Source organism: Lathyrus oleraceus, chromosome 5 (genome assembly GCF_024323335.1).
Source record: "Lathyrus oleraceus cultivar Zhongwan6 chromosome 5, CAAS_Psat_ZW6_1.0, whole genome shotgun sequence".
Classification (NCBI taxonomy): Eukaryota; Viridiplantae; Streptophyta; class Magnoliopsida; order Fabales; family Fabaceae; genus Lathyrus; species Lathyrus oleraceus.
The window spans coordinates 306143278-306215366 of NC_066583.1; the positions used below are offsets into that span (position 1 = coordinate 306143278).

Genomic DNA, 72089 nt, shown 5'->3' on the forward strand with positions numbered 1-72089 from the left:
TATTACCATTGTTTATTTATTATTTTATTATTATTTGCTTTTATCTATTCTATTTTTGCTTTATTATTTTCCTTATTTTAATTTTGTTTTATTTATAATATTAGGAACAAATGTATAGGTTGTAAATTTATTCTTTCTCGCCTGATTATTATGTATCTGTCCCATAGCCATGTAATAGTTTAGGAATTTATTTTTCTTGCTTTTATTTTTGTAAATATTTATTGCGTGGTTAGTAATTTAGGGAGTGCAAAAAACTAACTGTAAATAATTGAACTTAGAAAATTAAATTCAAGACAAATATCTGAAAAATAACACTCACATACATAAGTCGATCTTTGATCGCCATCTGTACTTCCTAGGGTATTCCTCTTGGTTGCCTTCTTTAAATGGTCAAGTCCCTCGAAAATAGGGGTGTCTTAAGCAAAGTCCCTTCAAACAGAAAAATCATCAAGTCCCTATAAACTTAAAAGATCAAGTCCCTACGAGGTTGCCTACGATATAATGATCTTGTCCCTTCGGTAAATATGATGATAGTCCCTACGAGTTGCTAAAGACACCCCTTATGTTGCCTTCATTGACCATACGATGACCCTACGCCCGTCCCTTAAACACATCCAAGGTAATGACTACTTATTCCTTAATAATAGGGACAGTCTTACCATTGAAAGAATATACGAGAACACGAAAGACTTAATCTAGGGTAGGTATCTCATAGTTACTTGCTCACACTTTTCAAAATTACTTTTACACCTCACAATTTCTAAACTAGGCTTTGTATACACCCATACGAGGGTCATTACTAAGTACTTAAAGAAATTTTTCTAATCACACACTACACTCTTGCAAACAAACAAAGTGAGCTAAGTAACTAAGAGCCCATGGATAACCATGGATATAAAGGGTGCTAATACCTTCCCTTTGTATAACCTACCCCCCGAACTCAAAATCTTTTTAAGGTCTTTCCTGTTCTTTTATGTCCTTTCCTTTTGGATAAAATAAAATTCGGTGGCGACTCTTGCTATCCGCAACATTTAACTAAAGTCAGTTCTCCCACCGTGTTACACCATCATCATCAAATCATCTTCAACAAATTCTCCTCTTCCATTTCTTGAGGTGGGTTCTAGTTAGAAACCCTATGATTTTAAGAAGATTAGAGTTGTAGAATCATAGATAAATCATGAAAATTCATGCTATATGATGAATATTTCTCTTGATTTTGTTGATTTCCATGAACATGTGTTTTGGTATGTTCTTCATGATTGGTGAAAATTACATGATGAATCTAGTAAGTTAACCTAGGATTGGTATTAGGCCATAAGCTAGGTTTATAACTTATATAACATTAGAAGACGGTATCCATTCGTACGACGCTTATGTGGAGGTCGTGGACAAATGGTTGTTGTGATTGAGAATGAGACGCATTGTATGGAACATGCCATGTTATTGTTTATGTATTATGGTGAATGAAGTCACCTGTGATTGATGGATCCTGTTATGATTGGTGGAACCGATTATTTATGGAAACGATCATGTATTCAGAATGTGTATTTTTCTGTGATGGTGCATATCTCTATTTGGTATGCTTAGATGAGTAAGCATTGGTATGTGAGACCGATGATTCGTGCCTCAATTGGGTTTGAGTACCAACCACGGAGGACGTGGGGGAAAGGTGGACACCTAAGTGGGTTAGATTCTCATACGGTGAAAGAGACCCTAAGTGGGTTAGAGTCCCATACGGGTGACGGTCGCTTGAACTGGGGATTAAGCCTCATAGAGGACCCGATATCCACCACAAAAGTAGAATCGTACGAGCATGCATGAATTGGGCCTGTCTTAGACGTATGTCCGTTCAGGAATTGATGTTTCGTGATCTGAATAATGATCGTGGTTGAGTTGTGAGAACTCAGGTGCATGTTTCCATACATTGCGAGTTTAGTTTCCCCCATTATTTAAGTCTTCATTTCTTTGTTGACTTGAGTTGAATATTGATTAGGAAACCCTGTAGAGCCGAGTGGACCCATAAGATATGGAACCCAATGAGATTATTATCTCACCCTATGTTGTTGATTATTTTTAGGTGGTTCTGAGCAGGCGAAGGGTAAGGACAAGATAGAGTGGCGTCTTGCTTACCTGATGACTGGATGGCTTTTTTGGTGTGTAGATATTTTTGGGAACATTGTTTAATGATCTAGCTCTTAGTAGTTTTCTTTTGGGAACTTTTGTGTACATTTTGTGCCATGTTATGTTTCTTTTGGGCATGTATGTATATGTACACTGTGTTGCTAGGCGCTTATGTATTTCAGTACTAGTTTTACATTATATATAATATGTATTCTAGACATATATTATACGTGGGTGTTACAGTTGGTATCAAAGTAGGTAGTATCCTCGACCTAGCCATGAAATATTATAAGTATTTCTTTCTGCCTCATATGTGGGTTGTCATCATTGTCTTTGGTGTTATATTCATGGTATTGAGCTTGATCAACTTAATCCTATTTGTATGACATTCAGGATCATGGCTGACAGACGCAGAAGTCGTGGTAGACCCAGAACCCAGAATTCAGCCTCTGAATCGCCAAGTGGTAGTGAAGTTTTTCAATGGCCTCGGTTTGTGCAACAGATGCAACAGCAACAGAACCAATTCATGCAACAGATGATGCAACAGTGGAATGGTGGTTTACATTCTCAAGGGGTTTCATAAGAAGCTGCAGGTGGTAGTTTCCGAGAATTCTTCCGCATGAATCCTCCTGAATTCCATGGTGGGTTGAATCCTATGAAGGCTCAGGAGGGGATAACCATCATGGAAAGGATTTTTCAGATAGTGCATTGTAGTGAAGAGAATAAGGTTGTGTTTTATTCTTACATGATGAAGGGTTCAGCTGTGAGATGGTGGGAGAGTACTTCGACTCTTATGACCAATCAAGGAGTACCTAGGGATTGGGAGAATTTTAAGACTATTTTCCTGGATAAGTATTTTCCTAGTTCTTTGAGGACTCATAAAGAGTTTGAGTTTCAACAACTTAGACATGGTACTATGACAGTAGCTGCGTATTCTAAGAAGTTCGAAGATATGGCTGCTTATTCTAGACAAGCCGCGTATGCACCGGATGAGAGGTGGAAGATTGATCAGTTTATTTTTGGTCTGAGGGGTGAAATTTCTCATAGTGCTTCTCAAAGGGAATTCAAAACTTATGCTGAATTGTTAAGGAAATGCTATGTGGCTGAGAACAGTTTGAAGAAAGTTCAAGAAGAAAGGGATCAGTATAGGAGTGGACAGAGAGACCAAGGGAGGCCAAGTAGCCCGTTCAGGCCTAGACCTCAGGTTTTCAAAGGAAAATAGGTGCGACATGCAAGACTTAACCATCCTCCTCAATGTCACGTGTGTAAGAACTCTCATTTTGGAAGGTGTGCTAGAAGTGGAATTAGGTGTTTTACTTTTCAGAGGGAGGGACACATGTCTAGAGAATGTCCTCAAAATAAGAATCATATGCAGGGGAGGAGAACCAGTCGAGTTTACACTTTGGATGCAAGGAAGGCTAAGAGAAACAATGCCTTAATTGTTGGCACGTGTCTCGTCAATGGTCATCCTTGTTTTGTATTATTTGATTGTGGGGCGACACACCCTTTTGTATCAATTCAGTGCATGAAGCGTCTTGGTTTGCAAGTAATTCCCTTGTATCCTCATATGGTGGTTACTACCGCCATGGATGATGTAGTTGAGACACAGTTGATTTGTGAAAATTGTTTGCTCTCTCTGAATGATAGAATTTTCCAGATTGATCTCATCTGTTTACCAAATAAGAAGGTTGGTATGGTTTTGAGGATGGATTGGCTTTCCGCCAATTCGGTGTTTATTGGATGCGAAGAGAAGTTGATTATCATTCCATCTAGTGAAGCTACTCCAAAGGATGTATTAACTACTATCTGGGAAGGTACGATTGGTATGGTTAATTTCTTATTTGAGAAGGAAAAGTCAGTTCTCTTGGTACTTACCAAGAAATCTAGCGACAATATGAGTGTTACGCAAATTCCTATCGTTTGTGAATTTCCAGAAGTCTTCCCTGAGGATCCTCCATAAAGGGGAGTGGAATTCTCTATTGATCTGATACCTGGGACGACTCCAATCTCCATTTCTCCGTATCGCATGGTGCCACTCGAGTTAAGAGAGTTGAAGAATCAATTGGAAGAGTTGGTAACCAAGTATTTCATCCAACCTAGTGTCTCACCATGGAGAGCTCCAGTGTTATTAGTAAAGAAGAAGGAAGGTAGTATGAGGTTGTGTATCGACTATCGCCAGTTGAATAAAGTTACCATTAAGACCAAGTATCCTCTGCCAAAGATAGATGGTTCGTTAGATCTGTTGAAATGAGCCTGCGTGTTCTCAAAGATTGATTTACAGTCGGGCTATCATCAAATAAGAGTTAAGAGTTCGGATGTACCAAAGACTCCATTTAGAACCCGTTATGGCCATTATGAGTTCCTTGTAATTCTGTTTGGTGTGACGAATGCCCCTGCTGTTTTCATGGACTATATGAATCGGATATTTCAACCTTACTTGGACCAGTTCGTGGTGATCTTTATTGATGACATTCTTATTTATTCTCGTACTCCCCAAGAGCACGGAAAACACCTAAGGATTGTTCTATCTATGCTACAAGAGAAGCAACTTTTTGCCAAGTTAAGTAAGTGTGAATTTTGGATGAACGAAGTGAGGTTTCTTGGTCATGTAATATCTCATAGAGGAGTATCAGTGGATCCATCAAAAGTTGAAGCAGTTATTAGTTGGTAAAGACCGAAGAATGCTTCCGAAGTCATAAGTTTCTTAGGTTCGGAAGGTTACTATCGGAGGTTTATAAAGAGGTTTTCGCAGATAGCTTTACCAATGACTAGACTTACCCGGAAGGAAATTTCTTTTAAGTGATATTCAAGTGTAAATAGAGTTTTATGAGTTTGAAGGAAAAGCTAACGACTGCTCCTGTTTTAATTATACTTGATCCTAGTCAGTCTTATGAAGTATTTTGTGATGCCTCTAAGAAAGGATTATGAGGGGTGTTAATGCAGAGTGGTCAGGTTGTAGCCTATACCTCTCGTCAGTTGAAGTCTCGTGAAGAGAACTATCTGAATCATGATCTTGAACTAGCTGCTACTGTTTTTGCATTGAAGGTGTGGCGACATTACTTGCGTGGGGTATATTTTGAGATGTTTAGTGATCACAAGAGTTTGAAATACTTATTTGACCAGAAAGAGTTAAACATGAGATAAACGAGATGGATGGAGTATTTGAAGGATTTTGATTTTGAGCTTAAGTATCACCCAGGAAAGGCGAATAAGATTGTGAATGCCTTAAGTCGGAAAGAGATGCATAAAGCTGAGTTGATGATGTTAGAATATGCATTCTTGGAAAAGTTTCGAGATCTTAATCTTCAGTTTAGTTGGACGCATGATGGTGTCATAATGGGAAATTTGAATGTTACTTCTAACCTAAGGGAAGAGATCCGACAAGGACAAATGATAGATGAAAAGTTGCAAGAGATGTCGATTCAACCAAGTTCCACTCAGCCACCGGATGGACTTATTCTGTTTAATCAAAGGATTTGTGTTCCGAATGATGCCGAGCTGAAAAGAATAGTTTTGGAAGAAGGCCACAAGGGGGCGTTTACCATACATACAGGTTCGTCAAAGATGTATCAAGACTTGAAGAAGGATTATTGGTGGCCTGGAATGAAAAGGGATATTGCGAAGTATGTGTCGGAATGTGTAGTATGCCAGTAGGTAAAGATCAAACATCAGAAGCCAGGTGGTTTATTGCGACCTTTAGAGATTCCAGTTTGGAAATGGGATAGTATTTCAATGGATTTTGCAATGAGGTTACCTCGGACCCAAGGTGGTTATGATTCAATTTGGGTGATTGTGGATCGGTTGACTAAGACCGCGCACTTTTTGGTCGTGAAGACTACTTACAAGGCAAGTCATCTTGCACGATTGTTCATTTCAGAAATTGTTAGGTTGCATGGTGTTCTAATTAGTATTGTGTCCGATAGAGACCCAAAGTTAACTTCAAGATTTTGGAAGGCATTCCAGCAAGCTATGGGATCGAGATTGTGTTTGAGTACTCCTAATCATCCTCAAACGGATGGTCAGACTGAACAGACGATACAAACACTGGAAGATATGTTAATAGCTTTTGTACTTGAAAGTGGAGGGAATTGGAAGGAGCTTTTACCATTGATTGAATTCGTATATAATAATAGTTACCATGCAAGTATTGGGATGGCTCCTTATGAAGCCTTGTATGGATGGAAATGTAGGACACCTCTATGTTGGACGAAAGTTGGTGAAGGATCTTAGGACCGGATATTATTCAAGAGACTACCGAAAAGATAAGGATGGTCCGTGATAAGATGAAGAAAACACAAGGTCGCCAAAAGAGATATGCGAATCACAGGAGAAAACCATCGGAATTCGATGAAGGTGATCATGTATTTTTGGAGGTGACTCTGAGGTTGAGAATGAAAGGATCGTTTAAGTCACAAAAGATAGAGGATTGGAGAAGTGACCTACATATTGGCCTTACCACCTTCTCTATCAGAAATGAATGACGTTTTTCACGTATTTCAACTTCTAAAGTTCATTCTAGATTCTCTTCATCATATTCTTCCAGATTCAATAGAAGTAGAAGCAAATCTGACTTTTGAACCTCGACCAAGTCGCATTGCAGGACGGGAAGTTAAGGTATTAAGGAATAAGGAGATTCCTCTTGTTAAGGTTCAGTGGGATGAATCACATCCGGGCGATGCTACTTGGGAACTGGAGTCATAAATGCGAGAAGCCTACCCTCATCTCTTCTAGGTAATATTTAAATTCGAGGACGAATTTTTATTTAAGGGGGGAGGATGTAATACCTCGTATTTCTATAAATACCCAAATTCTTATTAATTGAGATCAATTAAGTTCCTATGTGCTCTAAAAGTTATCAATTGGGATAAATAGGGTAAATAGTGAGTTCAAGTTGACTTAATTAATATTATTTGGTGTTGAGATTTTATTAATTGGGACATTTTGGTAACACTAATAATGAGTCAATAGCTCTGGTAGAACAAATATTACAAGTTTAGTGCCACTTGAGATATTTGTTACTACTAGTAACCACTTTCTTACCACACATTTCTCATGGCCACTTTCAACTAGTCTTGGACTCACTCACTACCACATGTTATTATCATATACCACCTACCATAAGCCACTTCATTTCTCAATGTATCAGAAAAGTTAGTGGAGTAAAGAAGAAGCTCAATAGAAGAAGAGAAAACAAGCTAGTAGAGAAGATGAAGAAGGAGAAAAGCTTGGAAAGATCTAGTGCTTGGAACCAACATCATCATCTCCATCATCATCAACTCATCTTCAACAACTTCTCCTCTTCCATTTCTTGAGGTGGGTTCTAGTTAGAAACCCTAGGATTTCTAGAAGATTAGAGTTGTAGAATCATAGATAAATCATGAAAATCCATGCTATATGATGAATATTTCTCTTGATTTTGTTGATTTCCATGAACATGTGTTTTGGTATGTTCTTCATGATTATTAAAAATTACATGATGAATCTATAAGTTAACCTAGGATTGGTATTAGGCCATAAGTTAGGTTTATAACTTAGATAACATTAGGAGACGGTATTCATTCGTACGACACTTATGTGTAGGTCGTGGACGAATGGTTGTTGCGATTGAGAATGAAACGCATTGTATGGAACATGTCATGTTATTGTTTATGTATTATGGTGAATAAAGTAACCTGTGATTGATGGATCTTGTTATGATTTATGGAACCGATCATGTATTCATAATGTGTGTTTTTCTGTGATGGTGCATATCTCTATTTGGTATGCTTAGATGAGTAAGCACTGGGATGTGAGATTGACGATTCGTGCCTCAATTGGGTTTAAGTCCCAACCACGGCGGACGTGGGGGAAAGGTGGACACCTAAGTGGGTTAGATTCCCATACGGTGAAAGAGACCCTAAGTGGGTTAGAGTCCCATACGGGTGACGATCGCTTGAACTGGGGATTAAGCCTCATAGAGGACGTGATATCCACCGTGAAAGTCGAATCATACGAGCATGCATGATTCGGGTCTAGCTTAGACATATGTCCGTTCAGGAATTGATGTTTCGTGATCTGAATAATGATCGTGGTTAAGTTGCGAGAACTCAAGTGCATGTTGCCATATATTGCGAGTTAGTTTCCCCCATCGCTTAAGTATCCGTTCCCTTGTTGACTTGTGTTGAATATTGATTAGAAAACCCTATAGAGCCTAGTGGACCCATAAGATAGGGAACCCACTGAGATTTTTATCTCATCCCATGTTGTTGATTATTTTTCAGGTGGTTCTGAGCTGGCGAAGGGTAAGGACAAGATAGAGTGATGTCTTGCTTACCTATTGACTGGATGGATTTTCCGTTGTGTAGATATTTTTGGGAACGTTGTTTAATGATCTAGCTCCTAGTAGTTTTCTTTTGGACACGTTTGTGTACATTTTATGCCATGTTATGTTCCTTTTTATGCATGTATGTATATGTACACTGTGTTGCTAGGCGCTTATGTATTTCAGTACCAATTTTACATTATGTATAATATGTATTCTAGACATATATTATACGTGGGTATTATAGTTGGTATCAGAGCAGGTAGTATCCTCTACCTAGCCATGAAATATTATAAGTATTTCTTTCTGCCTCATATGTGGGTTGTCATCATTGTCCTTGGGGTTATTTTCATAGTATTGAGCCTGATCAACTTAATCCTATTTGTATGACATACAAGATCATGGCTGACAGACGCAGAGGTCGTGGTAGACCCAGAACCCATAGTTCAGACTTTGAACCGCCAAGTGGTAGTGAAGGTTTTCAATGGCCTCAGTTTATGCAACAGTTGCAACAGTAACAGAACCAATTCATGCAATAGATGATGCAACGGTGGAATGGTGGTTTACATCCTCAAGAGGTTTCACAAGAAGCTGCAAGTGGTAGTTTCCGAGAATTCTTCCGCATGAATCCTCCTGAATTCCATGGTGGGTTCAATCCTATGAAGGCTCAGGAGTGGATAACCAGCATGAAAGGATTTTTCAGATAGTGCGTTATAGTGAAGAGAATAAGGTTGTGTTTGCTTCTTACATGATGAAGGGTCCAGCTGTGAGATGGTGGGAGAGTGCTTCGACTCTTATGACCAATCAAGGAGTACCTAGCGATTGGGAGAATTTTAAGACTATTTTCCTGTATAAGTATTTTCCTAGTTCTTTGAGTACTCAGAAAGAGTTTGAGTTTCAACAGCTTAGACAGGGTACTCTGACAGTAATTGCATATGCTGAGAAGTTCGAAGATATGGATGCTTATTCTAGATAAGTCGCGTACGTACCGAATGAGAGGTGGAAGATTGATCAGTTTATTTTTGGTCTGAGGGGTGAAATTTCTCATAGTGTTTCTCAAAGGGAATTCACTACTTATGCTTAATTGTTAATGCAATGCTATGTGGCTGAGAATAGTTTGAAGAAAGTTCAAGAAGAAAGGGATCCGTATAGGAGTGGACAGAGAGGCCAAGGGAGGCCAGGTAGCTAGTTTAGGCCTAGACCTCAGGTTTTCAAAGGAAAACAGGTGCGACATGCAAGACCTAACCATCCTCTTCAATGTCAAGTGTGTAAGAAGTCTCATTTTGGAAGATGTGCTGGAAGTGGAATTAGGTGTTTTACTTGTTAGAGGGAGGGACACATGTCTAAGGAATATCCTCAAAATAAGAATCAGATGCAGGGGAGGAGAACCGGTCGAGTTTACAGTTTAGATGAAAGGAAGGCTAAGAGAAACAATGCATTAAATGCTGGTACGTGTCTCGTCAATGATCATCCTTGTTTTGTATTGTTTGATTATGGGGCGACGCACTCTTTTGTATCAATTCAGTGCATGAAGCGTCTTGGTTTGCAAGCAAGTCCCTTGTATCCTCCTATGGTGGTTACTACCGCCATGGATGATGTAGTTGAGACACTGTTGATTTGTGAAAATTGTTCACTCTCGGTGAACGGTAGAATTTTCCAGATTGATCTCATTTGTTTACCACTTACGAAGGTTGATGTAGTTTTGGGGATGGATTCGCTTTCCGCCAATTCGGTGTTTATTGGATGCGAAGAGAAGTTTATTATCATTCCATCTAGTGAAGCTACTCCAAAGGATGTATTAACTACTATCTTGGAAGGTACAGTTGGTATGGTTAATTTCTTATTTGAGAAGGAAAAGTCAGTTCTCTTGGTACTTACCAAGGAATCTAGCGATAATCTAAGTGTTATGCAAATTGTTATTGTTTGTGAATTTCCAGAAGTGTTCCCTGAGGATGCCACCTCTCTTCCTCCTGAAAGGGAAGTGGAATTCTCTATTGATTTGATACCTGGGAAAACTCCAATCTCCGTTTCTCTGTACCGCATGGTGCCACTCGAGTTGAGAGAGTTGAAGAATCAATTGGAAGAGTTGTTAATCAAGTATTTCATCCGACCTAGTGTCTCACCATGGGGAGCTCCAGTGTTATTAGTAAAGAAGAAGGACGGTAGTATGAGGTTGTGTATCGACTATCTCCAGTTGAATAAAGTTACCATTAAGAACAAGTATCCTCTGCCAAGGATAGACGATTTGTTAGATCAGTTGAAAGGAGCATGCGTGTTCTCAAAGATTGATTTATGATCGGGCTATTATCAAATAATAGTTAAGAGTCCGGATGTACCAAAGACCGCATTTAGAACCCGTTATGGCCATTATGAGTTCTTTGTAATGCCATTTGGTGTGACGAATGCCCCTGCTGTTTTCATGGACTATATGAATCGAATATTTCAACCTTACTTGGACCAATTCATGGTGATCTTTATTGATGACATTCTTATTTATTCTCATACTCCCCTAGAGCATGGAGAATACCTAAGCATTGTTCTATTTGTACTGCAAGAGAAGCAACTTTTTGCCAAGTTAAGTAAGTGTGAATTTTGGATGAACAAAGTGAGGTTTCTTGGTCATGTAATATCGCAAGGAGGAATATCAGTGGATCCATCAAAAGTTGAAGTAGTTATTAATTGGGAAAGACCGAAGAATGCTTCTGAAGTCATAAGTTTCTTAGGTTTGACAGGTTACTATCGGAGGTTTATAAAGGGGTTTTCGCATATAGCATTAACAATGACTAGACTTACCCAGAAGGAAATTTCTTTTAAATGGGATTCGAAGTGTGAAAAGAGTTTTATGAGTTTGAAGGAAAAGCTAACGACTGCTCCTGTTTTAATTATCCTTGATCCTAGTAAGTCTTATGAAGTATTTTGTGATGCCTCTAAGAAAGGATTAGGAGGGGTGTTAATGCAGAGTGGTCAGGTTGTAGCCTATGCCTCTCGTCAGTTAAAGCCTCATGAAGAGAACTATCCGACTCATGATCTTGAACTAGCTGTTGTTGTTTTTGCATTGAAGGTGTGGCGACATTACTTGTGTGGGATACATTTTGAGATGTTTAGTGATCACAAGAGTTTGAAATACTTATTTGACCATAAAGAGTTAAACATGAGATAGAGGAGATGGATGGAGTATTTAAAGAACTTTTATTTTGAGCTTAAGTATCACCCGGGGAAGGCGAATAAGATTGCAGATGCCTTAAGTCGGAAAGAGATGCATAAAGCTGAGTTGATGATGTTAGAATATGCATTCTTGGAAAAGTTTCGAGATCTTAATCTTCAGTTTAGTTGGATGCATGATGGTGTCATAATGGGAAATTTGAATGTCACTTCTAACCTAAGGGAAGAGATCCGACAAGGACAAATGATAGATGAGAAGTTGCAAGAGATGTCGATTCAACCAGGTTCCTCTCAGCCACCGGATGGATTTATTCTGTTTAATCAAAGGATTTGTGTTCCAAATGTTGCCGAGTTGAAAAGAATAGTTTTGGAGGAAGGCCACAAGGGAGCGTTGACCATACATCTAGGTTCGTATTAGATGTATCAAGACCTGAAGAAGGATTATTGGTGGCCTGGAATGAAAAGGGATATTGCGGAGTATGTGTCGGAATGCGTAGTATACCAGCAGGTAAAGATCAAACATCAAAAGCCAGGTAGTTTATTGTGACCTTTAGAGATTCCAGTTTGGAAATGGGATAGTATTTCAATGGATTTTGCAGTGGGGTTACCTCGGACCCAAGGTGGTTATGATTCAATTTGGGTGATTGTGGATTGGTTAACTAAGTTCGCGCACTTCTTGGCCGTGAAGACTACTTACAAGGCAAGTCATCTTGCACGATTATTCATTTCCGAAATTGTTAGGTTGCATGGTGTTCCAACTAATATTGTGTCCGATAGAGACCGAAAGTTTACTTCAAGATTTTGGAAGGCATTCCAGCAAGCTATGGGATCGAGATCGTGTTTTAGTACTTCTAATCATCCTCAAATGGATGGTCAGACTGAGTGGACGATACATACACTGGAAGATATTTAAGAGCTTGTGTACTTGAAAGTGGAGGGAATCTGAAGGAGCGTTAACATTGATTGAATTCATATATAATAATAATTACCATGCAAGTATTGGGATGGCTCCTTATGAAGCCTTGTATGGACGGAAATGTAGGACACCTCTATGTTGGACGGAAGTTGGTGAAGGATCTTAGGACCGGATATTATTCAAGAGACTACCGAAAAGATAAGGATGGTCCGTGATAAGATGAAGAAAGCACAAGGTCGCCAAAAGAGATATGCGAATCACATGAGAAAACCATCGGAATTCGATGAAGGTGATCATGTATTTTTGGAGGTGACTCTGAGGTTGAGAATGAAAGGATCGTTTAAGTCACAAAAGATAGAGGATTGGAGAAGTGGCCTTTCCACCTTCTCTATCAGAAATGCATGACGTTTTTCACGTATCTCAACTTCTAAAGTTCATTCCAGATTCTCTTCATCATATTCTTCCAGATTCAATAGAAGTAGAAGCACATTTGACTTTCAAACCTCGACCAAGTCGCATTACAGGACGAGAAATTAAGGTATTAAGGAATAAGGAGATTCCTCTTGTTAAGGTTCAGTGGGATGAATCACATCCAGGCGATGCTACCTGGGAACTGGAGTCATAAATGCGAGAAGCTTACCCTCATCTCTTCCAAGTAATATTTAAATTTCAGGACAAATTTTTATTTAAGGGGGGGAGGATGTAATACCCCGTATTTACTCAAAAACCCAAACTCCTATTAATTGAGATCAATTGAGTTCCTATGTGCTCTAAAAGTTATCAATTGGGATAAATAGAGTAAATAGTGAGTTCAAGTTGTCTTAATTAATATTATTTGGGGCTGACCTTTTATTAATTGGGATATTTTGGTAACACTAATAATGGGTCAATAGCTCTGGTAGAACAAATATTACAAGTTTAGTGCCACTTGTGATATTTGTTACTACTACTAACCACTTTCTTACGACACATTTCTCATGGCCACTTGCAACTAGTCTTGGACTCACTCAACACCATATGTAATTATCACATACCACCTACCATAAGCCACTTCATTTCTCAATGTATCAGAAAGGTTAGTGGAGTAAAGAAGAAGCTCAATAGAAGAAGAGAAAACAAGCTAGTAGAGAAGATGAAGAAGGAGAAAAGCTTGGAAAGATCTAGCACTTGGAACCAATATCATTATCTCCATCATCCTCAACTCATCTCCAACAACTTCTCCTCTTCCATTTCTTGAGGTGGGTTCTAGTTAGAAACCCTAGGATTTCTAGAAGATTAGAGTTGTAGAATCATAGATAAATCATGAAAATCCGTGCTATATGATGAATATTTCTCTTGATTTTGTTGATTTCCATGAACATGTGTTTTGGCATGTTCTTCATGATTGGTGAAAATTACACGATGAATCTAGTAAGTTAACCTAGGATTGGTATTAGGCCATAAGCTAGGTTTATAACTTATATAACATTAGAAGACGGTATCCATTCGTACGACGCTTATGTGGAGGTCGTGGACGAATGGTTGTTGTGATTGAGAATGAGACGCATTGTATGGAACATGCCATGTTATTGTTTATGTATTATGGTGAATGAAGTCACCTGTGATTGATGGATCCTGTTATGATTGGTGGAACCGATTATTTATGGAAACGATCATGTATTCAGAATGTGTATTTTTCTGTGATGGTGCATATCTCTATTTGGTATGCTTAGATGAGTAAGCATTGGGATGTGAGACCGATGATTCGTGCCTCAATTGGGTTTGAGGCCCAACCACGGAGGACGTGGGGGAAAGGTGGGCACCTAAGTGGGTTAGATTCCCATATGGTGAAAGAGACCCTAAGTGGGTTAGAGTCCCATACAGGTGACGGTCGCTTGAACTGGGGATTAAGCCTCATACAGGACCCGATATCCACCGTGAAAGTCGAATCATACGAGCATGCATGAATCAGGCCTGACTTAGACGTAAGTCCATTCGGGAATTGATGTTTCGTGATCTAAATAATGATCGTGATTGAGTTGTGAGAACTGAGGTGCATGTTGCCATACATTGCGAGCTAGTTTCCCCCACCGCTTAAGTCTTCGTTCCCTTGTTGACTTGTTGACTTGGGATCATTGTAGTGAAGATATTTTCAGATAGTGCATTGTAGTGAAGAGAATAAGGTTGTGTTTTCTTCTCACATGATGAAGAGTACAGCTGTGAGATGGTGGAAGAGTGCTTCGACTCTTATGACCAATCAAGGAGTACCTAGGGATTTGGAGAATTTTAAGATTATTTTCCAGGATAAGTATTTTCCTAGTTCTTTGAGGACTCTGAAAGAGTTTGAGTTTCAACAACTTAGACAGGGTACTATGACAGTAACTGCGTATGCTGAGAAGTTCAAAGATATGGTTGCTTATTCTAGACAAGCCGCGTACGCACCGGATGAGAGGTGGAAGATTGATTAGTTTATTTTTGGTTTGAGGGGTGTAATTTCTCATAGTGTTTCTCAAAGGGAATTCACTACTTATGCTGAATTGTTAAGGCAATGCTATATGGCTGAGAATAGTTTGAAGATAGTTCAAGAAAAAAGGGATCAATGTAGGAGTGGAAAAAGAGACCAAGGGAGGCCAGGTAGCAAGTTCAGGCCTAGACCTCAGGTTTTCAAAGGAAAATAGGTGCAACATTCAAGACCTAACCATCCTCTTCAATGTCAAGTGTGTAAGAAGTCTCATGTTGGAAGATGTGCTGGAAGTGGAATTAGGTGTTTTACTTGTCAGAGGGAGGGACACATGTCTAGGGAATGTCCACAAAATAAGAATGAGATGCAGGGGAGGAGAATCGGTCGAGTTTACACTTTGGATGCAAGGAAGGCTAAGAGCAACAATGCCTTAATTGCTGGTACGTGTCTCATCAATGATCATCCTTGTTTTATATTGTTTGATTGTGGGGCGACACACTCTTTTGTATCAATTCAGTGCATGAAGCGTCTTGGTTTGCAAGAAATTCCCTTGTATCCTCCTATGGGGGTTACTACCGCAATGGATGATGTAGTTGAGACACCGTTGATTTGAGAAAATTGTTCGCTCTCAGAGAATGGTAGAATTTTTCAGATTGATCTCATTTGCTTACCACTTAAGAAGGTTGATGTGGTTTTGGGGATAGATTGGCTTTCCGCCAATTCGGTGTTTATTGGATGCAAAGAGAAGTTGATTATCATTCCATATAGTGAAGCTACTCCAAAGGATGTATTAACTACTATCTTGGAAGGTACAGTTGGTATGGTAAATATCTTATTTGAGAAGGAAAAGTGATTTCTCTTGGTACTTACCAAGGAATCTAGCGATAATCTAAGTGTTATGCAAATTCCTATCGTTTGTGAATTTCCAGAAGTTTTCCCTGAGGATGTCACCTCTCTTCCTCCTGAAAGGGAAGTGGAATTCTCAATTGATCTAATACCTGGGTTGGCTTCAATCTCCGTTTCTCCGTATCGCATGGTGCCACTCGAGTTGAGAGAGTTGAATAATCAATTGGAAGAGTTGTTAACCAAGTATTTCATCCGACCTAGTGTCTCACCATGGGGAGATTCAATGATATTAGTAAAGAAGAAGGACGGTAGTATGAGGTTGTGTATCGACTATTGCTAGTTGAATAAAGTTACCATTAAGAACAAGTATCCTCTGCCAAGGATAGACGATTTGTTAGATCAGTTGAAAGGAGCCTGCGTGTTCTCAAAGATTGATTTACGATCGGGCTATCATCAAATAAGAGTTTAGAGTTCGGATGTACCAAAGACCGCATTTAGAACCCATTATAGCCATTATGAGTTCCTTGTAATGCCGTTTGGTGTGACGAATGCCCCTGCTGTTTTCATGGACTATATGAATCGAATATTTCAACCTTACTTGGACCAGTACGTGGTGATATTTATTGATGACATTCTTATTTATTCTCGTACTCCCCAAGAGCACGGAGAACACCTAAGGATTGTTCTATCTGTACTGCAAGAGAAGCATCTTTTTGCCAAGTTAAGTAAGTGTGAAATTTGGATGAACGAAGTGAGGTTTCTTGGTCATGTAATATCGCAACGAGGAGTATCAGTGGATCCATCAAAAGTTGAAGAAGTTATTAATTGGGTAAGACCGAAGAATGCTTCCGAAGTCATAAGTTTCTTAGGTTTGGCAGGTTGCTATCATAGGTTTATAAAGGGGTTTTCGCAGATAGCATTACCAATGACTAGAATTACCCAGAAGGAAATTTCTTTTAATTGGGATTCGAAGTGTGAACAGAGTTTTATGAGTTTGAAGGAAAAGCTAACGACTGCTCCTGTTTTAATTATCCCTAATCCTAGTAAGTCTTATGAAGTATTTTGTAATGCCTCTAAGAAAGGATTAGGAGGGGTGTTAATGCATAGTGGCCAGATTGTAGCCTATGCCTCTCGTCAGTTGAAGCCTCATGAAGAGAACTATCCGATCATGATCTGAAACTAGCTGATGTTGTTTTTGCATTGAAGGTGTGGTGTATTTGCTTGTGTGAGGTACATTTTGAGATGTTTAGTGATCACAAGAGTTTGAAATACTTATTTGACCAGAAAGAGTTAAACATGAGATAGAGGAGATGGATGGAGTATTTGAATGATTTTGATTTTGAGCTTAAGTATCACCCGGGGAAGGCGAATAAGATTGCGGATGCCTTAAGTCGGAAAGAGATGCATAAAGCTGAGTTGATGATGTTAGAATATGCATTGTTAGAAAAGTTTCGAGATCTTAATCTTCAGTTTAGTTGGACGCATGATGGTGTGATAATGGGAAATTTGAATGTTACTTCTAACCTAAGGGAAGAGATCCGAAAAGGACAAGTGATAGATGAGAAGTTGCAAGAGATGTCGATTCAACCAGGTTCCGCTCAGCCACCAAATGGACTTATTCTGTTTAATCAAAGGATTTGTGTTCCAAATGATGCCGAGCTGAAAAAAATAGTTTTGGAGGAAGGCCATAATGGGGTGTTTACCATACATCTAGGTTCGTCAAAGATGTATCAAGACTTGAAGAAGGATTATTGGTGGCCTGGAATGAAAAGGGATATTGAGGAGTATGTGTCGGAATGCATAGTATGCCATCAGGTAAAGATCAAACATCAGAAGCCAGGTGGTCTATTGTGACCTTTAGAGATTCCAGTTTGGAAATAGGATAGTATTTCAATGGATTTTGCAGTGGGGTTACCTCGGACCCAAGGTGGTTATGATTCAATTTGGGTGATTGTGGATTTGTTGACTAAGTCCGTGCACTTCTTGGCCGTGAAGACTACTTACAAGGCAAGTCATCTTGCACGATTGTTCATTTCCGAAATTGTTAGGTTACATGGTGTTCCAACTAGTATTGTGTCCGATAGAGACCCAAAGTTTACTTCAAGATTTTGGAAGGCATTCCAGCAAGCTATGGGATCGAGATCGTGTTTTAGTACTTCTAATCATCCTCAAATGGATGGTCAGACTGAATGGACGATACATACACTAGAAGATATGTTAAGAGCTTGTGTACTTGAAAGTGGAGGGAATTGGAAGGAGCTTTTACCATTGATTGAATTCGCATATAATAATAGTTACCATGCAAGTATTGGGATGGCTCCTTATGAAGCCTTGTATGGACGGAAATGTAGAACACCTCTATGTTGGACGGAAGTTGGTGAAGAAAGGATCTTAGGACCGAAGATTATTCAAGAGACTACCGAAAAGATAAGGATGGTCCGTGATAAGATGAAGAAAACACAAGATCACCAAAAGAGATATGTGGATCACAGGAGAAGACCATCGAAATTTGTTGAAGGTGATCATGTGTTTTTGGAGGTCACTATGAGGTTGAGACTGAAAGGATCGTTTAAGTCATGAAAGCTAAGTCTGAGATACATAGTGCCATACCAGATTATAGAGAGGATTGGAGAAGTGGCCTACAAATTGGCCTTACCACCTTCTCTATCAGAAATGCATGACGTTTTTCATGTATCCCAACTTCGAAAGTTCTTTCTAGATTCTCTTTATCCTATTCTTCCAGATTCAATAGAAGTAGAAGCAAATCTGACTTTCGAACCTCGACCAAGTCGCATTGCAGGACGGAAGTTAAGGTATTAAGGAATAAGGAGATTCCTCTTGTTAAGGTTCAGTGGGATGAATCACATCCGGGCGATGCTACCTGGGAATTGGAGTCAGAAATGCGAGAAGCTTACCCTCATCTCTTCCAGGTAATATTTAATTGCAAGGATGAATTTTTATTTAAGGGGGGGGGGGATGTAATACCCCATATTTCCTTAAATACCCAAATTCCTATTAATTGAGATCAATTGAGTTCCTATGTGCTCTAAAAGTTATCAATCAGGATAAATAGAGTAAATAGTGAGTTCAAGTTAACTTAATTAATATCATTTGAGGCTGACCTTTCATTAATTGGGATATTTTGGTAACACTAATAATGGGTCAATAGCTCTGGTAGAACAAATATTACAAGTTTAGTGCCACTTGAAATATTTGTTACTACTAGTAACCACTTTCTTACCACACATTTCTCATGGCAACTTGCAACTAGTCTTGGACTCACTCACCACCACATGTTATTATCATATACCACCTACCATAAGCCACTTCATTTCTCAATGTATCAAAAAGCTTAGTAAAGAAGAAGCTCAATAGAAGAAGAGAAAACAAGCTAGTAGAGAAGATGAAGAAGGAGAAAAGTTTGTAAAGATCTAGCGCTTGGAACCAACATCATCATCAACTCATCTTCAACAACTTCTCATCTTCCATTTCTTGAGGTGGGTTCTAGTTAGAAACCCTAGGATTTCTAGAAGATTAGAGTTGTAGAGTCATAGATAAGTCATGAAAATCCATGTTATATGATGAATATTTCTCTTGATTTTGTTGATTTCCATGAACATGTGTTTTGGTTTGTTCTTCATGATTGGTGAAAATTACATGATGAATCTAGTAAGTTAACCTAGGATTGGTATTAGGCCATAATCTAGGTTTATAACTTAGATAACATTAGAAGGCGTTATTCATTCGTACGACGCTTATGTGGAGGTCATGGACGAATGGTTGTTGTGATTGAGAATGAGACGCATTGTATGGAACATGCCATGTTATTGTTTATGTATTATGGTAAATGAAGTCACATGTGATTGATGGATCTTGTTATGATTGGTGGAACCGATGATTTGTTGAACCGATCATGTATTCATAATGTGTGTTTTTCTGTGATGGTGCACATCTCTATTTGGTATGCTTAGATGAGTAAGCATTGGGATGTGAGACTGATGATTCGTTCCTCAATTGAGTTTGAGTCCCAACCTCGGTGGACATGGGGGAAAGGTGGACACCTAAGTGGGTTAGATTCCCATACGGTGAAAGAGCCCATAAGTGGGTTAGAGTCCCATACGGGTGACAGTCGCTTGAACTGGGGATTAAGCTTCGTAGAGGACCCGATATCCACCGCGAAAGTCGAATCATACGAGCATGCATGAATCGGGCTTGGCTTAGACGTAAGTCCGTTCGGGAATTGATGTTCCGTGATCTGAATAATGATCATGGTTGAGTTGTGAGAACTCAGGTGCATGTTGCCATACATTGCGAGTTAGTATCGCTTAAGTATTTGTTCCCTTGTTAACTTGTTTTGAATATTGATTAGAAAACCCTGTAGAGCCGAGTGGACCCATAAGATAGGAAATCCATTGAGATTATTATCTCACCCCATGTTGTTGATTATTTTTCAGGTGGTTCTGAGCAGGCGAAGGGTAAGGACAAGATAGAGTGGCGTCTTGCTTACCTGATGACTGGATGCCTTTTCCGCTCTGTAGATATTTTTGGGAACATTGTTTAATGATCTGGCTCCTAGTAGTTTTCTTTTGGGCACTTTTGTGTACATTTTGTGCCATATTATGTTTCTTTTAGGCATGTATGTATATGTACAATGTGTTGTTAGGTGCTTATGTATTTCAGTACCAGTTTTACATTATGTATAATATGTATTCTAGACATATATTATACGTGGGTGTTACAGTTGGTATCAGAGCAGGTAGTATCCTCGACCTAGCCATGAAATATTATAAATATTTCTTTCTGCCTCATATGTGGGTTGTCATCATTGTCCTTGGTGTTATATTCATAGTATTGAGCCTGATTAACTTAATCCTATTTGTATGACATTCAGGATCATGGGTGACAGACGCAGAGGTCGTGGTAGACCCAGAACCCAGAATTCAGACTCTGAACCCCCAAGTGGTAGTGAAGGTTTTCAATGGCCCCAGTTTGTGCAGCAGATGCAACAACAACATAACCAATTCACGAAACAGATGATGCAACAGTGGAATGGTGGTTTACATCCTCAATGGGTTTCACAAGAAACTGCAGGTGGTAGTTTCCGAGAATTCTTCCGCATGAATCCTCCTGAATTCCATGGTGGGTTGAATCCTATGAAGGCTCAGGAGTGGATAACCAACATGGAAAGGATTTTTCAGATAGTGCATTGTAGTGAAGAGAATAAGGTTGTGTTTGCTTCTTACATGATAAAGGGTCCAGTTGTGAGATGGTGGGAGAGTGCTTCGACTCTTATGACCAATCAAGGAGTACCTAGGGATTAGGAGAATTTTAAGACTATTTTCCTTGATAAGTATTTTCCTAGTTCTTTGAGGACTCAGAAAGAGTTTGAGTTTCAATAGCTTAGACATGGTACTATGACAGTAGTTGCGTATGCTGAGAAGTTCGATGATATGGCTGCTTATTATTGACAAGCCGCGTACGCACCGAATGAGAGATGGAAGATTTATCAGTTTATTTTTTGTCTGAGGGGTGAAATTCCTCATAGTGTTTCTCAAAGGGAATTCACTACTTATGCTGAATTGTTAAGGCAATGTTATGTGGCTGAGAACAGTTTGAAGAAAGTTCAAGAAGAAAGGGATCAGTATAGGAGTGGACAGAGAGACCAAGGGAGGCCAGGTAGCCAGTTCAGGCCTAGACCTCAAGTTTTCAAAGAAAAACAGGTGCAACATGAAGAAAGGTCTGAACTGGTTAGGTCTTTCATGTTGCAACAATGCCTTAATTGCTGGTACGTGTCTTGTCAATGATCATCCATATTTTGTATTGTTTGATTGTGGGGCGACACACTCTTTTATATCAATTCAGTGCATAAAGCATCTTGGTTTGCAGGTAATTCCCTTGTATCCTCCTATGGTGTTTACTACCACCATGGATGATGTTGTTGAGACACCGTTGATTTGTGAAAATTGTTCTCTCTCGGTGAATGGTAGAATTTTCCAGATTGATCTCATTTGTTTACCACTTAAGAAGGTTGATGTGGTTTTGGGGATGGATTGGCTTTTCACCAATTTGGCGTTTATTGGATGTGAATAGAAGTTGATTATCATTCCATCTAGTGAAGCTACTCCAAAGGATGTTTTAACTATTATCTTGGAAGGTACGGTTGGTATGGTTAATTTCTTATTTGAGAAGGAAAATTCGGTTTTCTTGGTACTTACCAAGGAATCTAGCAATAATCTGAGTGTTACGTAAATTCCTATCATTTGTGAATTTCCAGAAGTTTTCCCTGAGGATGACACCTCTCTTCCTCCCGAAAGGGAAGTGGAATTCTCTATTGATGTGATACCTGGGATGGCTTCAATCTCTGTTTCTCCGTATCGCATGGTGCCACTCGAGTTGAGAGAGTTGAATGATCAAGTGGAAGAGTTGTTAACCAAGTATTTCATCCGACCTAGTGTCTCACAAGGGGAGCTCTAGTGTTATTAGTAAAGAAGAAGGATGGTAGTATGAGGTTGTGTATCGACTATCACCAGTTGAATAAAGTTACCATTAAGAACAAGTATCCTCTGCTAAGGATAAATGATTTGTTAGATCAGTTGAAAGGAGTCTGCATGTTCTCGAAGATTGATTTACGATCGGGCTATCATCAAATAAGAGTTAAGAGTCCGGATGTACCAAAGACCGCATTTAGAACCCGTTATGGCCATTAAGAGTTCCTTATAATGTCGTTTGGTGTGACGAATGCCCGTGCTGTTTTCATGGACTATATGAATCGGATATTTCAACCTTACTTGGACCAGTTCGTGGTGATCTTTATTGATGACATTCTTATTTATTCTCGTACTCCCCAAGAGCACGGAGAACACCTAAGGATTGTTCTATCTGTACTGCAAGAGAAGCAACTATTTGCCAAGTTAAGTAAGTGTGAATTTTGGATGAATGGAGTGAGGTTTCTTGGTCATGTAATATCGCAAGGAGGCGTATCAGTGGATCCATCAAAAGTTGAAGCAGTTATTAACATGTGTTTTGGCATGTTCTTCATGATTGGTGAAAATTACACGATGAATCTAGTAAGTTAACCTAGGATTGGTATTAGGCCATAAGCTAGGTTTATAACTTACATAACATTAGAAGACGGTATCCATTCGTGCGACGCTTATGTGGAGGTCATGGACGAATGGTTGTTGTGATTGAGAATGAGATGCATTGTATGGAACATGCCATGTTATTGTTTATGTATTATGGTGATTGATGGATCCTGTTATGATTGGTGGAACCGATGAGTTGTGGAAACGATCATGTATTCAGAATGTGTGTTTTTCTGTGATGGTGCACATCTCTATTTGGTATGCTTAGATGAGTAAGCATTGGGATGTGAGACCGATGATTCGTGCCTCAATTGGGTTTGAGTCCCAACCACGGAGAACGTGGGGGAAAGGTGGGCACCTAAGTGGGTTAGATTCCCATATGGTGAAAGAGACCCTAAGTGGGTTAAAGTCCCATACGGGTGACGGTCGCTTGAATTGGGGATTAAGCCTCATAGAGGACCCGATATCCACCGCGAAAGTCGAATCATACAAGCATGCATGAACCGGACCTGACTTAGACGTAAGTCCATTCGGGAATTGATGTTTCGTGATCTGAATAATGATCGTGATTGAGTTGTGAGAATTGAGGTGCATGTTGCCATACATTGCGAGCTAGTTTCCCCCATCGCTTAAGTCTTCGTTCCCTTGTTGACTTGAGTTGAATATTGATTAGAAAACCTTGTAGAGCCGAGTGGACCCATAAGATAGGGAACCCACTGAGATTATTATCTCACCCCATGTTGTTGATTATTTTTCGGGTGGTTCTGAGCAGGCGAAGGGTAAGGATAAGATAGAGTGGCGTCTTGCTTACCTGATGACTGGGTGGCTTTTCCGCTGTTTAGATATTTTTGGGATCATTGTTAGCTCCTAGTAGTTTTCTTTTGGGCACTTTTGTGTACATTTTGTGCCATGTTATGTTTCTTTTGGGCATGCATGTATATGTACATTGTGCTACTAGGCGCTTATGTATTTCAGTACCAGTTTTACACAATGTATAATATGCATTCTAGACATATATTATATGTAGGTGTTATAATCAAGAAGGTCAACATAACATAAGGCACAACAAAGAAGGAAATATATGCATAAAGAGAAGAAGATTGAAAACTTCAATCTTCCACACTCAGGAGCAATCAACTTATATTCTTCTTAAGAGTGTAAAAACTTTGTGTATCGGCTTAAATAAGAAGCACACATATAAACATAAGGTTAATACCAGACTCTTTTATTAAGAGAATATGAAGAATCTAGCCGTTATGCTTAGAGTAAGTTTTCTGTTAGATTGAGCAAAGAAGTCTCTTGCTTAGTGCTTGGGCCAAGAAGTCTCTTTTTGATGACTGAGAATTGAAGTCTCGTGGTTTTGGGTAGAGCAAAAGTCTCTTTCTAAATAGATTGAGCATTAAAGTCACATGCTTGCAGGCAGAGTAAAAGTCTCTTTTAGGATTTGATTGAGCATGAAGTCTCTTTGCATGGGATTGAGCAGGAAGTCCTGAACGGGTAGTTCAGGCAATGAAGTCTCTTGCTTGAGGGCTTGAGAAACGGTCTCTTTCTAGTTTGATTGAGCAAATTGTAATCTAATTAATTATAGTAAAAATCTATTGTGTTGCAAGGGGACTGGACTACTCTCGGTTTGAGAGGAACCATGATATATTGTGTGTCTCTTTATTTACTTATGCATTTATATTTTGTCGTGCAATAAACTTTGAAGTCAACTCTAATCTTATTCAGACTCTTACTTGAATTAGAGTTTGAGCTTAATATCTCAGGTTCTGAACAGGTTTAAGATAAAGAAGTAAAGTTCCATATACGCAATTCAACCTCATCCCCCCTTCTTACGTATATTTTTCTCACCTTCAAAGAATAGGAAAGGGGTCACAAAAAGTTTTTTATTAATGTGCCTAACAAGATTGCGGGTCTTGCTTCTGTCTATCTTCGGGTCCGATGGGTAACTCAAGGCTATATAGTTTTTGGCAGAAAGTGTTTGTTTGTTGGTAGATTTTAGCAAAAGCTATTTTGTTACAATCGACAGAAAAAACATTGCTTAGCCAAAATAGTGGAGGTGTGGATTTTTGCATCACAACATAATGGATTTCAAATATCAACATTCGTGGGGAAAATGTCACTTAGCTCACTCACACACATGTGGATGAAGCGTTGTTTTGCATCATCTCGAGACGAAATATATTTTGTTTGTGAAAAGAGATTTCAATCGCGCGTGGGCGTGAAAAGGCAAGTTTGATGTGTTGAGATTGTTTTTAGGCGGACGACGAATAGTCGAGCAAATAAGTGTGCGCCAACCATTCCATTATTCGAGGAGAAGGAAAATGTAAACCCCCATTCCTTTTTTGTCCAAGTTATTTGAGAAAATTATTAGCGGCAGACGAATACTCGAGCAATATGGTATGCGCCAATCATTTGATTATTCGAGGAGTAGGAAAGTGTAAACCACTCATTCCTTTTTCGTCCAAGTTTGATTAAAATATTTTATTTGGATGACAAAAGATCGAGCAATACGAAGTGCGTCAATCATTTGATCATTCGAGGAGCAAGAAAGTGTAAACCTCTCATTCCCTTTTCAACCGGTTTTTAAGAAAAAGGGTTTTAAGTGCTTCGAGTAAGCGGAAAAGAAAACTTGATGTTGATCGAGGATTTATCGCGTTAGTGGAAAATGATTTGTGAAATAGTTTGTATTTTATTTGAAATGGTTTGAATTGATTTTTGAAAATGATGGAATGTTACTGAAGTCAATTTTGAAAACGGTTTGAAATTAAAATCGTGTGAAATGTTAGTATGATTATTTACATGTGAGGGTATGAACAAATATAGGGAAATTGCCTAATTAAATGACTAAACACATATAATCAAATAATTCACTTAGTAATTAAAATACAATTAATTGATTAGGATCTAATCAACTAAATAAATAAAAATTTAATCAATTAACCAAATAATTAAATTAGTAAAAAAACAATAGAAAAATAGTAATTAAAAAAAAGCAAGTGAAAGGATGCATAAGTAGACAGGGGTGCAAACATCATCAATAGATTGACCCAACCCACATAAACTATAAACCCTAAATAATATTAACATTTATTAAATACTAAAATAATAATAAATAAATAAATAAAAAAAGAAAATAATACAGAGGAGAGGGGGCGACTTGTTAATTTCTCTTAGCCTCTACATCAAACTTAATACAAAACATAAATTTTGGCTCTATTTTTTTTTTCAAGTTTAAAAACTAGACCAATTAAAATAAGACATGTGACTATTAAAACACAGTAATAATAAAATAAATAAATACTTAAAATAACAAAACAAAATACATTATCTCTCTCACTCGTGTTTGTTTCACGTAAAACAAAAAATTCAGAGAAATAAAAAAAAAACTCTTCTCTTGTGAAAATATGTAACTGGGGGAGGTCGGTCGACCAGAACATAGCAAAAACCCATAAAAGCATAATAAAACAAGGAGAAAAAAGCATAATAAATACTGCTAAAGACACACCATAAGCAGTATAAATACCACTTACAAACTCCCTCAAACTAGAATCATTTCTTGTCCTCAAGCAATTCAATTGACAAAGATAAAAAGATGACAAGATAATGAAACATGCAAAGTTTATGAATTTGAAAAGAATGGTACTCATACATGAAATTAATTCCAATTGACTTTTGATCAAATCTCCTTTTACTAGACTAACACTATAGGCTTTGTAAGGACACAAACCTTGCAAACATGTACCAAAGATTTCCTTCATTAGATATCATTCTGACTATGGTTTTGTACCTAAGTCTGACCTATCAATTTTCTTCTCTTTTCATTCTTTTAACAATCAAATGAAGATAATAAAATAGGAATAATCATCACAAACCATCCAAAGCTAATTGATGATTTGTTTTTATTTATAACACATGAGAAAACTAGTTTCTTTATTTGAATATGATTCATACAAGCCATTCTTCACTTTCTTTACCTTGCCTTCATAGCCACTTGGATCAAGTTTCTTAAAGCAAAAGTTCAAAAGGTCAAACTTTGATGTTGGGTCAAGAACATTTCCAAGTGCAAGAGTAATTGAATGTTCACTCCAATACTTATCAAACTTTTCCTTCATCCCCTTAGCCATATATTTTATCACATCATCTTGACTTTTCAAATTTATATTCAATTACATCTCTACACTACTATAAAATATACCTTTCGTCACACTAAACTACAATGGTATGTTTGTTAACCATGGTAATACCTCAATTATGGACGTGTTTTTTTAATTTATATTTATGAAAATAGATTGCACTACAGTCAAGCTAATAAACCATAATTATACATTTATGAAGTGATAGAGTTTGAATCCCAGCTCCAACAATTTTCTACTTTTTCGTTACAATTGATGTTGTTCTTATAATTATAATATATAAATTAAAATTAAAATACCTATCACCACAGTTGACTGTGAGAATCGTTGTAAAAGTCATTACATTTCAAAACGGTTTTTTCAAACAACTGTGGTGAAATTATTTACTTGTTTATAAGTGAATTAGCTTTCGCTTCTTGATAGTATCATCGTATCTATCACAGCAAAACCCTAGCATGCATTTTCTCTCTTCTTCGTCATTAGCTCTCGCTTCATACATAAATGTATTCTTCTTCTTCCTTGTTCAATAGTTTATGTTTTTTTCTTATATGTTGTTGTAGTTTTATGTTGTTTTATGTTGTTGTATGTTGTTGTTGTTGTATTTTTCGATTTCAGATCCTTCTTTCATCATTAATAGTGAGAGCAACAAACTTATCAACGAGATTCAGATTACAAGAGAGGTTATTGATATGGTGGAGTTATGGTTGAATCTGATAAAATAAGCTACAAGGAGATTCATTTCAAGAATCTTAACTCTGAAAAGATGAAGAAGGTAGAAGCTATTATAAATGACCTTATCGAAGACCTTGTTATGTTTTACATGATTTTTTGTTAGTTATTGTTGTTGACAAGCTATTAATTTGTTGTGGGTAGTTGTTATTAGCATGCTGCTTTTTGTCGTCGCATGATTTACTTCCTTTTTGTGTTAATAATGTACTGCTTGTTGTTGATTATTATGTTACAATATTAATGGTAGTTATGTTGTGGATTGTTGCTTGTTATGTTACAATGTATTGCTTATTTATGTTAACATGCCATTTTTTGTTGTGGCATGATTTACTTCCTAATGCTTTGTTGTTGCTTGTTATGTTATAATACTAATGCTAATTTGTGTTTTTAAAAGAGGTTAACTCATACTATGGATGTGGTTCATAAATGCTTTATTTTTCTATAGATAAACAATATAAGAAGTATGAATCAATCTTGGAAGCTTCATTTGTCTTATACTTTTTCTTCATGGCAACATAAAGTAGATCAACTTTAGATCATTCCACGAATCTTTTCAATAAAAGGTATGTTGTTTCCGTTTTGTTGATGTATATGTTGTTGTTGAGTTTATTATAATGTATGTAGATTGTTTGTTTCACTCCCTTCATTAGACATGCATTCATTTAAAGTGATTTAGAAAATAATAATCTAAAAATTAAATTATATTTGAAATGCAACTTAGATCAAACATGATTTTTGAATTGCATTCATCTCATAATTCATCTATATCGCTCTTTAACGCGTAAAACTTGGTTTATTGTCCCAGGTTCTTCAAAGCAACGATTCATTCTCTATTAATTTATATTGCAAAACATCAAATTTATTGAGAAATTGGATCATCTTCATCGTTGTGATCATAATAATCTTCATCATTTATTAAAGTAATGATGATAACAATGATGATGATCCCAAATTAGTCAAACATATTGATGCTTTGGAAAATAAACTAGGAAAAAACCGTTGCTTTGAAGAATTTGGGGCATTGAATCAAATACTATGTGTTAAGAAGCAATATATGAATTACGGTATGAATGAAATTTGAAAAACAATGGTTTATCTAAGTTTTTTTTCAAGAATAATTTAATCTTTCAAATTATTATCTTCTACATCAAGCTTTATGGTTGTATATATTTAGTGAGGTATAAGGAAAAACAAGCAATATCTACATATTTTATAATAAACTATGTGTACTTTTCACAATGGTTATATTCTGTAACTATAATGAAATATTAATTATTTCCAAATAAATTGTTGTCGCTACTGGGTTTTGAACCTATGACCTTAATATATATTACAACGGTTGTTTATTATAACTGTTGTGATATGAAGCACACTACCTTGCTTATAACAACAGTCACATGTCTATTGTGGAAAGCGGCATACATACAATCACACACGTTACCTAATAACGGACGTAAAATCGTCATTATATATGTTTTTCATAATAGTATTATAAGTGTAACTTGCATGAAGTATAAGTTTGAGGTTATGTAAGATGATCCAAAAAATAAGTTAGTAATATTATAAAATGGAGCCAAGCAATTACAAATGTTCTCTGCTATATCCCACTCTTCAATGCTTAGACAAATCTTGTAATTTTTATCATTATAACTCAAGCTAATGAATACATGTCGATACCTAATAACACTTCCAAGCATCATATATGTGGCATTCCATCTAGTACACACATGCAACATTAAATATCCACATTGTACATTATTTAAATGCACTTCTTCAATACATTTTTTAAACCCCTTGGATCTCCCCTCCCGAAGCCTTCACATATTTAACACTTTCTCAAATTTTTTACAAAGCATCCTCTGCTGCCTTCAAACCATCTTGAACTATGACATCACAACCATTACATTTACATTTTTCTCTCCCATCAACTATAATAATCTTTGTAAAATAATTCCAAACACTTAACGTACTAATACTTTTTTTCTTAGCATCTTTTTCTCCATGGTCATCTTTAGCAACGGAAGGAAACCTAACATTACCAAATCATCATCATCATCATCCTTAGTTGCACTATAGAGGCATAAAACTCCAACCTATCGATTTAAATAAACTAAAAACGGAATATCATTCATATCTAAAAATAACATATTTCGAGTAGCTAATTATTTATTAGTCTAAAACATAATTTATTTTGTATACAAACTAACTACCCAAGCAACCAACGAGTTCTTAAATTTATTTGACAGTGTCCTAAACAATCTTAAAATACTGCAATTTACGTAATACTGATACTGCAATCTTAAAGTAATTTGACAGTAAACAACTCCAACTATGAACAATTTTGAGTTATTCATTCAAATTATATCCTCTCTCTTAAAATGAACAATTTTAAGCTTACACAACACTTAATATTTAAAGCATGGAAACAATAAGATTGAATGTATAACTATTTAAAAGGCAACATATGTAGACAAATCTTTGCATAATGTATAATTATGAGATTGATGTGTGATATATTAAAGTATGTAAGTAACTTTTAAACTAAATGAAACTAGAACAATGGGCTCCTACCTATAAAATACACCTCTTTGCAAAATATTGATGTAATCAAACTAGTGAAGAGAATATCTACCAATAAAACATACCTTTACAAATATTTGATCACTCACTGTTCCTCCGTCTCCAAATTGGAAGGAATTAGAGCTTCACGTCACTGTGTAGGTTGTAACCCTAAAATAAACTAATAGATGTTACACAAGAAACTTAGTTGTTTTGTTTTGGACTTTTATTTAAACATATTTTAGCCCAATTTCCCCTCAAAATAAAAAATAAAAAAAACTTTTCTAATTTTTTTTATTAAAACAAATTATTATTTTTAATGGATCAGTCCGGGCCCACTTGGTCGGCCCAAAAAGAATATCGGTCCGATGGACTAACCCCAAAAGATAGGGTTTATTTTATAATACTATTTTACGTTCTGACCCGTGCTAAAATTTAGGGCTTATGGGTCGGTCTTATTTTGATAGCTTTAGGTATGGTGTGGTTGTAAATATGTTGATTTCCACCCGAGACAATTGATCATAGTGATAAACTAGATAGCATACTACCTATCACAACGGTTATAATAAATAATTGTTGTGATATATATATATATATATATATATATATATATATATATATATATATATATATATATATATATATATAGTTCATGAGTTCGAAACCCAACAACAATAATTTAATTAAAACGCTCATAATATACACATTTCACGACGGTTATATATTTCAACTGTGGTGGTATGTCTATGAATTTATTAAATATGTGGATTGCTTCTTTTTCCTTGATCCTCAATAAACATATACAACCATTCAAATTGATTTAAAGATGATAATTTGAAAATTTTAATTATTCTTGGAAAACAGCTTAAATGATCCACTATTTTTTAAATTGCATGCATCTCATAATTCATCTTTCACTCTTTAACATATAGAATTTGGTTCAATGTCCCAAGTTCTTCAAAACAATGGTTCCTTATTTTCTAGTTTATTTTGAAAAACAACGCTTTGTTGACTGATTCAGATTCATCGACATCACTATCATCATCATCATTATCTTAAATGATGATGATTATTATTATGATGACAGTAATGACGGTGAATCATAATTTCTCAACAAATATGATGTTTTGCAAAATAAACTAGAAGAGAAGAATCGTTGCTTTGAAGAACTTAAGGTATTGAACCAAATTATATATCTTAAAGAACGAGAGATGAATTACAAGATGCGTGCAATTCGAAAAACATTGATTGATCTAAGTTAATTTTCAAATATAACTTAAATGAATGCATAATTTCAGTGACGGGTTAATGAAACAAGTAATCTACATACGATATTATAAACTCAACTAAAATTAATTAGAGCCGAACTAAATCACATCTAGCTGCATAAAACAAGTTTGTTCTAGGACCATGTGTTAACATGAAAATACAACGGTGGCCACAACAAACTAAATAAAGAAGAAAATAAGTGGGACAATGTTAACTTTGCAAATGGTAAAAAACATACCTTACACAGTACTTGACTTGTTCATTGATATCCCATTGAGAACTTCCTTTCGTCATTTTCACAACAAACAAACGAGTTGAAACCCCCACTTTTATAAGCAAATTACTCGAACCGGACTCTGATACCACTGATAGGCTATCATGAGGGGGAACATTCACATTGAGTCAAACAATCACCTAAAGGTCAAATACTCACCCAAACAAGTGAGAGAGACACCATATATTCACCCTGAACCTTAAGGTGATAAATGTATGAGTCCTCTCACTTATAAAGTGTTCAACCTCCACTTTTCTAAACAATGTGGGACTTAAAAATCACACTTGTTTCTCAACAAAATGAGTATTCATTTATTTCAAATATCACTTAAAAAAACAATTTTAATATTTATTTATTAATTTTATAATAAATAAATAGTTTGTAACTAAAAAGTAAAAGATTTCAATTAAAAAAACTGACATGGCGCTAGTGTTGGACTGCCACGTCATAAATAAAGGTCACATGTGCAAAACTTAAGGGGGGCAAATAAATCCAAAGAAAAGTGAATTATAAGGACCAAAGAGTTGAGTTTTGGAATGGATGAGACAAAAGGTTACAATCACATAAATAGAGGGGACAAAAATGTATTTAAGCATTTTAAAAATTACATTAATTGAATTAGGAGACACAACATTGTTATTATGACTTTGTTTGGTAAAAATAGAGGTTGGTTGATAAGCTAACTTATGGCTGATGGGTAATGACTGATGGCTTATGACTGATGACTGATAGCTTATAACTTATAGCTAATGATTGATGATTGATAGCTAAGAAGTTAATTGAACTGTTTGATAAAATTAACAGTTCAACTAATTAATAAATATAAAATGACATAAAAGATATTTGATACATATTTATTTTATTTTAAATTAAAATAAATTATAAAGAATAAAAGAGGATTTTTGTTAGAATAATAAGGATAAAAATGAAAGAAAAGATGATAAGCTATAAGTTATGAGTCATTTGAAATAGCCTATGGAAAATAAGCTATAATGTAGTAACATAAGCTACAAATTTATGATGAAAAGACGGTTATCAAACAGATCTAAATTGTCATATGAATTTATAAGCTATAACCTCGAAATTATGGCTTACCAAACAAAGTCTATATGATGAGTTTTTGGACTCTCTATAAAAGATCAATGACATTTGTTGTTAGAAAATCAAAAGTATCAAAGACAAATGATATAAAACTATATTAATTGTCGAAATACGATTTCTCATTTTTAACAACTTTATTTGAAACGGTTTTGATGGCTGCATATCCTAAAGTAAAACATTTAGTACTCAGTCTCAAAAGTAAAAAAAAAAACTCTAGTCAAATTTACATATCAATTGTACATAGAATATCGTTTGGTTAAAATGTCGATCTCTCATCCAATAAATTAATGAAATAATTTACAAGTATCTCTTTCTTCACATATACTTCTTCATACCGAAATATATAAATAAATATGAAATAATTTTTTTTTAAAGTAATTGATTTATTTTTTTATTTAAAGAGTAAAATTGTCCGTTGAAATAAAGTATAGGAGTTTAGGGTAGGTAGGTACCAATTAAATACTCTAATATAATGATGGTGAGTACTTTAATTTTAGGTCCCCATGACTCATTCAAACATGGGTCAGTTCCAAAATATTAAATTTGAGAGGCAAAAATGCGGCATCCGCACATGGCGTGAGAGTGAACATGGACGCGATGGAGAGTTGATTCAATGTTAAAAAATGCAGTATTGACTTACACGTGTGGAGTAGATCGCAAATGCAGTATTGACTTACACGTGTGGAGTAGACCGCAAAGCCAACACAAAAATATCAAAAGCAAACAAGGAGCAACGTTGAATTGAAAATTAACCCAACGACTCTCGCATTTAATTTCCATTTTCACTGCAGGATTTATTATTATTCCTCTCATAAAATTTATTGAGTAATTAATAAATTTGAACTATTTATATATCTGAAGTATTATTTATTCAATAAATTTAAATGTTAAAACTTTTAATAATAAAAGCAAAAAATATATAAATAGATAGTCTCTTTATGAATTTTGTTTTTTTAATAAAGTATTTATACTCAACATTTTAACACATTTTAATAACATTAAAGAGTGGATTCGAATATTCGACAATTTATTTTATTTTTAAGAATAAAATATTTTCTACTAAATTATTTATAATAGAAATTTACATAATTTTTTAAAGATTATGTGTTTCATATAAATTTAAATTTAATAAATTTATATTAATCTTAATATAAGAGCAGGATCAAGTGACATTAAAATGTCAATTTTAATAATATAATTCTTTACCAGGTATAACAAAATCTACCGTTGGATTGAAAACTATTATTATATAGATCATATATATATACAATTTAATACCAATCGAAAATTATTTGACATGTCAACGAGATACATAAAACTATTATCATATAGTCATAGATCATATATATATATATATATATATATATATAATTTAATATCAATCGAAAATTATTTGACATGTCAACGAGATACATAAAAACTAACCTCTTACAAAAACTTTATAAAAACCGTTAATTTTTATCATTTTCTTTAACATATCAAATAATTTTTTATTGATGTAAAATTTCATAGACATGATTTATATGATAATAGTTTTCAATTTTACGATAGATTTTTTTATACGAATATAGAATAAAAAATTATCAAAAGTATCATGTTATTATTAAGTTTGACACATTAATATAATTTAATTATGAATATATATATATATATATATATATATATATATATATATATATATATATATATATATATATATATATATATATATATATATATATATATAATTAATTTTAATTTTAAGTATTTTTTTAAAAATACACTTAATGTTCAAGCTCTCTTTGTTTTTCTATCACCAACGTAACTCTTATAAGTTTTGGTTGCCTTATTTATGTTCAAGCTCTCTTTGTTAGTTTTCATTTTTTTTACCTTTTATGTTTCTTCTTCAACGAATTTCCTTATAGTCTAGTTACAAAATAGTTTTGATGTATGTTTGAGATGTGAAACATGTTAGTTTGCGTGTATTGAAACCTTTTGTTTTTATTGTTGTGTTTTATTTGTTAACCTTTCAAACCCCTTCCCAACCTTTTTATGTCAAGTGTCAACTTTTGTATTTTATAGGAAACTTATTTCATTATGCAATAAAAAATCATGTCAATGTTTCGTATTGATTAAGAAAAACTTGTAAGTTGTTTAAAAAATAGAGCATCAAATATATTATATGAAATGTATTATTTGAAAAAATAATAAGATAAAATACATTAAAACATGATAGCAAATAATATATAGATGAATATAGTGTTTAGAAAAAAGTGTTGTAAATCGATCAACCAAACTGAACCAAATCAATTAGTTTGGTTTGGTTCCATTTTTAAAAAATACTAAAACCCAAATGAACCAAACCGATGGAGATATCATCGGTTCAGACAATTTTTGACCAAAAACCGGCCAAACCGAACTGATTATTCCCCTAGTATCATTCAATATCTCAATCTCTTCGATTATCTTAAACCAGACAATTTATTGCCACTAAACAAATCAATTCATAATAATTTATTTTTAACATTATCCATTTTATAATCTAATTTATTTTTGCTCTACAAAATTACCGACCCACAAACACACAAACCCACAACCAAAACATACTAGACACTCAACCACAATACCAATAGCATACATACCCCATACCACCGTCAATAAGATGATTATTATCAAGATACCCAACATCCATATACCCCCAACACATCATACCATATCCAAAACATCCAAGAAGCATATAACACCAACACTTCCTCTTACCATAGTCAATACGCACAAACATCAAAACAAACAAACATGCAACAAACATGAGGTTATCAAACACCATAACCACCATTTATTCAACTAATCATTGACACCAATGACGTCCTTCAATTGTCCATGCCACACACCATTAACCTCATCAACATAATATAACTACTATGACATGGGTCACGAACTCAGTTGCGGCAACACATCATTCTATACACAAGACTACGTAAAAATGCAAGAACTTCTTAGAGAATCTTGTGATGATGATGTTTTTGAGACCTTAATTCCTCAAACATCTAAGATGGATAAAAAACGAGCACAACAAATTATGGTAGCTCGGGGGTGTCGAATCGATGACTAGTATATCCAATTCGGTCGTCCTCATTAATGTTATTGTGTGATGTAAAAGTAATTTAAATTAAATATTAATATTTATTATTTAATATATATATATATATATATATATATATATATATATATATATATATATATATATATATATATATATATATATATATATATAACAAAACACACATTAGCGTCAATTCAATTGGCGCCACCATTAAACATTTGCATGCAAGTGTCAATTGAATTGACAACACCGTCAACTCAATTGGCGCCACCATTATAATTTTAAATGAAGTCATCAATTCGTCTGATACCAACTTTACATTTTTATTTTTTATTTTAAAAATGAGATAATTTAGAAAATAAGTGAGAAATTAAATTATTATAAAAATTTAATTGAAAAATGATTATTATTTATCTAAAAATTTATACTAAAGAACATATAAAAGAGTTAAAGGTAGAAATATTATTTTTAAAATAATCATTTATTTATATGTAATAGATTAAAAGTTTGTTTTAGTCAACTAATTTTTTTAATTTTTGTATCTCTTTACTTACATGTCACCCTTACAACAATTATGATTAAAGTTAATTTGACCAGCATTTAAATTGTATAGTATTTTATTAAATATACATTTTTGAATTTTTTGAAATACTTAGAAAAAAAACCCTCTCAGCAACCAAACAGAAACTGTCCTCCGAGGTATACGATTGTTAACAAACCTCTATTCCCGTCCTCATTCAAAAAAACATCAAAAACAAACAACTAGTATTGCTATTCATATTGTTGTTAAGGATTCATCGAACCTAGACATTGCTTTCTGTTCGTGTTGTTTCTTCTGTTTTTCATCATACATTCAAAAGTTTCAAATCGAATCTTACACAGTGGAAACGTTACCTGTAATAATTCTTTAATTCTTCTCCCATGTTCATCATTTTCATTTCAGTTAAGTTTTAATCTGCACTTTTTCACAAATTCTGACAAAGAGCTTTTAAAGTGCATTCTTGAATGGCGTTACTATTATTTTATTGAGATTTAAATTCTCCACTATCAATGGCTTGCATGAGAAGCTAAGAATCGACAGGTGAGTCAATTTTTGACTTTTTTAATGACAGTTAATTAATGGCTCATAAGAGAAAGAAAAAAGTTCTGATTTTCGTTTCTAATTCAAGTATGTGATAATGTTCTTATACAAAATAAATTATAGTAATGCAATTCTGGAAAAATATGTATTCTTATATTATTTTTAAAAAAAATTTATTAAATAATATAGTAATGAAATTTCAGCATTCAAACGTAAATAAATAGAATGTCGCAGATTCGAACAGGCATATGATATTTTTGCATATGATGTTTTTGCACGGCTAATAACTCAATTGATTTAACATCTCAGAATCCTGAAAAGTAAATCATTTGTTTTTTTGTTAGTCAAATATTTCTTTTATTGTTTTCTTTTTTTATAGTGACTTTTTGGTCTTACCTTTTTTGAGGTTTTAGGATTTGATTCCTTTCTATTGATTTTTTATTTTCTTTCTGAGAATGACATGTTTTTTATATTCCTTTTAGAAAGGTACATGACAATTGTGAAGAGTCTAAGACGAAACCAAAAATAAATCACAATCAATGGCCCATAATATGAACATGATTATGATATTTTCTTTTTTGTACACTTAAACATTAGACATTATTTGTCTTCCTTCTAGATATACTTTTTCATCAAATTATTGTAATTGACTTAATTATATTTAATGTTGTTGTCTCTCTTTTTCAAACTTCAAGACTTTGTGGTTTTCAAAGTCCCATTCTTCATGTCTTGTTAGAGTTACCAAATTGCTAGATGGCCGTGTTACTTAGAAAATTCCATGGTTCTTGTTTGGTAGTGATTGAGAATTATGTAACTTTGACAAGTATAAGGATACGTTTCACACATTAATTTGTTAAGTTTTCAATTTCAGCTTGAGAACATTGACTCCAACATAAAATCATTCATGTTATATAATCCAATAGCTTCACAATACAGCATTACAGATTGAACCAGATTGAGCCAGTGACCATTCAAATCTTCTCTTCAGGTTTGCTAGACTTTTCATAATTATTTCTCTCTATGATTTATTTTACCAAAATCATAAGTGTTTCAACGCGGTCCGTGACTTGAAACGAGTATTTTATCAATGTCAGTTCGACAAAAACAATTATGCATGCGTAAATATTCAACTCACATTCCAGCATTGTTTTGTTGAACCGACACCGATTAAGTCACACCTTCGACCGGATGGACGAGGTGGTCCACGAGTTTCGAGTCGGTCTCTCTAGTTGAGCTGTAAGCAACATGGTGGACTAATTTGCATGCGATATTTATGAACCATATTTTATTGTAATTTAGTGTTACAGTTCATATTTATTGCCATCACTGGTTATGTTATGACTTTTCTTTGTATAATATAACATAGTGAAGGTCACTGTTGATGTCTCCAATGGATTCTCCAACTCATAAAGATACCGAAAGAAACCAGATATCGCCTTTAGACGATGAAGCATCACCAAATGCATACAAAGTTGCAATTCCTCCAAAACAGAACTTGTTCAAAGAATTTCAATACACAGTTAAAGAGACATTCTTTGCTGATGATCCTCTAAGATCCTTCAAAGACCAAACAAAGTCAAAAAAGTTTATCCTTTGTATTGAGGCCATTTTTCCAATAATTAATTGGGGGAGAGGCTATAATCTTAAGAAGTTTAGAGGAGATATAATTGCTGGTCTCACTATTGCAAGTCTTTGCATACCTCAGGTAAATTTTCTTTATCATGCTTATACACAATTATGAATCTATGATTCATATTTTATGTTCTAATAGTACTTGGTTTGAAAACTAGGATATTGGATACTCGAAGCTTGCGCATTTGGCTCCGCAGTATGGACTGTGTAAGACTCGTCTCAAATTCCGAGTTTTGTTTTCGGAATTTTATATGTTGAACTGAAATTTTGTTACTTTTTGGTCTACCGTTTTACAGACTCGAGCTTTGTTCCGCCCCTGATTTATGCATTCATGGGGAGTTCTCGCGATATAGCAATAGGACCGGTGGCTGTGGTTTCTCTCTTGATGGGGACTTTACTTAGTAACGAGATTGATCCGGTTACTCATAAAGAAGAATATCAAAGACTTGCTTTTACAGCCACATTTTTTGCTGGGATTACACAAGCAACTCTTGGGATTTTCAGGTATTTCCTACAGAGCACTGATACAAACACCGACACAGACACCAGATATACATGTATTACAAATGTTACACTATTTAATATATCATGATGATCTTATAGTTCTGTTGGTTCTCTTCTTTTTCTTATGTCAAAAACCAGGTTAGGATTCTTGATTGATTTCCTATCCCATGCTGCTATTGTTGGTTTTATGGGAGGTGCTGCCATCACAATTGGCCTTCAACAGCTAAAGGGTTTCCTTGGCATTAAAAGCAAAATGTTCACAACAAAAACCGATATCGTCTCCGTGCTGCATTCAGTGTTCGCATCAGCCAAACATGGAGTATGACCTCTCTTTCTCTCCCTCTCACAATAAGCAATAAGAAACGCGCTATCAGTGTAAGCACACAATTGATGAATGATCTAATATTTACCATCTTGCAGTGGAACTGGCACACTATATTAATCGGAGCTAGCTTTTTGTGTTTTCTTCTCGTCGCCAAGTACATCGTATGACATTAAACTCCCGTTTTCATCTTACTATTATTTCTTAAATAGTTAGGAATACAAAGTATTTTCTAATATTATTTCATGCTTGTGTTCATTAGGGGAAGAAGAACAATAAGTTCTTCTGGGTTCCAGCAATTGCTCCATTGATATCCGTCGTGTTGTCCACTTTTTTCGTATTCATAACACGCGCAGATAAACAAGGCGTAGAAATTGTAAGTATATATGAACTTGAAGTTCACATAGTTTTAATTTCCATAGTACTAAAGTGTTTGTTCATTGATATGTGAAGGTAAATCATATAGAGAAAGGGATCAATCCTTCATCTGTTCATGATATTTATTTTAGCGGCGAATACCTTGGGAAAGGTTTTAAAATCGGTGTCACGGCAGGCATGATAGCACTGACAGTAAGCAAAAATAATACTACTAGTACTAGAAGTATCTCTCAAGATGAGTATTTCTTCTATTATTTACTACGACAATTCAAATTAAACGGTTGCGTTTTGGTTTTCAGGAAGCCATAGCTATTGGAAGAACTTTTGCATCAATGAAGGACTATCAACTCGATGGAAACAGAGAAATGGTTGCATTAGGAACAATGAACGTTGTTGGTTCGATGACTTCATGTTATGTGGCAACCGGTAAGATCATAATGAACAGAAGTTAAGAGTATGTTTAGACAAATATTTTAAGCAGCTGATCTATTGTTATTTTCTTAGGTTCTTTCTCTCGGTCGGCGGTAAATTACATGGCTGGCTGTCAAACTGCGGTATCTAATATCGTGATGTCCGTGGTTGTTTTTCTAACTCTGCAATTCCTAACTCCTCTTTTTAAGTACACTCCAAATGCAATTCTTGCTGCCATCATCATTTCTGCTGTCATCAGCCTTGTGGACTATCAGGCAGCAATTTTGATTTGGAAGATCGATAAATTCGATTTCATTGCTTGCATGGGAGCATTCTTCGGAGTTGTTTTCATCTCGGTTGAGATAGGACTTCTAATTGCTGTAAGTACCAAAACTTATCCTATACTCTAAATTGTTAGGTAGTTGGTCTGGTAGCGGAAACCTGATAGCAAGTGGCCCACGGATTTTAAAGAAACCTTATCATCTCTACCCTTTGTGGCAGGTTTCTATTTCTTTTGCGAAAATCCTATTACAAGTAACAAGGCCAAGAACTGCTATTTTGGGGAAGATTCCTCGGACAACTGTGTATAGAAACATCGAACAATATCCAGAAGCTAGTAAGATTCCAGGTGTAATGATTGTAAGAGTTGATTCTGCAATATATTTTTCCAACTCCAACTATGTTAAAGAAAGGTATAGAATAACTAACTCCTCCTTTGTTTATACGTTGAAAACTATAACAAGAATCACTCAAGAACAGTTTCCTGAGACTTAAGATTGTGTTCTGTTGCAGGATATTAAGATGGTTAACGGATGAAGAAGCCGTGAAAGGAGACTACCACACAAGAATTCAGTTTTTGATAGTTGAAATGTCACGTTAGTCTCTAATTTTGTCCTTAATTTTTTTTAGCCTCGTACTAAGTTGAGAACAGGATACCGCACAGGATTTAAAATTTATCACAGTTAAATCGTGGTTAAAAACATCATTTTCATGTTGTTTTGTAGACTAAATTTTATGATTTTGTCGCAGCTGTTACTGATATTGATACAAGTGGCATCCAAGCCTTTGAAGAGTTACATAGAAGTCTTGAAAAAAGAAGTGTTCAAGTAAGTTACCAAATGAATGATGCATGAAAATGATGTTAGAATATCATAGGACAAAACATGTTAATAATTTTCTTACCAATATTGTGTTATTTGTTTGAGCAGCTTGTTCTGGCAAATCCTGGTTCAGCTGTGACAGACAAACTTTACACATCCAATTTTGCTAACATAATTGGGCAGGACAAGATTTTCCTCACTGTTGCAGAAGCTGTTGCATATTGTTCTCCAAAGCTGGATGTGAACCCCTGAAAAATTCATTGAGAAAATTGTGCTATGTGAGAATGAAATGGATTTCAGCTTAGTAGATGGTAGAAAAGTCAAAAGATAGAGATACAAAAGATGAGATATGATATGATATGATATCACTAACTAAAGTTAGTAAAAAGGGGACTATATAGGATATATCCGATACTGAAAAACAGTGCTACAAGGATCCTTATCCTAAAGTAGGGAAATTAAATAATTGAAACATAAAAGCTGCATGAGTTGTGCACTCACAATAATCATTAACTAGTCTCCTAGTTTTGTCTTTGTGATACATATGTATTATCCATAGAAAGCTAACATGGGTATGTAACTATGTATCTTTGTATGTATAGTATGAAGAGTAGTCTCATTTTCATAAGAGGTGTTCATCTATACCTCTCATTTTGTATGATGTATGATGCAACAAAGTTAATTTTTTTTTTCATTTCATGTTGGCAATTCTATTTGAAGTAAGGTTCACTTTGAGCTTTGAATGATAAACAAACTATTTCAAGCACTACCATTTGAATAATTAAGTAAATGGTTATACTGTCCTTTTCAAGTTTTCATATCTTGAAACAGTATGCCTAATGTACTACCATATGGTTACAGCTACAAACAATTGAAGAATTAATGTATCCGTTTCAAAATCATCCGAACTCCCTTTTCAATACAATTTTTTTTATTTTTTTAAAATTAGAATGAATTTATATCATGAATAAAAATAAACTCTCAAAACTCTATTCACTCAAATTCCATCCAATCGATTGGGTCATGACAACAATCAATTGATTCCCCTGTTTTCACTCTAAAATGAGTTTCGTAACTCAGAATGAGGTCCGATCAATGTGTTGGAAAGCTAGTTCAATGCTCTATTGTTTGGTGAGATAAAACCATGATTATAAGTAAATTATAACTTGGTTGTTGGTATTACATTATTATGTATGTTTACGAGTTATTTCCATGTTTTCATCATAAAACGGGAACGATAACTCCTATTGATACGAGAATGGATGCGTTAGGAAGCTATCCCAGAGGACTATGATATAGAGAGAAGTATCTATGATTTATTCCATTATGTCTTCCCTTTTAGTCTAGTTATTTCTCACCATAATATAATTTGATGAACGTTTACCACATGACGTGGAAGTGAAATAAGATAGATTGAAGCGGACTGTGTGATTGCTTTGTTTATGACTTTGTATCACATTGTATTATCATTTGTGCTCTATGTGTGATATGAATTATATTATGAATTGTTGTTGTATTGATTGTGTGTGTATAATATGATTAAAAGCTTATAATGATGAGTGAGGAAACCTAAGAGTATAACTAGGTGAATGACTTAGAAAGATAATCTAGGTTATGAAAAATGACTTAGGTTGTGATGCTTGGATGCAACGGTACCTAGGTGTGTATCACAGACAAGTATTCGCCTGATAAACAAATCAATATGCTTTGTATGGAATATGTGGATTAATATGTGAATGGGTGGATATGAACACCTAATATTTAATGAATACCATGAGAATTCAATTGATATTTGGTGAGGAACCTTTGTTCCAAAAGTCCTATTTGGTGAGGAGTTTTGCTCCGAAAGTCCTATTTTGTTGTTGAGACTTAATCATGTATTCGGATGTGATTGTGCACGTACCACTTCAAAGGCTTAGGTAAAGCGGTAAGTGGGGATGTGACACCAATGATTCGTGCCTCAATTGGGTTTGAGTCTCAACCATGGCGGACATGGGGGAAAGGTGAACACCTAAGTGGGTTAGAGTCTCATATGGTGAAAGATACCCTAAGTGGATTAGAGTCCCATACGGGTGACAGTCGCTTGAACTGGGTTTAAGTCCTATATAGGGCCTGGCATCCACCGTGAAAGTCAAATCATACGAGCATGTGTGAACCGAGTCTGACTTAGACGTATGTCCGTTCGGGGATTGATGTTTCGTGAATATGAATAGTGATTATTTAAGTTATGATACCTCATGTGACATGTTTCCATACATTGTGAATATCCCTTAGACATTCGAGTTTTAGTTATCTTGTGTGAATGATACACAAGTAATGAGAGATGAAAACTTGAGTTAGGATTCGATTAGGAAACCCTATAGAGCCGAGTGGACCCATAAGATAGGAGAACTCACTGAGATTATTATCTCACCCCAATATTGTTGTTATTTTTCACGTTTTGGTTGTAGGTTTAGTATATAAGAAGAGTTGTGCATTGATGTTTCAAGGGATGCGGTTATTGTGATTTTTCCGCTGTGAATCTTGTACAATGACGAATATTGTACTTAAATCTTAGATTTTTTTGGCACTTTCCATAGCTTGTACCATATGTTATATTTTTTGTATAATTGGTCAAGTATGTAAATGATGTCAATAGGCACTTATGATTGTGTCAGTACCAATATTAACATTTGTATGATATTATTCTAGATATATATTATACGGGTTATTACAGTTGGTATCATAGCAGGTCGATTCTAGATCTAGCCTTGAAATATCATAAGTAAATCTATTCCCTCCTAATATGTGTGTTTAGCCAAAATGATTCTTAATGTCACGTTTTGTAGCATTGAGCCTAATCAACCTAATTCTATGTGTGTGGTAAGTAGGATCGTGGTTGAGCGACCACGAGGACTCTGAAGGTTGTGTAGAGCTTGTAATGTTAGGGTAGACTCAAGCCAATGGTTAGAAAGTAAGAAGAACCGATAGCTCAATTGAAGTTTTAGTAGGAGTTGTGATTTGGGTAATATGGAATTGAAGAGTAGTGCATGGTCCAAGCAATCCGGTAATTCTAAGGGAGTCGGGAAGTGAGGATTTCTTTTGGATGGATTTGTCGGAGTTTTGAGAAATATGTGAATTTTCTAGTAGAAGAAGATTGACTCACTGATATAAAACAAATATTGTAAGTAACTCCATACAATGAAGGAGGAATAACAGTTTTGTTACATGTATGACATAAGGTCTGGAAGTGATGTAGTGTATTGGTGTTTTAGCTTCTAAGGCCACTAAAACATTTTGAAAGAACGAGAGTACTTCATGGAGTATATTTCGAATGGTACCTTCCAAGTGGTTGAGAGCTGGAGAGATAGGGACGTTCAACTTTTTGTTGAGGATCTAAGGTGTGGTAAAGTCTAAGGAGAGACTTGAGGACATGACTTTCTATTCTAAGTGGAATATGTATGCGCTAAGCAAATAGTAGGAGATAAACCAAGTATACTCAGTCTGAGAAGGGAAACGAGTTCAGGATAGTTCATGAGGAATTCAATATTCATTGAGATACCATTTTGGAAATGTTGAGTTACCCAAGGATCAGTTATAAGAGATTGTGTCGAAGAGAGAACGAGCATTATATAGCAGCAAAAGCTCTAGTAGGTTTTGGTTGAAGGAGATATGGTTGAGGAAAAGAGCAAGTAAATTGTATTTAAGGAATTCTAGTAGAATGGTTATGTAGTTATAGTTGAGAGAATTACCTTAGAAAAAAGCAGATATAGAGTTTGGGAGCAGTGTAAACCTTGCATTACAACTACCGTAATGGAATGCACTTCAGATAAGGAGACTATGAAGTTATAAGGATTTCATTGAGTCTAAGATAAAGACGTGTAGTTGATGATCATTCGCATACAGAAACTTCTAAAGGATGAAGTGTAGTGTAGAAAGTTAAATCTTGGTATTAAGAGAAGTATGTGATGGTAGCATTATGGTCACAAGTGTGTGTACGTGATTTTTTTATCTTGAGGTGGATATGAAGTAACACACTCTTTGTTGAGTAATGAGTCTGATGTTCTGAGAAGTTGAGTCTGTGATAAACAACAGAAGACAAGCCAAGCTTAAGTATGAGGACTAAGTGGGGAACATGAAATGGAATACATTATGTGGACTTGTGTGTAGTTGGGAAGAGTTATCAATTGTAAGTCATCTAGATATGTAATCTTTATGCGACGAAGCGTATATTGAATGTTAAGTTCATAAGGAAATCCAAGCGAGTAAGTGTGTAGTAATGTTAAGGTTTATCTTAAGTGCATCTTATCCGAGTTACACGAGTAGGAATGGCTTATTGGAAATCTGATTGTTATTTATCTTTTTGAGTAGTGTTTAGTTGGTTAATCATGGGTAGGATATTCACACCGTGTTGGAACTGAGGGTATTCTAAGTTTGATTGGTGTACCGTTGTGGATGTGCGAGTTGAGGATGGAAATGCAAGTTAGTGCAAGCCAGATTTATAGTTTTAAAATTGGAGTTTCTGGAAGGGTATTACATAGTTGACCATCTGTATAAATGTCAAAGGAGTTTTATGTGGGTAAAAAACCTAGTGAACCATACTCATTGTGAGTAAGACTTGGGTGTATCACTATTATGACTAATGAGAATCATAAGGAGTGAAGCTGGAAGAGACTTACTAAGTGGAGATCTTATTGAGATCGGTTCAATATCTTGCATATGTGTTAGTAAAGTGGAAGTACTTAATAATTATATGTCATTGGATGATTTCTCGGATTCATGGCCTTAGATGTAGACTCCATGAGAGAAGTAATGGATGTGTACAATGATACTCTACCCCCGTTGATAAGATTTGTGAGTTATACTTTCGGGAAGGAACGTGAATCAGGTATTACTGAAGTTAAACATGTCATTCAGACTGTATATTAGTAAGAGCGTGAGATAAGATTATGGAAGATGGATCAGGACGATTGAGATGGAGGGTTTTGGATAGAAAGTGCAATGTGGACTCCAGATACGTGTGAAGTGTTGTGTGACTCTATGAGTAATATGGAAACTCATAATTACGTTATGAATTGCTTAAGTTTCCTTGGGAATGGTGCCTCGTTAATGACTTAAAGTTCCTTGATGGTGTTATTTTGTTTTTGGTCGAGATCATGTGTCAGCAGAAACCTTGAATGAATTATAACCCTATAAGAGGATTTGATATGGGATGTAGTAACCAAAATCAGATATTGTCAAACTAAGTTAGATAATTTGCTTCGAGCACAGAGAAATATGAATGTTGTACACTTTTATGGTTATAGTAATGTGACTCGTGTATACCTATCTTCTGGAGAATGTTGGTCATATTCTAAACTCTTGTGAGTCAGCAAGGAAGTATTATATTAATGGAAGTCGGTAAGGTTCTAGTACTGTTTTGGGTAGTGGACACTCTGGAGGATAAATGTGTTTTATGTGTAGATTGTTAACTAACCAGTAGTGCCTAGGAATTCTAGGTGTTCCATTGTTAGAACCACATTAGCGCAGTGGAAGGTGATAAATGAAAGAGCTCAATCAAGTTTATGGAAGATCAGGGAGATAGTTACTCGTAAGAATGGAAGCAAGACAATATTGTGTTAAGTGTACTATCTTATTGGAGTAGTACGATAGAAGTGAAGCATCAGGTGTAGACGCTTGCAGTATATAATATCGGGTCAAGTGAAGTTGATAAGGATACCAATAGAGAGATTATAAAGTTGCCTTAATTACTGAAGGAATTATGAGAGAAGAGTTGTCAGTGTTGCGTATGGTCACAAAATCATTAAATTATCTCATGAAGACTTGAGGAGGGTTGGTTATCTAAATCAAGATAAGATGTCATGATTATGTTTTGTGTAACTTAGTGCAAGGAAGGGAAGTCGTGGTTTCCGGAAGGAAAGTGACCAAATGATTAGAGCGGTATTTCGGATGAATTAAGTGGGATCAAAGTTAAACATAAATCCAATATTGGAATGAGAATATGGTTAAGACCATGAAGTATCGAGAGTTCACACAAGAAGGAAGTTTTCCAAGGAAGATAAGTTGGAAGAATGAATATGTCATAGGTTTGAAATTAAAGAGAGGTCAAGTGTTAGTCTAAGACATTGATGCAATAAGTGTTTATTTGTTGAGTGGAGGAAATTCGGGGGAGAATTTCAATTTAATGGGGGGGATGTAATATCTCATATACCCTTAAATGCTTAATTAGCTGTCAGTTGAGACCAACTGAGTTCATATGTACTATATCTCTTGTCAGTTGGAGCAATTAGAGCTCCTATGTGCTATAAATGTTGTCAGTTGGGACCAATAGAGTAACCAGTGGACTATGAAGAGATCAATCCTTATTAAAATAGAATTGAAATTCTGGTATAGTCAGAGTACAGATGTTCTACACGAGGTCATGACATCTGATCCAACACTATTACTAAAAATAGCAAGACAGTTATAACAATTACACTCCAGTACTCAGGTGCACTCAGCCACAGATGTCAAGACATCTGCTAATATACCACCATGGGAAGAAGAACATCCAATTTTGTCCATCTAGTGCAAACACACAGTAGGGATCAAACATAGCCCTTATGATTATTGACCCTGCCCAGTTCTAAGCATGAGTCTCAACATTGTTTTGAACATCATCTGTCACAACATTACAGATGGATAAACTGTAACAGACTAACCAGTCTATCAGTAACAACAGTCAATAATGAATGTCATAACATTCTGTTTTGCAATCAGACTGCAGGCTATGTGTCAAGTCTGTTATTCCCTTCATGAACAGACTAGAAACATACTGAATTATAACAGACAAAATATAGTGTGCAGAAGGTAAAAACACCAGTAATTGTTAACGCAGTTCGGTACAACATTACCTACTCTGGGGGCATACCAAGCCAGGAAGAAGATCCATTATTAGCAGTATTAATTCAGAGTTAAACTCCCCCGTTTACAACTCCTCACTTAATCCCTACCCAATGCAATCTATACCTAGGCACTCCTAGATAGAAACCTCCAGTTTCCATTCCTATCATTACACGTACCATGTAATGTTTAAACAACTTGAACTTGCTTCACAGCTTCGATCATGAACATAACCACTCTTGCCTACAGGTTTTGAGTTACAAATAATCTCATGCTTTCAAGCACTGAGAAACACTTGGTAACCTTCCCACAGGTTGGGAGGTTTACCTCATACACACACCTCTAATTTTTACATTGTTTGAGGCTTACAAAACCTAGGTTACAATCTCCTATTTATAACCTAACCACCCAACTGGATTTGGGCCTTCAAAAATCGCAGCAAATCTTCTTCTTTGCTGTTACAGAGTTGGCAGAAATCTTCTGCTCCAATCAAGGTCTTCAATCAATCTTTTAGTTCCTAAAATATCTTCATATTTAGAAACTGTATATTCACCAATATATTCACCAGATCTTCTAATTGAATCTTCAAGATCTTCACATGGGAGATAGGATATTCACCAGATCTCCTAATTAATCACAAACCAAACTAGAATTAACTAATTCAGTTTGATACACATGTGAGATGTCACAGTCCCGATGTCGTGACATCTTACATGACATGTTGGTCCAGATGTTGAATTTCTTCAACCCAACATATTAAAACAACAGAGGTGATTACATTATTTGTTTTACAAAATTAATGTCAATCCTAAGGTACTAACAAGAATGATCATTATTAATAAGTATAAGAAAGGACATTTTGGTAATATTAATAATTGGTCAATTGATACTAGAAGACAAAATATAAATTGAGATATTTTGTATTACTACCTAATATTAATATATATTTATGTGGTAGAAAGAAAGAGAAGTGGATAGGAATAGAAGGAAATAAAGTAGATAAGAAAGAAAGAGAGATAGATAAACTAGTAAAAGAAAAAAGAGAAAAGGAAAGAAATAAGAGAATAAGAAGAAGACTCATGGAAGAAGAAGAGGAAAGTTCATAAACTCATCATCATCACCATCTTCTCATCTTCATCATCATTCACCATTTTCTTCATCAAACTTCATCATCTTCAAGAGGTGAGTTCCATAGATAGCATTAGCTTTAGGGGGGGGGGATATTTCATGATTGGGAATTAGGGCTTGTGTGGTTCCATGAGAAATTATTGTTGTATTTGATTCTATGCTATTGTTTTGATTCCATGGATATTGTGTTTATTATGTGATTCTGGTGTTCTATGGGTGTTGTTGTTGGTCTGATTTGTTATATTCATGTTACAAATAAAATGATGAAATTCATGGTATTTTATGGTTGTGAATGTTAGTACATGATTATAGTTGATGTGGTATATGTTTTGGTATGGATTGGAATGGTTGAATTTGGATTAGGAAGTGTTTCAAATATGAAGTTTTGGAGAAAATCTATGAACCAATCGATTGATTCTAGAAAGTTCTGTCAAACAATCGATTGGTTGGTCTTTAAAGAAAGAAAAACTGGTTTTCACCAGCAACAATCGATTGATCTTGGACCCCAGTCGATTGTTCCATTAAAATTTCATGAAAAATATGGCAGAACCTTTATCCAATCGATTGGGCCATGACATCAATCGATTGGTTCCCCTGTTTTCACTCTAAAATGAGTTTCGTAACTAAGAATGAGGTCTGACCGGATGCGTTGGAAAGCTAGTTCAATCCTCTATTGTTTGGTGAGATAAAATTATGATTATAAGTATATTATAACTTGGTTGTTGGTATGAAATTATTATGTATGTTTATGAGTTATTTCCCTGTTTCCATCATAAAACGGGAACGATAACTCCAATTGATATGAGAATGGATGCATTAGGAAGCTAACACAGAGGACTATGATATAGAGAGAAACATCTATGATTTATTACATTATGTATTCCCTTTTAGTCTAGTTATTTCCCACCATAATATGATTGGACGAACGTTTACCACATGACGTGGAAGTGGAATAAGATATATTGAGGCGAATTGTGTGATTGTTTTGCTTATGGTTTTGTATCACATTGTATTATCATTTGTGCTCTATGTGTGATATGAATTATATTATGAATTATTGTTGTATTGATTATGTGTATGTTTAATATGATTAAAAGGCTATAGTGATGAGTGAGGAAACCTAATAGTATAACTAGGTGAATGACTTAGAAAGATAATCTAGGTTATGAAAAATGACTTAGATTGTGATGCTTGGACGCAACAATACCTAGGCGTGTATCGCAGATAAGTATTCACATGATAAACAAATCAATATGCTTTGTATGGAACACATGGATTAATATGTGAATGGGTGGATATGAACACCTAGTATTTAATAAATACCATGAGAATTCAATTGATATTTGGTGAGGAACCTTTGTTCTAAAAGTCCTATCTAGTGAGGAGCTTTGCTCCGAAAGTCCTATTTTGTTGTTAAGACTTAATCACGTATTCGGATGTGATTGTGCACATACCATTTCAAAGGCTTGGGTAAAGCAGTAAGTGGGGATGCGGCACCAATGATTCATGCCTCAATTGGGTTTGAGTCCCAACCATCGCGAACATGGGGGAAAGGTGGACACCTAAGTGGGTTAGAGTCCCATACGGTGAAAGATACCCTAAGTGGGTTAGAGTCCTGTTAGATGCCCAAAAGTGCTTATTTGAGCTATCATATGTGGGCATCTTTCACTCTATTTCCTTGCTAAATTGTCAAAACCACCTTTGTTTTACATGAAATGCATTACATTGATAAACGATCTTGGTACCTTTGATTTGTGTGTTATTGTGCAGGAAGAAGGCATGAAATAATTGAAAATGAAGACACAAGAAAGTTGGCAAAGGAACCAAAGAAAACAAGCATTCATCAGCCTGCTCTCTAGGCGAGCTGCTAGCGAAAAGCTCCAGTAAAATATCAATAAATTCGCTAGGCGAGCTGCTAGCGAAGGTGGTAGCGAGTTCGTTCAGTTTTGGTGAAAAGCGCAGCCAGCACTCACTCGCTAGGTGAGGCTCTAGCGAGTTCCCAGCGAGCATTCCAGTAGCCAAACCTCTCAACCTCGCTGGAGCGAGGGTTGAAGCGTGACCTTCGCTAGGCGAAGGTTCTGTTCGCTAGGCGAACATGACAGTCTGAGTAGGCTGTTTCTCTGGGCGCAGGGGCCTCTGGTGCCTCAATTAGACCCTCGCTAGGCGAGCCATTCTGCTCGCCTAGCGAGCATGACAGCCCAGTACAGCTCTATAAGTAGCAGGTGCCACTTTTGAGAGCCATACCTTAGTTTTACCTAATTTTTCCACTTTTGTACTTTCTTAGAGATATTTTACAGCATTGTTCTTGGGAGATTTTATGCCCTAGATTTCATTTCTTTTCATCTTGTAACCATCTTCTACAAAAAGAAGGTGGATTCCCATCCAATCTCGATTATCCGACTTGGATGTTGATCAACCTTCTTCCGAAACTTGCCGACCAAGCTACCATGAAAATGAGTAGCTAAGTCATCCATTTGTCAAGGTTAGATGTAGGTGATTACTAGCTTTGTGTGTAAATGTAAGGATCTTCATGTGTAAACTCTTTAATGGTGAATATATGATGAAAACTTTGTTTCTATTTAAAACTCTTTGTGTTGGTTTATGATCGAGAGATGTTTACCAACTCTTGACCTAGGTTTTCATCCAATCTTGTTTGTTAGCTAGAGATAGTAATGAATGATTTTGTTCACCATAAGGTTGAACCAAAAAGTTGTCATTTTGATAGATTGTGTTCGAGAGAAACAATGGATCAAAATGGGAAAACTCACAATGTGTGTTCGAGAGAAACATATTGGGAGGACTTTGTGAAATGATTTATCATCTAAAGGAGTTTATATGATTGTTGACCGAACAAATACATGCAAAGTGATCATCGAACCCTAACTTTGGCAATATTTCTCATTTATTCAAACCAAAACTTTTACCGCAATTTATTACCTTTTTATGCAAGATAACGTGACAACCAACCAAAACCCTATTGTTACTTAAGCTAAGATTAATACAACCATCGAACGGCAGTGATATCTTACAATCCCTGTGGATACGATAACAAAAACCCGACACGTAAATTTACAACTAACAAAATGGCGCCATTGCCGGGGATTGTAAATTGATATTGCGAGCATCGCAATGGTTGTTTAAGTTTTAGCTTGTGAATTTTTGACTTGTGCTTGTAATTTGTTTGGTTTAGTGTGCAGCTTACGTTTTATGCGAGGGCAAATCCCTGTGGACGAACTTCTTTTTGATCCCGAGATCGAGAGAACCGCAAGGAGGCTCAATAGCAAAACGAGACGTAGGAGGCAACAGGCTAGACAACGCCAAGAGCAAGGAGAAAGTTCTTCGACCACAAATCCACCACAATTCATACCAAACATGGAGCAGCCACCATCACCACCTATTTCTACTCCATGCATAAATAGTCCACGGAACACCGCTCAGTTTGCCAACCACACAGGAAGGCAAGCTGAGATGAAAACGGGAACTCTAAATTTATTATATGGAAGTCCATTCACCGGAATGGACCATGAAGACCCATTTGATTTTCTCACAAAATTTTATGAGATAGCATTGGCTGCCGGAGTGGATCAGGCTCAGGAGCTTCCGTTGTTTAGACGATTATTTCCCCACGCTTTGCTCGGTAAAGCAAAGGATTGGTACCTAGATCAAACACCAGCCGTAATGACAGACTGGAACGTGTTAGAAGAGAAATTCATCGAAAGATTCTTCTCTCATAACCGGTTCATGGAATCCAAGACGGCCATCTCGGTGTTTTCACAAGGAACCAGTGAATCTTTGAATGAAGCGTGGGAAAGATTCAAGTCCATGCTTCGGAAATGTAAAGGGCATGGATTTGATGAATTGACTCAAATCCATATCTTCAAAAATGGACTTCAACCAAACTGCAAAACGTTGTTGGATGCTACCTCGGGTGGCTCTTTATTGTCAAAAAGTGCCGAAGAAGCCACGAACATTATAAATCGAATGGCTTTAAATGATCTTCAGAGTCAAAGTCGAGGAAACTCTTTGAAGAAGTCGGGAGTGCTTGAGCTAGGGACGAACGATGCCATCCTTGCCCAAAACAAGCTCATCTCACAACAAGTGGAACTCTTAACGCAACAAATTAAAGAGTTAAGAGAACCGTCAAAAGCTAAACAAATAGCTTGTTGTGAACTTTGTAAAGGTGAACATGACACCGGATTTTGTCCACCTCCCGGTTTTGACGAAGTAAACTACATGGCCAATCAACGGGACTATCAACCGAGACAACAACAACAACAACAACAACCTTATCAACCGCACACTCAAAATCAACAACAATTCCAAGGGAACCAAGGGTTCCAACCTAGAAGCAACTATTATCATAACCAAGGTTATGGAGGTGGTTCTTCTAGCCGTCAAAACCCTCCCCAAAATCCTTATCAACCTCAACCTCAACAACCGCCGGTCGTAACTTCTAAATTGGAAGAGACATTGACGCAATTCATGCAAATGTCAATGGCTAACCAAAAGAGCAATGACGCGGCCATAAAAAATCTCGAGACTCAAGTTGGGCAACTTGCTAAGCAACTCGCGGAACAACAAATCGGTCCTTCCTTTTCGGCAAACACGCAAACAAATCCTAATGCACATTGTAAGGCGATCATGACGAGAAGTGGGAGGGAGTTGGGTAGTGAGAATAAAAAAAGAGTCGAGAGTGAACAAAGAGAGGAAGAGAAAGAAATTGAGGAGGAAATATTGGAGGAAAATGTTGATGGTGAAGTAGGAGAGTGGAGTGAGGGTGAAGAAGTTGAAAAGAGTAAAAATAATGGTGAAGTTGAAAAGAAAAAAGGTGTGGAGATTGAGAAAAATACAAGTGATGAGGTAATAAGGGAGGTAGAAAAAAAGCCTAGATGGAAGAGTGCTAGAGTTGCAAAGGGAAAGGAGGTAGTGAGCGCTACTCCAATCCAAAACCTTCCTTATCCTCATGCCCCGTCCAAAAGGGAGAATGAACGACATTACGCCCGGTTCATGGATATTTTTAAACAGTTGCAAATCAACATTCCGTTTGCCGAAGCCTTGGAGCAAATGCCCAAGTATTCCAAATTCATGAAGGACATACTAACAAAAAAGCGGAGGTATACGGAACCGGAGACCATCGTCCTTGATGCGAGCTGTAGTGCCATTATTCAAAGGACGCTTCCTAAGAAAGAGGTTGATCCGGGAAGAGTTACATTGCCGGTTAAAATTGGTGACGTCTATGTCGGGAAAGGACTTATTGACTTGGGGTCAAGCATTAATCTTATACCTTTGTCAATTATCAAGAGACTTGGCAACATTGAGATTAAGTCCATCCGAATGACGTTGCAATTGGCGGATAAGTCGACGACCCATCCTCATGGCGTAGCCCAAGATGTTTTGGTGAAGGTCGACAAATTCTTTTTCCCGGTCGATTTTATTGTTATTGATATGGAGGAAGATGACGATGCTCCGCTCATCTTGGGTCGACCGTTCATGAAGACCGCGCGAATGATGATAGATGTTGACGACGGTTTAATGAAGGTGAGAGTTCAAAATGAGGAAGTTACATTCGATCTATTCGAGGCAATGAAGCATTCAAAAGATAGAAATGATAGCTTTCGCATCGATGTGATCGAAGACGCTATTCTGGAGGTTTCAAAGCATATTCATGAGATATCTCCTATGGAGTTAGCTCTTGACGACTCATTGGAGGTTTTCACTGTTGAAGAAGAGCTAGCTCTTGAGGAATGCATAAAGGAACTTGATAGTTTAGACGACCTACAACCATGGGAAGTAGAGGAGGAAAACTTGAAGAAGGAGGTTATTGACGAAAAAACGCCAATTGAATTGAAAGTGCTACCCTCTACTTTGAAATATGTATTCCTAGATGAGACCGAGGCAAAGTCGGTCATCATAAGCAACCTTTTGACAAATGAAGAAGAAGCCCGTCTAATCATTGTGCTAAAAACAAATCAAGAAGCCATGGGTTGGACTCTTTCCGATCTAAAAGGAATTAGTCCATCCTATTGTATGCATAAGATTTTGATGGAGGAGGATTTTAAGCCGGTGGCTCAACCACAACGCCGCTTAAATCCTACAATGAAGGAGGTTGTTCGAAAGGAAGTTGTAAAGCTATTGGATGCGGGAATGATTTACCCGATCTCGGATAGTCCGTGGGTTAGTCCTGTGCACGTTGTTCCGAAGAAGGGTGGAATTACCGTAATCCGGAATGACAAGGACGAATTGATCCCCACTAAAGTTGCAACGGGGTGGAGAATGTGTATTGATTATAGGCGGTTGAATACCGCGACTCGAAAGGACCATTTTCCACTCCCATTTATGGATCAAATGCTCGAAAGACTATCGGGCCAACAATACTATTGTTTTTTGGACGGCTACTCCGGGTATAACCAAATTGCGGTTGACCCGGTTGATCATGAGAAGACGGCTTTCACGTGTCCGTTTGGAGTGTTCGCATACCGAAAAATGCCCTTTGGGCTGTGCAATGCACCGGCGACCTTCCAACGATGTGTGCAAGCCATTTTTGCCGATCTAATAGAGAAAACAATGGAAGTCTTCATGGATGACTTCTCGGTATTTGGTGGGACCTTTAGTCTATGCTTGGCAAACTTGAAAACAGTGTTGGAAAGATGTGTGAAGACCAATTTGGTGCTTAATTGGGAGAAGTGTCACTTCATGGTGACCGAGGGGATCGTGCTAGGTCACAAAGTCTCTAGAAGGGGGCTTGAAGTGGATAGAGCTAAGGTTGAAGTGATCGAAAAATTACCTCCTCCGGTGAATGTGAAGGGCATCCGTAGCTTTTTGGGGCACGCCGGGTTCTATCGGCGCTTTATCAAGGACTTCTCAAAGGTGGCTAAGCCTTTGAGCAATTTGCTCGCTAAGGACCAGGTATTTCTCTTGACCGATGATTGTTTGCAAGCTTTCGAAACTTTAAAAGAAAAATTGGTTACCGCTCCAATAATAGTCGCTCCCAATTGGAATGAAAATTTTGAACTAATGTGTGATGCGAGCGACTACGCAGTTGGAGCGGTACTTGGCCAAAGAAAAGACAAAAATTTTCATGCGATACATTATGCGAGTAAGGTTCTTAACGAGGCTCAAATAAACTATGCCACCACGGAAAAAGAACTACTTGCAATAGTGTATGCGCTAGAAAAGTTTCGGTCTTATCTTATAGGGTCTAAAGTCGTTGTGTATACCGACCACGCGGCGATTAAATATCTGCTAACCAAACCGGATTCGAAGCAAAGGCTCATCCGTTGGATCCTCTTGTTACAAGAATTTGATGTGGAAATAAAAGACAAGAAGGGGTCGGAAAACTTGGTAGCGGATCATTTATCCCGCTTAGTGAATGTGGAGGTTACCGCGTCTGAAAAGGAAATCCGGGAAGAATTTCCTGATGAAAAACTGTTTAAAGTTCAAGTTAGGCCGTGGTTTGCAGACTTTGCGAACCACAAGGATAGTGGTTTTGTGCCTTCCGACCTAACTTCGAACCAAAAAAGGAAGTTCCTTTCGGATGCGAAGTATTATGTTTGGGATGACCCATACTTGTTTAAGATGGGTAGTGATAACCTATTAAGGAGATGCGTAACTGGCGATGAAGCGCAGAGCATCCTTTGGCATTGTCACAACTCGCCTTACGGCGGACACTATAATGGGGTTAGAACGGCCACTAAAATTCTTCAATCGGGATTTTATTGGCCTACTATTTTCAAAGACGCACATACCCATGCGCAAAGTTGTGACAGTTGCCAAAGAAGCGGTGGGATAGGTAAGAGAGACGAGATGCCTCTCCAAAATATCCAAGAAGTCGAAGTATTCGATTGTTGGGGCATAGATTTCGTAGGACCATTCCCACCCTCTTATGGGAACGAGTACATGCTTGTCGCAGTCGATTATGTCTCTAAGTGGGTTAAGGCGATTGCATCACCTCGGGCGGATGCAAAAACGGTGATAAATTTTTTGAAGAAAAACATATTTTCCCGTTTCGGAACCCCCCGAGTGTTGATAAGTGACGGAGGGACACACTTTTGTAATGCACCTTTGGAAACTATTTTAAAACATTACGGTGTATCGCATAGGGTGACAACTCCGTATCACCCACAGGCTAACGGGCAAGCTGAGGTCTCTAATCGTGAGATTAAGAGAATCCTCGAAAAAACCGTGTCTAATTCAAAAAAGGAGTGGTCCCAAAAATTGGACGAAGCATTATGGGCCTACCGTAAGGCCTTTAAAGCTCCAATTGGCCTAACTCCCTTTCAATTGGTATTTGGTAAAACTTGCCACTTGCCGGTTGAATTAGAGCACAAAGCCTTGTGGGCCCTAAAAATTTTAAATTTCGAAAATGAGTTGGCCGATGACAAAAGGAAGGTGCAACTACTTGAGTTGGAAGAGATGCGCAATGCCGCATACCACTCAAGTTGGTTGTACAAGGAAAAGGCAAAAAAGTATCACGACAAGAAGCTCCGTAACAAAGAATTTGTGCCTGGACAATTGGTCCTATTGTTCAACTCCAGGTTGAAATTGTTTCCCGGGAAGTTGAAATCAAAATGGTCTGGGCCATTTCGGGTGAAAGAGGTGAAGGAGTACGGGGCTATTGTCATTGAAGACATAGACAAGAAAGATAGTTGGACCGTGAATGGCCAACGATTGAAAGTTTATCTCGGCGGTCATGTGGATCGCGAGAGCTGTGCTATACCGCTTGATGCTCCTTTGTGAGCATCACACCGTCGAGCTTAGCCGACGTTAAACAAGCGCTAGTTGGGAGGCACCCAAACATTGTAAGTATTTACTGTTTTTTGTGTTGTGTTGTGTTGGGTTTCCTAGTGCTAAAACCTTGCTGCATGAACCTGAAATGCTGCCTTTGAAAAGGCTATTGCTGTCATGCTCGCTTGCTGCTCGCTAGGCGAGGCAGCAGCGAGCTGATTCGCCAGCTGCTCGCTAGGCGACGCAGCAGCGAGCGCTGCATGACAACACTTATTTAAATCTCAGCAGGGCACCCATTTTGCCCCCAAACACAAATTTTTTCTGACTTGCAACCCTGCTGAGAAAATTTTTACAGAGCTCTCCACACTCTCTCATTTGCATAACTCTCACTAACACTCCATCTCTATTCGGTCCATTGCAAACCCTGCTCACTTCATTTCAATCAAATCATTGTAACTAAGGTTTGCCCTACTACATTTTCTTTTTGTTTGAACTTTATATTTCCAATTTGAATGTCAATTAGGATAAGTTGTGGTATGGGAGACCTTGGGTTTGCATGTGGGATTTTCGGTTTTGCAAATTGGGATTTTAGGTTTTGGAATTGGGGATTTTAGGTTTTGAATGTAAATATGTAATCCCCAATAGCTTAGAACGGTTATTTAATTGATAAATCATTAGGTTCTGATGTTGGAACCATTAGAGTATGGGTTTTGGGAAATATTCTTTGAACATGCTGAAAACCCCCAAAACCCGTAAGGTTCGCTAGCACTCGCTAGGCGACCCTGGGGCGAGCGTTCGCTGCCACTTCGCTAGGCGAAGCAGCAACGAGCATGACAGTCTTTTGAAAAATGGTTTTGCTGTCTAATCTGTTTGGTGTGTGTTGTTTCCTTTTATATTTTGCAGATGGAATCAAGGTCTGGAGCGTCAAAGAAAAGAAAGGGAGTGACTACTTCCCGGACTGTACCTATCCAATTTGATAACGACAAATTTGTCGGCCCGAAGCAGGCCGCAAGGTACATTTCTCTAGAGAAACGGAAAATTCTTCCGGAGAAGCGATTCCTCATCAACCCTCAGGGAACGAACAGAACTTTTGCCGGGTTGATTGACACAAAGAAATGGGATCGGTTGATTAATCCCCTGGAGCATTATGACATAGCAACAGTGCGTGAATTTTATGCAAACGCACTGCCTGATGACGACGAGCCCTTTACTTGGGTATCTAAAGTGGCCGGGCGTCCAATTGCATTTGATCGGGATGCCATCAACCGAGTCCTTGGGGAACCGCTCCAGTTGGGAGCTGAAGAGAGGGACACATACCATACTGATTTACGGCTTCACCGGGATGTTGAAGCCATTTCTGCCGCCTTGCTATTACCAGGGAAATTTGTTGAGCTGAACCCATCTGGGGTTCCAATGAGGTATCACAGGGAGGACATGACTCCCATAGCTCAACTGATACTGCTTTTGGTTTTAACAAACATCCAGCCAAAGTCCCACACCTCTACAGTGCCGATCCCAGTGGCACATTTGGTCCATTCTATCCTCACCAACGTCCAGATCGATGTGGCGAGGATCATCGCTAATGAGCTTAAGTCCGTGATCGAGAGCGGGCTAAAGTCGGGGGCTCGTGTGAATTGTCCCTTAGCTTTCCCGTGCTTGATCATGAGTTTGTGCATTCAGGCAAGGGTGAGACTTCCGTCTCGGGGTCAGGTAAGGATCCCGCCACCTATCGATGACCGGTACGTGGCCAAATATTGTAGAGCGAAGAATGCCAGAGGCAGTGCAGCTACAGAGAGTAACCGGGCTTCTGATGGTCCTGGTACTTCTACTCCTGGACTTAATCCCTACCTGAGAGCTGTGTGCGATTACAGTTTTGAATGGATGGCGGCATCCCAGAGAGCCATGTTAGATATGCACGACTCTATGCAGCGGTTACAGCTGCAGGGGAGTGGTGCTCATGCCTTGATGACGCGTGAGCAGTTTCTGCTTAACGCCAACTGGCCTGTGGACAGGCCTGTGTATGGTGAGGGGGTGGGCGCTGGTGCGTCTTCAGGTGTTGCTGCTGATGATGATGATGATGCTGAGGATGATGAGGCTACCGGTTCTGAAGCCGGTAGCGAAGAGGATTCTGAGCCCTTAGAGGGTTAAGTTTTTGTATTTTTCATTTTTATGTTTATTTCTATTGTAGTTTCGGATTCTGTATTTTGAGTTTGGTTTTGTACTGTTGGGGTGTTTTGTCCCCCATGAACAATTTAAATTTTCAGTAATGTTATTTATTTATGTTTTTAATTTTGTTTGTTTAATAAATTTTTGGTTGGTTAAGTGGCAAACCTTCTAGATTGGTTGCTCCTCAAAGAAGTACCCAATGAAGGTGCATCCGAGCTTGGATGGGAATGATAAGAATAAACAAGTGAATGAGGCTAAGGTACATGGTTACCTTCGGCTAGAATGATAGAATGCATTAGGAACTTTACTCTTTTTGGTAAATTGAATATTGTCTTTTTGCAACATAATTGAATGAATGTTTCATCTAGAACTTAAAACCACAAATTGTGAGGAAACCTCCATTGTACACTTAAATGCTGGATTCTAATAACTTTTGTTGATTCATTTGATTCATGCTTTGTCTTTTATTATTGTGAATATGTGGAAGCAATTAGAAATGATCAAGACACTTGTTTTTTATCGAGCACAACTACATCCAAAAACAACTTACCTGTGAGCAGAGAGAGTATTTGTTAACCCCTTTGAGCTTAAACAGTTGAATCTCGGCTTGAAATAAAGCGAGATTTCAAAAATCTTTTTTTTACAACCCGAAAAATCTTGATTATTGTTCTTTTGCCGTAAAAAGTTAAGAGCATTCACTTAGGGTGAGTAAGAAATAAGTTGGGGAGAATCGGTAAGTACCACAACTCTTGAAAAAAAAAAAAAGAAAAACCGAGCAAGCATTGAAAATAAAAATATAGAAAAGAAACATCTGTTTTGTAAATATGATGTGAAAGAAAAGAATGAAAATGAATGCTTGCTTGGAAGAAAAATAGTGAAAAATAAAAATTGAGTTGTGGAATATGAGTTGTGAAGGTTTCAAATAAGAAACAAATGAAACAAAGTCGAGATGTGTGAATAATATACTGTGAATGTCTCTTTTGCATCGGCACTTTCGTTTCAATGGCCTTAGAAATGACCCTTGTTTGTTAACCTAACCAAGCTTCAACCGAAAAGCCCTTAGTGATCTTTATGCTTCCACATTACCATTTATGATTGTTAGACATTGTATGATGCCCAAAAATGCTTATTTGAGCTATCATATGTGGGCATCTTTCACTCTATTTCCTTGCTAAATTGTCAAAACCACCTTTGTTTTACATGAAATGCATTACATTGATAAACGATCTTGGTACCTTTGATTTGTGTGTTATTGTGCAGGAAGAAGGCATGAAATAATTGAAAATGAAGACACAAGAAAGTTGGCAAAGGAACCAAAGAAAACAAGCATTCATCAGCCTGCTCGCTAGGCGAGCTGCTAGCGAAAAGCTCCAGTAAAATATCAATAAATTCGCTAGGCGAGCTGCTAGCGAAGGTGGTAGCGAGTTCGTTCAGTTTTGGTGAAAAGCGCAGCCAGCACTCACTCGCTAGGCGAGGCTCTAGCGAGTTCCCAGCGAGCATTCTAGTAGCCAAACCTCTCAACCTCGCTGGAGCGAGGGTTGAAGCGTGACCTTCGCTAGGCGAAGGTTCTGTTCGCTAGGCGAACATGACAGTCTGAGTAGGCTGTTTCTCTGGGCGCAGGGGCCTCTGGTGCCTCAATTAGACCCTCGCTAGGCGAGCCATTCTGCTCGCCTAGCGAGCATGACAGCCCAGTACAGCTCTATAAGTAGCAGGTGCCACTTTTGAGAGCCATACCTTAGTTTTACCTAATTTTTCCACTTTTGTACTTTCTTAGAGATATTTTACAGCATTGTTCTTGGGAGATTTTATGCCCTAAATTTCATTTCTTTTCATCTTGTAACCATCTTCTACAAAAAGAAGGTGGATTCCCATCCAATCTCGATTATCCGACTTGGATGTTGATCAACCTTCTTCCGAAACTTGCCGACCAAGCTACCATGAAAATGAGTAGCTAAGTCATCCATTTGTCAAGGTTAGATGTAGGTGATTACTAGCTTTGTGTGTAAATGTAAGGATCTTCATGTGTAAACTCTTTAATGGTGAATATATGATGAAAACTTTGTTTCTATTTAAAACTCTTTGTGTTGGTTTGTGATCGAGAGATGTTTACCAACTCTTGACCTAGGTTTTCATCCAATCTTGTTTGTTAGCTAGAGATAGTAATGAATGATTTTGTTCACCATAAGGTTGAACCAAAAAGTTGTCATTTTGATAGATTGTGTTCGAGAGAAATAATGGATCAAAATGGGAAAACTCACAATGTGTGTTCGAGAGAAACATATTGGGAGGACTTTGTGAAATGATTTATCATCTAAAGGAGTTTATATGATTGTTGACCGAACAAATACATGCAAAGTGATCATCGAACCCTAACTTTGGCAATATTTCTCATTTATTCAAACCAAAACTTTTACCGCAATTTATTACCTTTTTATGCAAGATAACGTGACAACCAACCAAAACCCTATTGTTACTTAAGCTAAGATTAATACAACCATCGAACGACGGTGATATCTTACAATCCCTGTGGATACGATAACAAAAACCCGACACGTAAATTTACAACTAACAAGTCCCATATGGGTGATGGTCACTTGAACTGGGTTTAAGTCCCATAGAGGGCCTAATATCCACCGTGAAAGTCGAATCATACGAGCATGCCTGAACCGAGTCTGACTTAGACGTAGGTCTGTTCGGGGATTGATGTTTCGTGAATCCGAATAACGATTGTTTGAGTTATGATAACTCATGTGACATGTTTCCATACACTGTGAATATCCCTTAGACACTCGAGTCTTAGTTATTTTGTGTGAATGATACACAAGTAATGAGAGACGAAAACTTGAGTTAGGATGCGATTAGAAAATCCTATAGAGCGAGTGAACCCATAGGATATGGGAACTCACTGAGATTATCATCTCACCCCAATATTATTGTTATTTTTCAGGTTTTGGTTGCAGGTTTAGTATACAAGAAATGTTGTGCATTGATGTTTCAAGGGATGCAGTTATTATGATTTTTTTGCTGTGAATCTTGTACGATGACGATTATTGTACTTAGATCTTAGATTTTTACTTTTATTTTGGCACTTTCCGTATCTTGTACCATATGTTGTATTTTTCGTATAATTGGTCAATTATGTAAATGATGCCAATATGCACTTATGATTGTGTCAGTACCAATAATTAACACTTGTATGATATTATTCTAGATATATAAGGGTTGTTACAATTAGTGTGATGATTGTTATACATTTGAATGATCAATGTTAATCATGCTTTGTGACCAACATTTGTAAAGTGAAGCTACAACATTTTGATCAAACATATTAAATAGTTGACTATTATGTTTTTTTTATAGTATGAACATATTGTATTATGGTTTGTGACAATGCAAGAGTTGCGTTGTCCTAAATCATACAAATAGAGTTTGTAAATGGCACATGAGTTATGCGATTAGGGTTTTTAAATGTATAAGTGTTGATGCAAAATATGACACAAATTTTTTACTCTGCATAATGTGATCAATCTCCATAATTTAATTTAGTTTATCTAATTATTTTTTTTAGTAATATATAATAATAAAAGTATGTTTATTATTGTTGTCTTGTGGTGAGTGATTATGGCCTCAATTTTTCTTTTTCTTTGTTTTGAGAATTTTAAAAAATGATTTGTGCGTCGTTCTTTTCTCTTATACTTTATATCTAACTTCGTTTCTTTTTTAATCTCATTCTCTCTTACGTAAAACGAGTATTAATATGTAATATAGTGAAGAAAGATAAGAAGAAAAGATAAATGAGGACGACCATGAATGTTTAACTTAGAGAAGAATAGATCGTTCATATGTTTAACATAGGTTCTTCCTTTGGTTTGATGAAACAATTGTGTATGGGTTCATAACTGTGTCATTTTATTTTATATGTATGTTGATGCATGTGAATATATGTTGATACATGTGAGAGACGATTTCTATGATAAATAAGTCAGTGAGATCAAATTGCTTACAAATTCCTTCAAAATAAATATTAAGTTTAAAGTTTCCAATATTTATCACTGATTAAAACTAGTATTGAATAATGTATGACTCATCCTTTGTGAGGTGCATGTTATATATTAGTAAGACACGGTTGGATAAATGTAATATCCAGTTTCTAAACATTGAGTTTAACTTAACTAAATTAATTATAACAATATTACATAGATTTAAAAGCAAGAGTTGAGAATAATCGATATAATGGATTAAAATAAGAAGTTATTCGCCGAACTCACAAAAATTGAGAGTTGTATTATTTCTTATTAATTTTGAAATGTATAATACCATGTTAACAAACACTTCAAAAACATTTTACGATCAATCATTGACAAGTAATAATTGTTTAGGACAAATTTTCTAAATTGATACCGAAACTTAAGGATTGTCCTCAAACATGAGAAATAGTTGTATGTCTTAGAGACACATGTTCCGAAGTGAAACCTCTCAGTTCTGCTCCCAATATTGAAAATGATGCTTAAAAGAAACGTGTTAATGATGTCTTAGAAGTTGTCCGCCTCATGGTGGCTACTATGAACTCTAAATTGCAAAAACATCATAAAAACATGACAACATTTAATATGACCAAACACCTCAAGATGCTCTATCAAGAGTAGACTAGGCATGCAAGACTTAAAGTTTTTAAAGCTATTTTTTAATGAAAGCTAGCTAATGGAGCCCATGTAGGTCCCATGTATGATTGGGTACATTGAAAATCTTGACAAATTGGGTTTTTCTCTCGGTTTTATATGTGCAATCAAATATCAAAATCAAATGAAACATATTCAAAAGTTTCACAAAATCAGGATGTGTCTAGAATATATCACCCACAACATTGGAGTCCTTTCTATTTATGGTCCAACAGATATACTTCTCATTATGAATTACGCTCAACAAATGTTATATTTCCTGGAATAAACCTATAATAATAGATCAATGTGAGCTCTTGCTCTATACAACTGCCTGACACTTATCATATTCTCAACATTCATATCTTTAAAGACATCCATTATATACCTCGGCACCATGTTGCCATGTTATTTATAAACTATCTTTCTTTGGGTTTTAATCTACCTAATATGTCATTATCATTTAAATTCTCAATTAGAGGATGATTGGGATTAACACATTTAACTTTTATATTCCAACCACAATCACTCAACACAGATCTCAATCGAAAGGGACACTCAAACTTTCCGCTACAAATAACTTATGATTTTTCTTTGTTATTATAATTTCCTCCCTTGTCGGAACAAAGAATCAGTTTGTCGCATATGTCTCTTAGCCCATTTGATCGCGTAGATAAATGGGCCTAGTGACCCATAGCATATGAGGTTAGGTGAAGAGAGAAAAAAAGTCCATAGATAGTAGACACAACGAGAGGAACAGATAGCACTAACTAAGCTCAAAGCTAGAAGAATGGCCATGGCTATTGCTTCTTTCCGCATTGTTCTTCGTCACATATTCCACACCAACAACACCCACAACTGTTTCTTCACTCCACCACCCCAACCAACTGGTTTTCTTTTCAACCGTCGCGCCACGTTGCGGCACCGTCTTCTCTCAACCAACTATTACAGTTACAAGGTTGTCGCAAAGGAAGACGAACGGTTAGTTAAGAACGACAATACCGATGTTGTAAACTCGACAACAATTGCAGCCATTGTAACATCGTTAGGCGGTCCACCTGCCGCTGTAGGAATCGTCCGCCTTTCGGGTCCTCACGCGGTGTCTATCGCGGGACGAGTTTTTCGACCGGTAAGGAATAAGTGGCAGCCTACTAGCCATGTTGTTGAATACGGCGTTGTTATGGATTCCGATGGAAACATCGTTGACGAGGTTAGTTAGTTAGTTGATATAGTGTATTGAGTTGTGTTTGGGTTTTCTGTGATGCAATTTTTCGAAATTTATGATTGTGTTTCTGTTGTTAGGTTTTAGCGGTGCCGATGCTAGCACCGAGATCGTATACGCGTGAAGATGTGGTTGAACTTCAATGTCATGGGAATGAAGTTTGTTTGCGTCGTGTGCTTAGGACTTGTTTGGAAGCTGGAGCAACACTTGCTCAGCCAGGTTTGTTTGTTGTTTGTTATTAATAGATTCTGCATTGTGATATTCATATTTATATTATGCATTATTTAGTTGATGTTTATTTATGCAAGTTGTGTGTATCACATTTGATGATTGATCTTTTGGTCTTTCAGGAGAGTTTACTCTTCGTGCTTTTCTGAATGGTCGTTTGGATCTCACCCAAGCTGAAAATGTTGGAAAATTGATTGCGGCCAAATCTGTGGCTGCCGCCGATGCTGCGTTGGAAGGAATCCAGGCATGTCCAGCTCAAATTTTGTTTTCTTCTTCTTGTTAATTAATGTATCAATATGTTATGTGCTTGTGTTAGATGTGATGTGATGTGAGACTTGGTCTATTGGATTCATCTGTTTGTGTTTGATGTCCCTGTTGTTACTTTCGTTGCTGAAAATGATGTCATTTTCTCGGGCAGGGTGGTTTCTCATCTCTTGTTAGATCATTGAGAAGTCGGTGCATTGACTTGCTCACTGAGATTGAAGCTCGTCTGGATTTTGAAGATGAGATGCCGCCTATAGATTTGAATGGGATTATGGATAAAATACAACATATGTCACAAGATGTTGAGAATGCATTGGAAACGTCAAATTATGACAAGCTTCTGCAATCTGGATTACAGGTATAATACAGAATATAGCTTTTGGGTTCGTAAAATGTGATTATTTTTCATAAAGTGCCCTTAGGTTGTAACTTGTAATAGATGTAGAGCGCTGCTCTTTTAACTAAAGCAATTCTATGCGGGTTTATTTTTCTATGAATTTCTTGATGTCAATTCTATACTTCCCTGTTACTAATCTTGATATGAAATTTTCGCAGATAGCAATTGTTGGCCGTCCTAATGTTGGCAAGTCAAGCCTTCTTAATGCATGGAGCAAAGTATGTCCCAGTTACTTTACTTATTTATATAATTTGATTATTTATTCATTTGATTTGGAGTTAGAAGATTGAAATAATTCACTTATTTATTATTATATAGTTAATTGGCTTCTGAAGTCCATAATTACTTTAGGGCTGTAACTAGTAGATGTTTTGTGTGTTTGGGTATAGGAGTCCATTGTAGAAATCATCCTGGCATATTTAACTTCATGATTACTTAACTTATTGAGCATGGTTTCTTGTAGCATGCAGAGTGAGAGAGCAATAGTTACAGAAATTGCTGGAACCACTCGAGATGTGATTGAAGCAAGTATTAACATCAACGGCATCCCCATAACCCTTCTCGATACTGCAGGCATCAGGGACACTGATGACATTGTGGAAAAAATAGGTGAGCCTTTCCTTTTCCTCCTTTAAGATCAAGATGCATATAATATTTTGTTGCACCGGATTTCACTTTTCTGTATGCTACAGATTGTTTGGTAGCCCATCAACTGTGATTTTAGAATGTCTATTGTCTACAATTGAAATTAAACAGCACTAGTGAAGCACGGACTCCGACACTTTGCACAACAAGAACACAAACAGACATGTTGACACCACTAATGTAAAAAACACATGACACTCACACTGTTACATATACGATAGCATTTGACCTTCATTTATCCATCACTATTGAAAAAGTTAATAATGTTCTAGTCGAATTTAATGTTGTTAACCCTTCATTGATCAACTTTGCTTTTACTCATCTTTAGCACTTTTAAATGTATTTGAGATTTGTCCAACAAATGTATAAGATATGTCGAAGCAAAGAAATAAACTTTTTTTAGGGACATTTGTCTGAATTGCTCGACATGTGTCATATGAGTGTCATGTCAGACACCAATTCAAGAAGTGTCGACTCAAAAAATTAACTATTTTTGGGGGTCACTTTTTGAGTTTTCCGTCATGTGTTGTACGAGTTCTATACAAGTGTTGGACAGCGCGACACGCCTAATCCTAGAGATATCCGTGCTTCATAGTGATTTAGTCATTTTATGATGTCTTTGAATGTACTCTTTTATGAACTAAAGAAATAAGTATCACCACCAACAGCTTAATATTTTTCATTAAGCTTGCAAATAATTCTGATTTATGGGTTTTTTTGAAATGGGAATTCCTGGAAAATCAAATGATATTAGTTAAGGTTCCCAACTTTGCCGGATTTGACTTAGCAGTCTTTAGAGGTATCTAGTTCTGTGCATGCTCATCACTGTTTTGTAACTTTAACCATATTGCTCCACATGTATCTATCCTCGTAATAGGTGTAGAGCGGTCCGAAGCCGTTGCTAGAGGTGCTGATTTAATAATCATGACTGTGAGTGCTGTTGAAGGGTGGACTTCTGAAGACACCAAACTTCTTGAAAGGATTCAATCTGCTAAGGTTCCGCCGCACAATCATCTTTATATTTAATATTATTTGATATAGATAGAAATATAGCCTGGATCTTTATTAAATCTTTTTGTAAAAACAGAATTCAACTGGATCTTCCACCCCAGTAATCCTTGTGGTCAACAAGATAGATTGTGAGCCTTGTGCCGAGACTGAATGGGACAAAGGATGTTACGGCCACGAAATATTCAGCAAACAAGTGTTTACATGTGCTGTAACCAGTCAAGGATTACAAGACTTAGAGAGGGCAGTTTTAGAGATTGTAGGCATGGATGGCATCGCTGCTGGGGGTCACAGATGGACCATCAATCAGGTATGGAAAAATTAGCTTTCTCTCTCTCTTTCTCTCACGAACTTCAATTCTTTTAACCTTTTGAGTAGGAAGAAATCAATTGATGTTGTAGAAGCCTCATAACTAAGCGCAATGTCTAGATAAGCGTCATTGTTTGTCTGTCTGTCTGACACATTCATGCTGCAGAGACAATGTGAACAACTTGTTCGGACGAAGGAAGCACTTACGAGATTACAATCATCAATAAAGGAGGAACTACCTCTGGATTTTTGGACAATTGATTTGAGGGATGCTGCGTTGTCCCTTGGACAGATAAGTGGAGAAGATATATCAGAGGAGGTTTTATCAAATATATTTAGCAAATTCTGTATTGGTAAATAGGAAACGCCTTCCTCCCTACACGGTACTCGGTAATTTTCAGCATGTTTTTTTCCAACATATTTGAAACATGTAAACTAACTCTATCTGGGTCAGTAGGGATAAGTTCTGTTTTATAATTATTTGTTGTGCTGTTCTGGGTCATCTTACCTTTTCAATTATGATCAAATAGCCTGGGCTACTGGACATTATATAACCATTCTTTCAGAATTCAATGGCATAGAGAACAACTCTTCTCACACTACTTTCTAAAAATTGCATTGGATTTAGCAAATGTACATTGAGGCCAGATAAGGGTTTGTTTGAAAAATACACATCTGGCAAGCTTGAAAACTGTGTTTGTTTTAATGGCTCATGTGTTACCAAAATTGGGGATTGCCCTTTCCATTCTCAAGGGTTCTTCCGCACCACCGTGAAAAGACTAAAATGCCTCCGGCGTCCAGAAATGTATCTCTATAAGTACGAAAGGTTGATTCGGAGATGCATCTTTGTAATCTCTGTTAGTTCATTAGTCAAGTGAGATTTCCCATTATGTTTTTCGGAGCCACCATGTTTAATATCATGTCCGAAACAAGTTCTTGAGTATGTTTTTTGGAGCCACCATGGCTAATGTCATGTTCGAAACAAGTTCTCTCTCCTCAAACACAAGGCAACATACAATGGGATGATCAGTTAGCTTGTCATCCAAGACATGATTATGTATAATGGAAATCACATTAAATTTCAATGTCTCATCTGTCATACAGTAACCGAGCAATTTAAACGTACACTCATATTTTTTCGATCCAATGTCATCTCGTTTCAACATCCTAATTTTTGATTGGTGTCACTTCTTTTGCAATTCCAGTTTGTTTTACTCCCTTTAAAGTGATGAAATACAAGAATGATGTTTTGGTGTTGAAAAGTTGATTGAGAATGACATAAATTTTTTCAAGGGTTTTGCTATGGTTTCTTGTTTTAGCACAAAGAAGCAGCTCATGCAAAGTGGTGTTTTATCAATTTTTTCGCAGGGCATTTTCGAAGATGCATTTCCGGAAATATCACTTAGTTATTTAAATCATTTGTGTTAATAACAATTTCATAAACGAGATGCATCTTGAATTCACTCAAATATGATATAGGGATGCATCTTCAGACTATTCTTTTTCATACACTTGGTGAAACTCAAAAGAGAAGACATGTGTGATTTTGAGTGTGTCTGAAGATGTATGTCCGAATGCTTAAGATTATTTTTAAATTTTCAAAAATATGAATGACACCATTGGCAATAAGTATTATTCTCAAATTTTATCCCCTTATTCGTGCTTTTGTCACGAATTATTGTACTAATAAATAACTATTATTTTAAGTCAACTGTTTAGATGAAAGTAAAATTTGTAACCAAGGAAGTAAAATATGATGCAACTAAAGTTATGGGCATTAGGTCGTATAAAAGAGTTATGGGCTGAATGCTAATCTACTCATTTCAAACTTTCTTAAACCTTTTAAAAACTATATATTTCCACAAAATTTTATATTTAGCATTCAATCAAACTCTCTATCTAGACTATCAACTTTATTTTCGTCTCAAAACATAGGTAATGTAACTGTGTATCTCTTCTCATTATTATTTTTGTATACTATTTTCAAAATAGATGTGCGGAAAAATTCTAGAAGGATCATCTTGATAGGAAAATCAGTTTCATAGAGGACGTTTCGATAATGTTAAATTTTAGTTTTTAACATTTGTTTCTAATACATGTAATAGTTACAGGTATGGTGTCAATCCGGTGGTTGCGTACTCTAATGTTGTTTGATTGAATGTTGATGTTGGAGTGTTTAACTTATACCTCCCAATAAAACATCCCTGATTGTATTTTGAATAAAATTTATTTTAGAAATTTTTGGTAGAACAAAATGAAATTTTCAATACGAACAAAAATTCTGATAGTATATTTTAAATTTTCGGTATACCGGAAATTTCACAATTTCCAATGTTTCAAATAATTCTGAAAATTTGAAAATTACGAGGTTATAGAAAAAATTTCAATCAAAATGAAATTTTTGGTATGATTATTTGTGTGAAATTTTTAACGTTCAGGATTTTGCCGAAAGTTTTAAATAGCTGTGATTGCACCGACAATTTTTGTATCTATATCAGAAATTTTAAAATTTCCGATAAAAAACTAAGTGATTATAACTACCAAAAATTCTAAAATTTTCGGGAAAGCAAATAGAAATTTGTACCGAATTTTGAAATTTCCGATAAAATTAAAGAATTAATACCGGAGATTTTGGAATTTCCGGTACAAATCCCAGAATTTTGTACTTTTACGGTAAAAAAAATATGTTTCATTCAACAAGGCTGAAGGAAACTCAAGGGAACATCAATCTTCATCTGTAACATCATCTATCTTCATCAAAAACATCAATTTCTTGTAAGTTTTCGAGTTTTCGTAAAATGTTTGAGTTTTTGTGTAAATGAGTAGAAATCAATGATTATGATTAGAAATGAGTAGAAATCAATGATTAGGGTTAGAAATGAGTAGAAATCACATTTAAGATAGTTTAGCCGTAATGTATTAGTTGTTTGTTGGCTGAAATTGATGATCAAAACAATTTTTTTGAGCTTGCATGTGGTACATTACGCCATTGACGTGACTTCTGAGTTGTAGAAAATTCCGAAGATGAAT

The 72089-nt window shown here is 36.4% G+C and overlaps 3 protein-coding genes and 1 long non-coding RNA gene across 8 annotated transcripts; 3 read left to right on the forward strand and 1 right to left on the reverse strand.

Moving 5' to 3' along the window:
* The first annotated feature begins 2740 nt into the window (after positions 1 to 2740).
* Positions 2741 to 4081, forward strand: LOC127080349 (uncharacterized). The gene is made up of 2 exons (XM_051020676.1): positions 2741 to 3325; positions 3446 to 4081. The coding sequence occupies exons 1-2, from the start codon at positions 2741 to 2743 to the stop codon at positions 4079 to 4081; spliced, it is 1221 nt and encodes a 406-aa protein (XP_050876633.1).
* Positions 4082 to 29271: 25190 nt separating this feature from the next.
* Positions 29272 to 41681, reverse strand: LOC127084176 (uncharacterized). Of its 3 annotated transcripts, XR_007788647.1 has the most exons (4): positions 41532 to 41672; positions 31803 to 31937; positions 30382 to 30466; positions 29272 to 29765 (listed from the first exon to the last, which is right to left on the reverse strand). It is a non-coding gene; the product is annotated as an uncharacterized LOC127084176 (long non-coding RNA). The 3 variants fall into 3 exon arrangements; XR_007788645.1 differs by lacking the exon at positions 31803 to 31937 and having other exon boundaries at positions 41532 to 41681; XR_007788646.1 differs by lacking the exon at positions 41532 to 41672 and having other exon boundaries at positions 31803 to 33845.
* On the forward strand, positions 36569 to 42143 carry LOC127084175 (sulfate transporter 1.3). 3 transcript variants are annotated; one of them, XM_051024572.1, is made up of 15 exons: positions 36569 to 37102; positions 37974 to 38090; positions 38469 to 38807; positions 38893 to 38941; positions 39031 to 39238; positions 39377 to 39557; positions 39659 to 39724; positions 39823 to 39936; positions 40014 to 40130; positions 40238 to 40364; positions 40443 to 40729; positions 40851 to 41041; positions 41142 to 41224; positions 41379 to 41455; positions 41558 to 42143. In XM_051024572.1, the coding sequence occupies exons 3-15, from the start codon at positions 38484 to 38486 to the stop codon at positions 41699 to 41701; spliced, it is 1968 nt and encodes a 655-aa protein (XP_050880529.1). In that variant the 5' UTR covers positions 36569 to 37102; positions 37974 to 38090; positions 38469 to 38483; the 3' UTR covers positions 41702 to 42143. The 3 variants fall into 3 exon arrangements, with proteins under 3 accessions (XP_050880529.1, XP_050880531.1, XP_050880530.1); XM_051024574.1 differs by lacking the exon at positions 36569 to 37102 and adding an exon at positions 38245 to 38338 and having other exon boundaries at positions 37337 to 38090; XM_051024573.1 differs by lacking the exon at positions 36569 to 37102 and having other exon boundaries at positions 37337 to 38090; positions 38474 to 38807.
* A 23536-nt stretch (positions 42144 to 65679) lies between these two features.
* On the forward strand, positions 65680 to 69658 carry LOC127084177 (uncharacterized). The gene is made up of 9 exons (XM_051024576.1): positions 65680 to 66196; positions 66289 to 66427; positions 66559 to 66680; positions 66855 to 67058; positions 67256 to 67315; positions 67568 to 67706; positions 68620 to 68738; positions 68830 to 69060; positions 69226 to 69658. The coding sequence occupies exons 1-9, from the start codon at positions 65777 to 65779 to the stop codon at positions 69418 to 69420; spliced, it is 1629 nt and encodes a 542-aa protein (XP_050880533.1). The 5' UTR covers positions 65680 to 65776; the 3' UTR covers positions 69421 to 69658.
* The last annotated feature ends 2431 nt before the right edge of the window (positions 69659 to 72089 follow it).

Excerpts from the sequence above, each read along its gene's own strand:
- LOC127080349 (XM_051020676.1), top strand. The coding sequence starts at position 2,741 with ATGAATCCTCCTGAATTCCATGGTGGGTTGAATCCTATGAAGGCTCAG. Across the intron at positions 3,326-3,445 it reads CGTTCAGGCCTAGACCTCAG|AGGGAGGGACACATGTCTAG; the intron begins GTTTTCAAAGGA and ends TTTACTTTTCAG.
- LOC127084175 (XM_051024572.1), top strand. The coding sequence starts at position 38,484 with ATGTCTCCAATGGATTCTCCAACTCATAAAGATACCGAAAGAAACCAG. Across the intron at positions 40,730-40,850 it reads AGATAGGACTTCTAATTGCT|GTTTCTATTTCTTTTGCGAA; the intron begins GTAAGTACCAAA and ends CCTTTGTGGCAG. Across the intron at positions 41,042-41,141 it reads TCCAACTATGTTAAAGAAAG|GATATTAAGATGGTTAACGG; the intron begins GTATAGAATAAC and ends GTTCTGTTGCAG.
- LOC127084177 (XM_051024576.1), top strand. The coding sequence starts at position 65,777 with ATGGCCATGGCTATTGCTTCTTTCCGCATTGTTCTTCGTCACATATTC. Across the intron at positions 66,428-66,558 it reads AGCAACACTTGCTCAGCCAG|GAGAGTTTACTCTTCGTGCT; the intron begins GTTTGTTTGTTG and ends TTGGTCTTTCAG. Across the intron at positions 66,681-66,854 it reads CTGCGTTGGAAGGAATCCAG|GGTGGTTTCTCATCTCTTGT; the intron begins GCATGTCCAGCT and ends TTTCTCGGGCAG.